General features: G+C 40.4%; 3 protein-coding genes across 5 annotated transcripts; 2 read left to right on the top strand and 1 right to left on the bottom strand.

Moving 5' to 3' along the window:
* Positions 1-10,387: 10,387 nt before the first annotated feature.
* On the top strand, positions 10,388-14,866 carry LOC104603303 (myosin-binding protein 3). 2 transcript variants are annotated; one of them, XM_010267335.3, is made up of 4 exons: positions 10,388-11,999; positions 12,121-12,336; positions 12,452-13,900; positions 14,237-14,866. In XM_010267335.3, the coding sequence occupies exons 1-3, from the start codon at positions 10,619-10,621 to the stop codon at positions 13,873-13,875; spliced, it is 3,021 nt and encodes a 1,006-aa protein (XP_010265637.1). In that variant the 5' UTR covers positions 10,388-10,618; the 3' UTR covers positions 13,876-13,900; positions 14,237-14,866. The 2 variants fall into 2 exon arrangements, with proteins under 2 accessions (XP_010265637.1, XP_010265710.1); XM_010267408.3 differs by having other exon boundaries at positions 10,395-11,999; positions 12,452-13,911.
* Positions 14,867-19,234: 4,368 nt separating this feature from the next.
* LOC104603444 (uncharacterized) lies at positions 19,235-23,826 on the bottom strand. Its single transcript, XM_010267509.3, has 5 exons — positions 23,515-23,826; positions 23,361-23,410; positions 22,966-23,092; positions 20,227-20,331; positions 19,235-20,155 (listed from the first exon to the last, which is right to left on the bottom strand). Exons 1-5 carry the CDS (start codon positions 23,624-23,626, stop codon positions 19,530-19,532), a joined length of 1,020 nt encoding a protein of 339 aa, XP_010265811.1. The 5' UTR covers positions 23,627-23,826; the 3' UTR covers positions 19,235-19,529.
* Positions 23,827-51,203: 27,377 nt separating this feature from the next.
* LOC104603522 (cysteine-rich receptor-like protein kinase 43) lies at positions 51,204-58,556 on the top strand. Of its 2 annotated transcripts, none has more exons than XM_010267614.3 (6): positions 51,204-51,795; positions 51,878-52,023; positions 52,143-52,353; positions 56,139-56,373; positions 56,478-56,628; positions 57,697-58,556. In XM_010267614.3, the coding sequence occupies exons 1-6, from the start codon at positions 51,723-51,725 to the stop codon at positions 58,108-58,110; spliced, it is 1,230 nt and encodes a 409-aa protein (XP_010265916.1). In that variant the 5' UTR covers positions 51,204-51,722; the 3' UTR covers positions 58,111-58,556. The 2 variants fall into 2 exon arrangements, with proteins under 2 accessions (XP_010265916.1, XP_010265965.1); XM_010267663.3 differs by having other exon boundaries at positions 51,205-51,789.
* The last annotated feature ends 12,009 nt before the right edge of the window (positions 58,557-70,565 follow it).

The raw sequence follows: 70,565 nt of genomic DNA on the forward strand, positions 1-70,565 counted from the left end.
TTTCCCCAGCTCGACCTCAATGTCATAACCACTTCGAGGATCACAGAGGAGATGGCCATCAAAGCTGCCCAAGATCTGGACTCCGAAGCAGAAAGTGACGGCGACCTGCTCAATGAAGATGAGGAGACAGGTGCTGGCGAGAGCCGCAAGGAGACAGATCCTCCTGTCGAAGCCTCCAGCAAGGATGAGGAGCACCAAAGTGACTAGATGCCTCTTTTCTTGGACCCCCTTCTCTAATACACCGAGCACAGTCTATTGTAAAATTTTTTTCTTTTTTTTTTGTATTCGAAACTCCATATCAATGAAATACAAATGTTTTTTTGCAATCTTTGTGCAAGAATTTCTTTTTTTTTAAGTGTATATAACTTTCGAACTTCTGAACTAAACCAAATAGGAGTAGATTTTTTCTAAGTGTAGGTTATCCCGAATTGTCGAGCTAACGAGCTGGACTCCAAGTAGGGATAACTTCGTATCATTGTACGCCGAGGTGGGTGGACATTATAGGGTATATACCCGACCTGTCTACACACGAGCTACTCGTTTAGGTGTTGGTTATCCCTTAGTGCCGAGCCATCGGGCCTGACTTCAAATGGGATTAACTTGTTGTTATACGCCAAGGTGGGCTAGACGTTGTAGGATTTGTACCTAAACTATCTATGCCTCAGGCGTGAAAACTGGTCTGCCTATGCCGGAGAGGCGAGTAGGACTTGTCTGCCTATGCCGAAGAGGCGACTATGACTTGTCCGCCTATGCCGAAGAGGCGACTAGGACTTGTCTGCCTATGCCGAAGAGGCGACTAGGACTTATCCGCCTATGCCGAGGAGGCGACTAGGACTTATCTGCTTATGCCAAAGAGGCAACTAGGACTTATTGTAGTGCCGAGGTCTTATGCCAGCTCGACACTATGGCTCTTAGGCTTTTGGGAGGGACTCGCAGTCCTCTCTCTAGTTCGATGATCCTTTTTGACCAGTTCGTTGGTCACAAGTAGTACCTTCTTAGGTTGTCGATATTCAACGCTCGAGGTACCTGCTTCCCTTCCGAAGTCTTGAGCTCGTGCGTGCCTTCCCCGAACACCCGTCTTACTCGGTACGGACCTTCCCAATTCGGTCTAAGCTTACCAACGTCGGGCTTGGGTACCATAACCTTTCGAAGAACTAGGTCGCCGACGCGGAAGTGTCATTTTTTGACCCGGGCGTTATAGTACCGAGCTACTCTCTGTTGGTAAGCTGCAGTCTGGATGTAAGCAAGGTCTCGTACCTCTTCTATCAGGTCTAGGTTGGTATAGAGCTCGTCATCATTCATCACCTTGTCATAAGCCTCTAAGCGTAGTGTGGGCACCTCGATTTTTGCTGGGATCACTGCTTCTGTACCATAAGTGAGGTTGAAAGGGGTTTCACCAGTGGTGGTCTTAATGGTAGTTTGATAGACCCAGAGGACACTAGGCAGTTCATCTACCCACAACCCCTTGGCTCGAGCTAAGCGAGCTTTTAGTCCGCGAAGTATTTCTCTGGTAGTAACTTCTACTTGTCCGTTCGCTTGGGGGTGTGCCACCGAGGTGAAATTTTGTTGAATTCTCATTTCGGCACACCAGTTTTGAAACTTGATATCCTCGAACCGCTTCCCATTGTCGGAGATAAGTACCCGAGGTAGCCTGAAGCGACATACTATGTTTTTCCAAAAGAAATTCTGTATGTTGTGGGCTGTGATTGTTACCAAAGGTTCGGCTTCCACCCACTTCGTAAAGTACTCTATTGCTACGACCAGAAACCTTCTCTGTCCTGTCGCTGGCGGGAATGGGCCAAGGATGTCGATTCCCCACTACGCGAAGGGCCATGGGCTAGTGAGGTATTTCAGATCAGCAGCAGGTCGATGGTGGATGTTGGCGTGCCTCTGACACCTGTCGCACTTCTTGACGAGCTCAAGTGCATCTGCCTTTATCGTGTGCCAATAATAGCCTTGCCGCAACGCTTTCTGTGCGAGAGCTCTGCCCCCCAAGTGTTCGCCGCACAAGCCTTCATGGGTGTCACGAAGTACATGCTCGACTTCTGAGGGTCGCAAGTAGCGCAGGTAGGGGAGCGTAAAGGACCTTCTGTACAACTGTCCGTCTATAAGGACGTACTTAGCTGACTGGCGTTCTACCCTTCGAGCCCTATTGCGTTCTGTAGGTAGGGTCCCGTGAAGCAGGTAACTTACGAGTGGGTCGATCTAGCTCGGTTCCGCTTGTGCTACGGGAGTGACCTCTTCTGCCCCCTCCCCCCAAGAATGCTAAGCCGAGGTAAGTCCTCTATGTACACAGTCCACATGGTGTTACTACTTGTGTTAGCTAATCGAGACAAGGCATCGGCCTCAGCGTTCTCGGACCTCAGAATCTGTCTAATGAAGTAGGAAACGAAGTTGCGTAGGATCTCTCTTACTTTGGCCAAGTAAGCAGCCATAGTGGAGTTACGGGCTTCATACTCACCGATGACTTGGTTGACCATGAGCTGTGAGTCGCTGCATATGACGAGGTGCTTTGCCTTCATTTCCCTTGCTAGGGTTAACCCGACGACCAATGCTTCGTATTCTGCTTCATTGTTTGATGCCGCAAATCCGAACCAGAGTGCGTATTCCAGTTTCACCTTGCTTGGACCATATAGAATCAGTGCTGCACCGCTTCCCTACTGGTTGGACGAGCCATCAACGTGGAGAATCCAGGGCTCCTCATCCCAGGTCGGTCCTGCTTTGACCGGGTCCGGTGCCGCACTGGTTAAAGCTTCCGTCGTGTGTTCGAGCTCGGCCAGCTCGGGAGTCGCGGTACTAAACGTGCATACCGCTACAAAATCGACCAAGGCTTGGGCTTTGATTTCCATCCGAGGTTCATACCGGATATCATACTCGCTTAGTTCGATAAACCACTTCGTCAATCTTCCAGACACCTCGGGTTTGAGCAGAATCTGCATCAGAGGTTTGTTGGTGAGGACGACGATAGTGTGGGCCTGAAAGTACGGGCGAAGCTTGCGAGCTGCTATGATTAGCGCGGACGCTAATTTCTCGATCTCTGGGTACCTGGTTTCTACGTCCTACAAAACTTTACTAACATAGTAGATGGGTCGTTGGACCCGATCTACTTCTTTGATTAGTACCGAGCTGACCACCTCGTCACTCGCGAAGAGGTACAACTTTAATACACCCCCTTCCTTTGGTCGAGTTAAAACTGGGGCGGTACCTAGGTGTCTTTTCAGCTCGTCGAAGGCAAGCTGACATTCTGTAGTCCATTCGAAGTCCTTACTCTTTTTTATGGCTTTAAAAAGGGTATGCAGCGATTTGCCGACTTGGACATAAAGCAGCTCAGGGCGGCTATCCGGCCAGTCAACCTCTGAACCTCTTTTCTTTTGTGGGGTGGTCTCATATATAGGATGACTTTTATTTTATCCGGGTTGGCTTTGATGCCACACCGGTTGGCTATATAGCCTAGGAATTTACCTGAGGTGACTCTGAAGACACACTTGTTTGGATTTAATTTCATATTGTATTTTCGCAAAATTTGAAAAGCACTTTGTAAATCATTCAACAAGAAATTTGAAAACTGAGTCTTCTCGACCATGTCATCAATGTAACACTCTATTTTATTGCCGATCAACGGCTCAAAAATTTTATTTACAAGGCGTTGAAAGGTTGCCCCAGCATTTTTTAATCCGAATGGCATGACCTTATAACAATACAACCCGAGCTCAATTGTAAAAGCAATTTTCTCTTCGTCGGCAGGGTCCATCAAAATCTGGTTGTAATCGGAATAGGCGTCCAGGAAGCTCAGCAACTCATGCCCTGAGGCCGCGTCCACTAGGCGAGGCGGTCGATCTTGGGCAACAGGAAGCAATCTTTTGGGCAGACTCTATTCAAGTCGGTGTAATTGATGCACATGCGTCACTTGCCATTGGCCTTTTTTACTAGAACTGGGTTAGCCACCTAGCTCAGGTAATGGACTTCCCTGATGAAGTCTGTCTCTAGGAGATTCCCGACCTTTTCATCGACTATCCTCCAACGTTTCCGAGGCGAGGTTGTGCTTCTTCAGTCTTATTGGCCTGACTAAGGGGTCGGTATTCAATTTGAGTTAGAATTTTAGAGTCTATTCCAGTCATTTCTGCTACGGACCAAGCAAAAATATCCAAGTTTTTAAGTAAGAAACTTACTAGTTGGGAGTGGAGTGGTTCGTTGATCGAGGCACCGATCTAGAAAGTCTTGGCCGGGTCATCAGCTGAGATCTGGATGTGGACTGTCTCCTCTGTCGGGGCAGCTCGCTCGTCGGCATATTCTGCTGGGTGTTCGAGCTCAACATCATCTGCTAGTTTCACTTTCCCTTTGAGAGCAGCTACGTAGCATTTGCGAGATTCGAGCTGGTCACCTCGCACAACTCCTACTCCATAGTCAGTTGGAAATTTCATCGCTAGATAGTAGGTGGATACTATTGCACGTAGGACGTGTGTAATGGGTTGACCTACTATGGCGTTGTAGGGAGAGGTCGTGACCACCAGGAATGTGTGCTCAAACCTCGCGATATTTGGCCACGTGCCGGCCTCTACGAGTATTGTGACTCATCTGAGAGGTTTGACCTCCTCGCCGCTGAAGCCTACCAGAAGAGTGTCTGCCGGTTTTAGATCGCTCTACTATAGTTGTAGCTTGTCGAAAGTTTCCTTGAATAATATATCGGCCGAGCTACCTGAGTCCACCAGGATAAGCTTCACTTCGAAGTCGTTGATCCTCATTTTTACCACTAGGACGTCGTCATGAGGGTACTAGATCCCACGTGCATCGTCCTTTGTGAAGTATATTGGTTCTTCAAGCCGAGGTCGCTTTGGGGGGTTTTCCTCTTTTTTTCTAGCTCGCGGGCTGAGGTCCAACCAGCTGCTGATGTACACCCCGCGATGATGGACCTGCTAGTAATCATGTTAATTACCCCGCGGATCAGTCTTTCCTTGGGCAACTATCTCGGTGATTGCTCGTTCTGCCTGATGGTCTTGGGGCCATTCCTTCTCTGGTCCCCCTGTCGATCTGCTTGGCCTCTCTCTTCTCGCTGTATGAAATTTTTTAAGTATCCACGGCAGATGAGCTCCTTGATCTCGTCGTGGAGGTTCCTACAATTCTCTGTGTTGTGTCTGTGGTCTCTATGGAAATGACAGTAGACGTTTTGGTTCCTTATTGCGGGATCTCCCCTTAACCTTGGAGGCCATTTGACGAAGGAGGAGTCCTTAATGGCCATTAGGATTTCTCCTCGCTTAGCGTTCAATGGCATGTAGTTCGTTCTTTCAATAGGTGGGGTCCTAGAGCGCCGACCTGATTTGCGAGTTCGCGAAGGAGACCGACTTTTGGATTTGTTTCTTCCCCTGCTCGGGGACTTACTCTTCCTTCTTTTTTGTTCGCCACCTGTTTCTTAATTGTCCCTTTTCCTCTTTTCTGTTGGTGGATTGTCGGCCTTCTGATTGATTTCCTTTTCGGTACCGATGAACTGATCGACTAGCTTAAGGAATTCGGTGATATCCTTTGATTTGTTGGCCACCACATGCCATTTAAACTCCCTGTGGGTTATCCCTTTCTTTGCTGTAGTGTGTCTTACCGTCGGGTCGAGGTCTGGTATCTGTAGGCAGGTGTCGTTGAAGCACTTAATGTAGCTTTTGATCGATTCTCCTTCCCTCTGAACTACGTTGAGAAGGCTTTCTTGTGACTTCGGGCAATTCTTGCTAGTGATGAAGTGCGAGGTAAATAAGTCTGCGAACTGCGATCAACTTTTGATTGATCCGGTGTGAGCTTCCGATACCAGGTTCGAACTACACCTTTAAAGGTAGTGGAGAAGGCTACACACATGCAAGATTAATCAGCCCCACTAGGTGCATCTGGAACTGGAAAGAGTCCACATGGTCATTAGGATCGAAGGACCCGTCGTACTTGTCTAAGGGAGGCATCTTGAAGTCTTTAGGCATTGGAGCCGCCAAGAGCTCGGGAGACAGGGGAGACAACCTGCAAAGTAGTAGAGGAGCGGCCTTTGTAGCCACCGAGCTTGCTTCTTCCTTACCTTTATTTTGCCCTTCTCGCTGGGTTGGCTTTGCTGGTAGGCTGTTTTGAGCCGAGGTATGGTGTGCCTTGCGACATCTCCGCTGTTGTTTCTTCACTGGCTCGGTGTTGGTGCTGCTGACTTTGGTATGCTCCGGTACTGCTCTGTCATGAGGTAGCTCCTCGTTCCTTGTGGGATTCTGGGGCTGGCTATCATGAGGGACGGAGAGGCCCTATCTCGAGTTCGCACCTCGAACCCCGACCTGGTTACCTGCTAGAAAATCGTCATTTTCTGGCTATGAATGCCAAGGAGGATTGGTCCTATTAGGTTGAGTACCCCCGGACCTGTTTTCGAGGTTCCCTTGCGAGGCCAGTGGAGTAAGCTGACCGTCTCTTCTCCCACGGGGTGAGACCTGACTCCTGGGAGGAATCGATACTTGTGAGGTCTCTTTGCCCCGGTGGGGAGATCGACTGATGTTCTGGTTAGTCCTAGGCCGGTTCTGATTCTGATGGGCCCCTGGGTGCCGAGGTGAAACTGATTGCTGATTTTGTGGCAGTGGAGGGAACTGATGCTGGTACTACTGGTAGAAATAATGCTGCTGGTACTGTTGAAATTGCTGGACCTGCTGCATCTGGATCTGGATAGCCTAGACGCCCTGAACCAGGTCGTTGAATTGGGACTGCTCGACTCTGGGGGGAACCACAAAAGGCTCAAAAAAAGTTGCACCTACCACTAGGGGAAGTGGGGCGCTCACCTGTGTGGTGTTTGGTGGTGCGGTCAGCGTTGGAACTCCAGACGCAATAGCGGGATGGTGAACTGGCCGATACACACCGTAGGGGGTTGGGGTTGCCCCCCGGAGACGTTCATCTTGCTGCTTTTCCCGGTATGATTGGAAGATGCCATTGACGTAGAAATCAAGGTTGGTAACTATGAAGAATGGGTATGACCTTTCAATCGTTGCCCACAGACGGTGCCAATTGTTGTTGCGCGATCTGACTACTCCCTACTGGAGGGCGATCTGGCTTCCAATCGAGCAGCGAGTTGGATCTATCTGCAAGACAGCGGATCAAAGAACCCAGGGTGGCTAACCTAGCGAGGTCGCTTCGATGCTTAAGTTAGTATACTGCAATGCGAGCTGAATGCTTGAGAGTTTGAGAGCTTGAAAGCTAGAGAGTAGAGTAATCATGTGTACCTTTGTCTTGAGGTTCCCGTCTTTATATACTGGAGTAATCGTGGGTCTCACGAAAGAGCTCCGGGATCCCCGGGGTGTGGAGATAGGGTTCGTTCTGCTTCCGAAGGAGCTATCTGTAGATAAGGCTTATCGTTTCACTTCCGACTCTGGCGGAGCTTGGATGAGTCCTCATCGTGATCTCGAAAAAGTCGGGATCTGTTATCTCATCGTGATTTCGAGAGATTTCGGATCTGTTAGAGAAACCTCTAGAGTTGGTTACATGGCGATTCGGGTTGTTAGCACCAAGGTGATACTTCGATTCTTTAGTTCCGAACTAAATTGGATGCTCTTCGATTCTTTAGTTCCGAACTAAATTGGATGCTCTTCGATTCTTTAGTTCCGAATTGGATTGGATGACGAGGTGAGTTTTGGGCCGAGGTGGCTGAATACCCAAGCTCAAACGCCGTGAACTAGGCTCGCAAGGTTGAGCTGTCATCCCTTGGTCAGGTCGTGTCCCCGTGTCCCCTTCTCGCTAAGTAAGGCCAAATCACCCTTCATCAGATACCACCTCCGACCCCTTTATCTCTCTCTCCTCGCCCCCCCGGGCCCACTGTGAAGGACAATTACGATGCTCTCCAATGAGGTAAATCAGCGGACTACTGTTTATACGTAGTAATAGGCTTGTCCTAACACAATTTGTCGAATTTCACTTGAATAACAGATTGTTTTGTTGCTAGTTTTGTTGGGTGTATATAACAGTTAGGAGAACTCAAATCGAAGTTTGGAGAAGAAACAGAGGGCAGCGTCTCAGTTAAAGAAGAGTTTATGATATCGGAATCCGATATAATAGCTAGGATACGGAGTAAGATCCCTGCCATTGCTGTAGTCAGAGGTTCTAAGGCAACCGAACCAAACCAAGAAAGTTATAACACCAGCAACACCAACAGTGCAAACAATGAAGTGGGAGCTTTAATTTTTCCGGATTTTCAAAGATGGATCATCCGATAGAAACTCCAATGTGATCTTAGAAGACAACGGCCCGAATGCAGCAATTTTTTCCCTAAGATTCAACTATTCCACATCTTCCCTAAGATTTCACCGGCTTCTTATCTTTTCTAAGGTTATGTTTGGTTTGAAGGAAAAGGTAGAAAAATGTAAGAAAATTTATACAAGATTTATAAAATTTCCTTATATTTACCTTTCTTTCCCTACCTTTTCTTCAAACCAAACACAGCTTAGATTCAACTATTCCACATCATAATCGCTTCTTCGATCAATTGTTTTCAGTTCTCGGATTTGATGACTAATCTAACGTGTCCCCAGAAAGCGTATCAGCACCCGTTAATGAAGATGGAAGAGCATTAACTACTTTGGTGCTGACGAGCCTTGCAATTTCTTCTCCGAAGATCAAGCTCCGACCCTTCAATGGTATTGTCCTGTAGAATTAAGTTAAATGTAGCTCTGGAAGAAGACGGTGTTTGTGTCGATAACAGTGGCGGAAGAGCCGGTAGGGTTCAGAGAAGGGGACGGACAAGAATCGATAACCGTCGGGCACATGGGGATGGCTCCAGCCTCCAGACAAATCAGCAACAGTGGCTCAGGGCTCCAAAAGTTGGGTGCGCGGAGTATATTTACGGAGAAGTATGGACAGGTTCAACGCAGATTTCTGATTTCTATTGCAGAATTATAAACATTCAAAATGTCAAAATTTTATATTTTATACACGTCAATAAAGTAGCATTAATTCCGAATTGACATCTATTCAAGAACTGAAGATGTTCCCAATATACGATTAGTAAATGCTATAAAATCGGTGTGAGGCGCGCAGTGTAGGAGCCGGACTCGTTAGATTGCCCCTTTTTGCCATGGTGTTAAATTGCCCCTTTTTCACCTACTAGTAAATTGTCTTTTAACGTTAGTTAATTTCCTAAACCTGGGGATAGTTTAAAAAATTTGTCTTTTTTTACTATCTATTGGATTGTGACAAGTGTTCATTTAATACCCCAAAAAAATCAGTGTCCCGCAAAATTATTCCAATCTGACAGATGTTAATGTTGCTGTATCCCATAATGTAAGTAGACACATATGATGGAATTGAGAGAGGTATGGATTTATATCTCCGCCCCACAACGTCCCACAGTATATCTGGAAACATCTCTCGATGATATCATCGGTCTAGTTTTCACAACGTCTCACAGTATATTTCCATGTATATTAGAAGCATCTCGGATGATAATATCATCTGTTCGATCATCATAATTTATCATCAGAAGATGTTCTTAATACATGGCGGGATTCTAATACATCCGCGGAAATGTGCTGTAGGACGTTATGGGGCGGAGATGTAAACTTAAGAGGCGTAGCATCAAATGTGGATCCCACACATCACTTCATACCTGGCCCACTTATGCAGATGAGTGGGCCCATCCTTAACGCGGTTATCCCAACTCCCAAATACTAGACCTTGTGGAAGAAGATTCGTAGAAGGGTCGTCTTTGGTAGCCATGATAAAAATCCTTCACCCTTGTTCTCAGTCTTGCTTTTATGAGTGTGTAGGTCCGGCCCTAGAATTCCTTGATGGATTTATAAAACTCCATTTTTGTGTGGTGGGGCCACCTTCTTTTCTTGCCACGTGTAAAAACTGATTAATTTAAACTTCTTTTCTGGACGATCCGACCAGAAAAGAGATCGAACTTGGCAAAATTGAATAAAAGCCCCAACTTTGTAGAAGCGGAGTGTATTTATCTCTGCAGCCAAACATTCCCATTAGAAGTAAGACTCCAAAAGTTGGTAAAGGCCCCACAGCGAGGGTGGCCCTGGGCCGTCTGCGGTTTGGCACCGACTCGATCAAGTGAGTGGGGCTAATCTAAAGCTGATCTTATCGTATTGTGGGTCCCACTACTGAGTTAGAGAGAACAAATCGAAATATCGTCTATATGACATACATCATGCTCCATAAATGTTCTCCACCAGCCAAACAATACCCTTCTGACACAAACACAAGCTCTGCCCTGATAATCTGATTCTGACCATCCACTTGGATGACTTTTGGTCTAAGAAAAGTCTACTCCATGGGCCCTAAATCGAGACACGTGTACGGTAGAGATGTCTTCACTGTACAGATATATATGGTATGAAGAGTATCCAATGCTTTCTTCTTAAAACCTTCTCCTGTAGATAACCTCGTCAATAAGTCCAGTGATTCCAATTTCCAATCTGGCATTCTGCTTCTCTCCCCCGCAAAAGCTTCGAAAACATTCTCTCTCTCTCTCTCTGACTTCAGCTCAAATTTTCTTTTCTTTTCTTTTCCACATTCATTCAAACCGACTTTCTTCAGACCATTAAAAGCAGTCTCTCACCTACATTTTTCTTGTTCAATCTCTCTCTCAACTGTAAATAGTTAGGAACAGAACAGAGCATCCATGGCTGCCAACAAGTTCGCAACCATGTTGAGTAGAAACACACACAAGATCACTGTAATTCTCGTCTATGCAGTTCTTGAATGGATTCTGATATTCCTCCTCCTCGCAAACTCTTTGTTTTCTTATTTGATTGCCAAATTCGCCAACTACTTTGGCCTTAAACCTCCCTGTCTATGGTGTTCCAGAGTTGATCATGTCTTCGAGCCTGGAAAAAGATGTAGCTTTTATAGAGATCTTGTTTGTGAGAGCCACGCCTCTGAGATTTCCAAACTGGGTTACTGTTCCAATCATCGGAAGTTGGCTGAAGCGCAGCAAATGTGCGAGGAATGCTCGTCTTCTCGGCCGAATTGTCATGGGAAGTCGATCGATATCGGGCGACGGATCGCTTTCTTTTCTTGGTTGAAGGATATGGATGTGATCTCGAGTGATGGTGAGAAGAAGGTTGAGAATGGTGAGAAGATTTCGAGGTGTTCGTGCTGTGATGTGAGCATGAGCGGCAAACTTTACTCCCCCTATTTGCTGTTTCAGCCTTCATGGGGTGTTTTGGATTATGCCCAGAAAGGAAATTTGATTACTGCTGCCAACGGTGAGGATCACGATGGAGGTGAGTACTCGGATCCATGTAAATCTGATTGCCAGACTGATCGCTGCTGCGACGATGAACATGACAGGGGAGAAAGAGAAGATGATGGTAGATTGGATGATGAACATCGTCTGCTTTCTGATTTAGATGAAGTTGTTGAAAGAAGAGAAAAGGAGCTAGAAGAAGACTGCTTGAGGTCTCCATCAAGCATAAGAATCGAAGAAATAGTAGGATATGAAGACGAGAAAGTGGGCGCTGTTAGAATAAAAGAGCAAGAGCCACCGGAGGATGAGAATTCAAGTATGTGTGTAGAAGGTATAAATGCTGTTCTTCAATCTTCTGATGACATTATTTTTGAAGCTCGTCATAGAGAAGATGCATCTATTGAAATCATCTCTCTACGTTTGGAGAATATCAATGATATCGATGACCACCGCCTGGTTCCAATCGAATTGATCGATTCTATGACTGATGATAACCAAACCTTATATGGATATAAAGAGGAAGATCAGAACAAGCATGATCATCCAGAAGGACTGTTGGATACTGAATTGCCTATTGAGACGCAAACGGAATCAGTTGTTGACAAGGAAGACATTATAGCAGAGGAATCAGCTGTGCTTTTGGCCGAGGGGAGCGAGGAGAAAACAAGTCCTATGGAGCTTCAATCCATGAAACTGGCGGAAATTGAGAACTGTTCCGCTTTAAACATTGATGAATGCCAAGGAGATTTAGTCGGTGAGGTATGTGAGCAGGTTACCATTGCTCGAGAAGTAAAGGAACCAATCGATATTCCAGGTAAAAGGAATTAATTACTTTAAATGGATAAGTTGCTTATTTATTAGTTCTTTCTACATTCATGTTCAAGAAATCTCAAAATGAAGCATCTCTAAAATCTACAATTTCTTGATATATGCAGCATCTGAAGAAACTAGTTCTAAATTGTTGGATAATGGGACTATATCAGAGATCCCAATAGAGACAGATATGCCTGATCAGCAACCTAATGATCTGCCTCAAGTTCATGAACCTGTTACTATAATCCCATGCCTGCCAGAAGAGCACTTCTCCAATAATTACAGCAATGCTGGAAATTCTGCAATCTCTGATACGTTGATGGCAGATGATGGCCAAGGTAAGACTTAGAAAACTCTGTTTGTCATCTCGTAATCAAATTCCTTTTTCTTTTAAGTTTCAATACATTTCTTCAATAGGAGTTCAGTTTGTAATGTGAATCTTACCATATTTAGATTCCAAGCAAGCTGAGGAAGCCACCATAGAAAGCAAAACCATATCTGTTGACAGAACTGAACAAGGAATAAACCATCATTTGTCCTTATCCTTAGAGCTTAATGAGGTTGAGGAAGAGAAAGCACCTGAAACACCCGGTTATGTTGAAGGCATCCACCAGATACATAAAAAATTGCTACTGTTAGAGAAAAAGGAATCTGGGACAGAGGATTCTCTGGATGGAAGTGTCAATAGTGATTTTGAAATTGGTGAGGGGGTTCTGACTGTTGAACGCCTGAAAACAGCACTCAAAGCAGAGCGCAGGGTTCTGAAGACTTTATATGCAGAGCTAGAAGAAGAGAGGAGTGCTTCTGCAATAGCTGCTAATCAGACAATGGCAATGATAACTAGGCTTCAGGAGGAGAAAGCTGCAATGCAGATGGAAGCATTGCAGTACCAGAGAATGATGGAAGAACAATCCGAGTATGACCAAGAGGCTTTACAACTTTTAAACGAGCTTATGGTCAAGAGGGAAAAGGAAAAACAAGACCTGGAAAAAGAGTTGGAAGTTTATCGCAAGAAGGTCCTTGATTATGAGGCAAAAGAGAAAAGAAGGCTGAGAAGGAAGGACAGTAGTGGAAGGAGCAGAGCCTCATCCTTTTCTTCCAGCAATGCTGAGGACAGTGATGATCTCTCTATTGATCACCACGGAATTAGGGATGAATATAGCTGCTTATATGGTCATCAGGAAAGCAGCAATAATTGTACTCCTGTTGATGCAGTTCTAGATTTGGAGGATGTGGGTATAGAATGTGCCAAGCATTTGAGTACTCTTGATGAATCACTAGCTGAATTTGAGGAAGAGAGGCTCTTAATTCTAGAGCAGCTCAAGGTACTTGAAGAGAAACTATTTGCATTAGCAGATGAAGAGGAAGAGTTCTTTGAAGATGTGAAACTAATTGATCATTTTCCAAAAGAGAACGGCAAAGAGTTGAATGTGAATTCTGATGTTAGCAATGAGGAAGTAAATAGACTTGAAAATGGTTTCTTCGAGGAATTTGACACAAAATATTATCAAGAGAGAAGAGACATTGGCAGTAAAGCAAAGACGCTCCTTCCTCTTTTTGATGCTATTTCTATAGAAAATGAAGATGGGATAATGGATGAAGAACAAGGAGGATCTGATTCCATTGTCTTGCAAACTTCATCATCTGCCAAGCTCGCATTGGAGAACAAGAAGCATGCCATTGAAGAGGAGGTGGAAAATGTATATGAAAGGCTACAAGCTCTTGAGGCAGATAGAGAATTTTTGAAACATTGTATTAGCTCCTTGAAGAAAGGAGACAAGGGGATGCATCTTCTCCAGGAGATTCTGCAACACCTTCGTGATCTGAGGACTGTGGAGCTCCGTGTAAGGAATATGGGTGATAGTGCTGTAGCATGAGTTTCTGATCAACCATTTTGAACAGGTATATAATAGGTAAAATGACATTCTTTTCTTTTATGGGCCAGATAAGTACCATTATTTCAAATTATTTATATGTAACTCAATTGTAACTCTTTGTGAATTTAGTTGGCACAATTTAAGTGAATTGATATGCCATTGTTCCTGTAACATTGAATACATGTATGCATGCTGATTTCTATGTGACTGTGATCATACATGTATGGTTTTGCAGAGTGCAGATTGATACACACCAGTAGGCATTTCAAGTTTTGATTTACATCTCAATTTACCTAGAATTTCTATTTATCCATTTATGTGTGGAATGCTCATAAATATGTTTCCCCCTTGATGAATGCAGATCAATTTCCCAAGGTATAGTGCATAGTGGGATGAGCACTTCTGTGATGATGATGATATGGAGAAAGATGCTTACAAATTTCGCGCCTTTTATGGCTAGCATGGGAAGTCCCCTTGAAGGAGAGGGAGGCTTCTGTTATGGTTTGCTGATATTGATCCATGAGCAGCAGGCAAGAAAAATGAAGCCTGCCTACTTTTTCTTCTCTTTTTGGTGTCCATCCAAGTCAACCCAAGTTTTTGCGGGTTGTGCTCATCACCACCTTTTGCAGGGAAGGGTGCAGCATGAGGAGGCAGGGAGGTAATCATGCATCTGTGTGAGTGTAGGTTAGTCAGGTCAGGCCACCCTGTCATCGAACGTGTGAGAAATCCTGGCTCTAAAAGCCAATAGACATAATAGAAACTCTGATGCCAGGTAGACAGCTTTAGTTTTTACAAAGTTAGGGACTAGCACATTTCCTTTTTCTTTTTCTTTTCACTTTTTATTTTTTAGGGAAAGGGTAAGGGGAGCCATCCTTCTTTCTCATCTTTGCATCATTTCATCATTTGTGTCTTGACTAGTTGGAGGTCTAGTCGGATTTATCTGTACAAACATGTACCCTTTTGTATCTATATAAGTGAGTATTTGTTGTTACTGGTTTTGTAGTTGTTGATATTTCTTCTTCTGGTGGGAGAATTCATAGCATGGGTGGACTAGCAAGTAGCAACCTAATATAAAAAGGTTGCTTTGAAATGCATTTTGCTTTAAGCAACAATAATTAAAGGTAGGTATGGACACAAAGTGGTTACCAAGTTATTCCTTTCTCTGTGGATATTAGACATTCATATTAAAATGCACCAAGGATTACATGGTTGATGGGACAAAACTGGGTCAATAGCATTGGAAATGGATTTCAAGTTCTGCAATCTGAGTGGTGTGAGGTCTAATTGCAAAATGAAAATTGAAATCATATAGAAGATGATATGGAGAGCACCAACCATACAACCTGATGTAGAGAAGCAAATATACAACAATTGACAGAGGCAGTTGTTCATTTCGATTATCTATTTAGGCATTTTGAGGTCTTATGTTCTTTGAGATGTAAGATTTCAAACTAAATCACAGCTTACAGAATGTATTTTTTTAGTAGTGTGGTTGGCTCTAGACGACTCATGAACTACTCACTAATAAATTGCAGCCTTGGAATTTGTTTAGCTCACTTGCATATCCAATTTTAAATCGGGAATGCTTTCATGGGTAAGTTCAAGTCAGGGTTGTGCTTGTCTGCATTTGATGACAAAAAGGATACTGAACAATTCAAGGTCAACTAACGCCATCTAGAGATCGGTCTCCCTTGGATAGTGACGTGATTTTGTGAGAGGCAGCCACCAGTTTCAGAAAGGTTAGCATCTAATATTCAGAAAAGGAAAGATCCCTGGAAGAACTATTAGACCTAATACTTTTAAGGGCTGCCCACTGGCTAAAAACTATGGAACTGTTCTCAGACTTTTCTATTGCTGACCTGTTAAGAAACTGGAAAGATATAGCAACCTCTACTCTATGTAAGAGGATTCTTAGTCCCTTGCGGTCCCCTCCTCCCTCCAGATTTATAAAAGTGAATTTTGATGGCAGTAGCATAAGGAATCCAGGGCCCTCTGGGATTGGGGGAGTTTTCAGGAATGAAGAAGGGATTGTTATTGCTCTGTTCTCTGTCCCTATTGGAGAAGAAGACTCTATTAAGGCTAAGATCCTTGCAGCTTTGGAAGGGGTTCAAAGAGCAAGGGAACTAAATATCAATCGGCTGACTTTGGAAGGTAATTCAAAGGTGGTGATTAGCTGGTTGAAGAAAGAAGACAGTGGCTTGTGGAGTTACAATAATGAAAAGAAAAAATTCTTATAGCTATGTAGAGGCATTGAGATACAATACAGCTGGGTGAACCAAGCAAGAGGTGGATAGGGAGGCTATTTTTTGGGCTAATTTTTAATCTTCTTTCATTGTAATTTTCTGATGGGGAGATAAGACTCTTTATCTCCCCCTTTCTTGTACCTAAAGCTTCATAATTCTTAATAAAGTTTCTGTTTTTGATAAAAAAAAAAAAGGTTAGCATCTAATAAATTCATTTGGTTCATAAGAATAGGGCTCTGGAATCAGATTCCAACTGTTTGGTTGGGCGGAATTAGAATCCCATTCTTATTCCTGGTGGAATAACATCCCTCCATTTAAGGGAATGGTCATTCCTTCCCCTCGGGAATTAGAATCCATTCTAGCTGATTCTGATTCCGATTCTAGTTCCTGTATGAACCAAACAGGCAGAGGAATAGATCATTCTGATTCTGACTGTAATCTAAATGGACCCTCAGACAGGGGAGAATAGATCATTCCGATTCCGACTATAAACCAAATAGACCCTTAGAATTTTTTTCTTTCTTATGAGCCAACACAATAGGGTATAGCCCTCCGCCCCTCCCCCAAACCCCTAGACTCCCCTACCCAGGTGAAGGTGGAAGTGGAACTGGATCCCAAGTCTCCCCTACAACCAACTAGAGACTTTACCGCAGGCAAGACTGACACTTTCAGTAATGGAGAATTGATGTGTATTAACTATAGGAATTAGTAATCGCTGAGATGCTCATATTACTGTAATCGAAAAAGAAGTGCCCAATGGGCCTCTAAAAATGTCAAGTGATTGGAGCTGTAATGTTGCGTATATGTAGAGAAACTCAAACAGTTGTCAATGATGACATTGCAGCAGTTGTAAATGAAATCCAAGAAAGTGATTGTGGGGGAGGGGGTTCAATCTCCTTGGAGGAAGGACTGTTTCCCTTACAAGGTCTTATTTTTTATGAGTATCCTTGGAGAGCTGTAACCAATAAATTGCTAAACCTTACTGACCTTAGGGCACTGGTCCACCCCTTTCGAGATGTTGTAAAATCGGTTTACATGTGATGTCAGTTGGGCTTGTTGGTTTCTTGGATTTATGAACAGTTCATCTAGACTTGTTAAAATAAAACTCTTTTCTTTTTTCTTTTTGATAATTAATTGGGTTGAAAATCTAAAATCAACCTAGCTAGACCTCATCTCTGTGAACATCTATATGATTTGAACAGAACTCGTGAATGTTGAAACTAAGAAGATCAAATCTCAAGCTGAAGCACATCGAATCAACTTGAATGGATGAATAGAATTTTCTTGCATTTTTTAAACAAAAAAAGAATATAATATTACACAGTTAATATTAAAACTCAAATGTTCATGGTGAATATTGATATTGAGGGACCGTTCGCTTTTTGAAAAATTACTTATCCAGGTTAGTGCATTTACCCATGTTTTTTTTTATTTTCCAGGTAAATAAAACACTGACCGTTTTAACCATAAAAAATCCATTATTATAAGGGGCATTTTTGTCCCATCAAAGTATTGGCAATTTCCCCCATGTGAGAAGATATTTACCCAAGTGAGAGATTACCTAGGTAAATGATACTCAGAAAAATAAACTTTCCCTAATCCCCACATAAATATAAAAAAATGAACATGAGTTTTTTGATGGACCAACTTTTCCCCTCTCAAAATCTAAAATACAAATGCCCCCTGAAATTAAACTATCCTTGGAGTGGCACTACATCATTCTGTTCCTTTACTTTTTTATTTGAAAGAAATCACATTGTTCTCCCACTGCTGAATGGTCATATTGGAACTCTAGCCATTTTTGTTGTTTTTGTCTCCATAAAAATAAGCCATAAGAGACACAGGCAGAGTTCGGGTACTTGTTTGAAAACACAAGTGCTCATAAGCTTTGGTGAAAAAGCGCTTATTTCAAATAGAGACGGTATAGATATTTTTAAAATGGCATGGCCGGCTAAGGAAATAAGCATTTATTAAATAAGCACTTAAAAATAATAAATCCATAACTTGAGCTTCTCAAATAAGTGCTTATTCCTCAGGCTTATTTATCAAATGTAAATAAATATTTATTTATCAAATGTAAATAAATACTTATTGATATGGTCCCAGGTCCCCACCCCAATAAGCACTTATTTTTAAGCATTCCCAAACTTTGGCCTCAAAGTCGTTTATAGGTTTGTTAAGAGACTCGTGGGGTGTTTGGGTGCCAACAGAAATGGAATCATTTCATTTCATTATCTCATTCATGTTTTCTATAACTAAAATGGCTCCACATAAAATGATTAACTATTGCTCAAAAATGCAAGGAACCACAATGAAATCATTTCACTCCAAGTGGTTCCCAAATTCACTAAAATTGGTGAGACTGAATCACGCAACCACTCTGTTGTCTGGCCAACTGTAAGCTGATTTTCAGATTTTTGTTAATTGCAACCACTCAAAAAGTTTGTAAACAACCAACTGACCAATAGCTACAAGGATTTTATTAACTACCGCCAAAATCTCCTACGTATCTATACATCTACATCTATATCGATTGTTTTTGAGAGGCCTTAAAAGTTGGTAAACAGTCATCATGGTTTCACCTTCAAGTGAAAAGTTTATCATCTGTTAGAGAGTTAGGGCGCTCGTTTTTGGGATTTTGAGAGGAAAAAAGTTGGTCAATGGGATTGTGACTAAGAAACCTATTCTCTTTCTTCAGATTTATGTGGAGATCAGGGGAAATTTATTTTATTGGATATCATTTACCCGGGTAATTCACAATACCATTGACCAAGAAACCTATATACTTTTTTCAGATTTATGTGAGGATCAAGGAAAGTTTATTTTTCTGGGTATCACTTACCTGAGTAAGTAATACCCATCTCCTAAGTTGATAAATTAACTTTCCCATCAAGGGAAAAGTTGCCAACACTTGGACGGGACAAAAATGCCCTTTTTGATAATGAAATTTTTATGGTTAAAATGGTCATTATTTTATTTACCTGGGAAATAAAAAACATGGGTAAATGCACTTTCCTAGGAAACACTTGCCCGGGCAAGTAACTCACCAAAAAGTGAACGGGGCCTTAGAGTGCAAAGTTGAGTAAATTGAAACACTGAACAACTTCTGCAAATTCTTTTGTCAAGGGATGAAAATGAAGAATGTGTATCAAGTGTCATTCCAAAGTCACTACTTGCAGGAAAAGAACGATATGTTCTACCAAAGAAAAAAGTACATAAGAGTATTGATTGCAAGGAAGGACTCTTACATGTTTCCAGGAAGCAAAATTGATAGAAGTGCAGCATTAATTTACTTCACTCATATATATAATTACTTGAATTTTTATCCCATCATTCAGTTCAGATGTAACCATAGACTCCAAAAGGAAAACACCAGCCTCTCACCTGATTGCTCTTTCCAAGACCTCTATTTTACTCCACTGAGAATTCAAACAACATAGTGTGTTTATACTTCTCACCTGGTTGAACAACAACAGAAGGGAAGCTTGGCTGGTTAATAGCATTTGGGAATCCTTGTGTCTCCAAACAAAGCGCTGAATGCTTTCCATAAACAGCCCCGCCTTTACCAACAACACCATTCACATAGTTTGCAGTGTAAAACTGCATGCCAGGGGCATTGGTCCATAGGTTCAAGACTCTTGAGCTCGAGGGATCTTTGACTTTAGCAGCATGTTTCAAGCCTGATTTCTCTTCTCCAAAGTCAAGCACATAGTTGTGGTCATATCCTAGGCCGGAAACTTCATTGATTGAGGCACCAATCTTCTTCTCTGCTGTGAAATCAAAGGGGGTTCCTTTAACCGGCATAATTTCACCAGTTGGAATGCTATTCTGATCCACCGGAGTGATGTGAGATCCCCATATCTGAATCAAATGCTCAAGTACATCCCCAGAACTGTGGCCTGCTAAATTCCAGTAGGTGTGTTGAGCTAAATTAATTGGAGTAGGCTTATTTTCAGGCACAGCTTCCATGTCAAGCTTCATTGTTGCACTTGAAGTAAGCGTATAAGTCGCAGTTATAATAACATTTCCTGGGTATCCTGGTTTGTATACAGCCAATGAATTAGAAAATTTTGAAGCATTACCAAAAGAAACAAACCAAGAGGTATACCTTCTTCACCATCATGACTGTGATATCTGAAAGTAATTGATGGGTTTTCTCCATCTTTACGTTCAATAACTTCCCATACCACTTTATCAAAACCCTTGTTACCACCTAGAAAGGAGGAAGGGAATTAGAAAAAAAAAACATACTTAGGCGTGCAACTTGATGATTCTGTACTTCTTTAAGACAATTTGTTCAAAAGATCTGTAAGGCAAAAATTCAACTCCATATGAAGCACGTGTCCACTAATAAAGGGACCAACTTTTCTCTTGGTTCAGAATCAATAGAAAAAGAAATAAATTTTCAGCCATAGATGGTCATAGCAGTACTTGAATAATGAAATTACTTGTAACTTCTTTACTAGAGAAACACCAAAATTTCTTCCAGAGCCAAATACATACATTCAAAACCAAAAGATAACTTCTTTATTAGATGAATAGAAAATTTTCAGTCAATAAATGCAATGGAATTGCTGGGAAATTAAGGGAGTATTTGGTACCATGGTTGTTTAAAGTAGAATTGGTGTCAATGCTAGCACCATATAGGCTTTTAGAGTTCAATGGTCAATTTTCTGTTTGGTTGGAAACTGTTCTGAGTCAAAACAGTAGATGCAATGGAACTACTGGCAAATTAAGGTTGTCTTTGGTATCATTGCCATTTCAGGCTGAAACGTTTTGAGTAGTGTGGGTGGTGCAAGTTTCAACAGTTAGAGGAGAAGCCTGTTTGGTTAACACTTAATGTTTATAGTCTCAACAGCAATGCTGATTAGGCGTTTATAGTAGATGCGTGTTTGGTATGTCCTATTTCACGTTGAAGTGTTTAAAGTAAACATTTTGATTCTATGTAACACCAATCACACTTCCAATTACTGTTATGCCAATCTAATGGACAAGAATTTTCCAAATCCAAGATTTCATCAGATTTTATTTTTCTCCAGTGTACAGGGGTGTTATGTCTGTAAATGTGTTATAAGGAGCTTCAGGCTTCTTGAGAAGAAGAAGACGATGGAGCTTATACAGTAAAGAAGACTGAGTTTATATTAGCTTTGCTCAAAGTGTTGTATGATACGTGATGTCTATATTAATTCATCACCATGCTACATCAGATGACAGGTAAGTGCCATATCAGCTAAAACATTGTGAGATGCAATGACTGTTGGGGGAAACCTCAATTTGATGTTTCCTCTAATGGCCCCCTGTTGCTATTTTCAGACCAAACGTTTTTTGACTGTTTTGAGTTAAAACAGTCACAACCAAATAAAAAATTTCCATTGCAATTCAAAATGCCTACATGGCACTGATGTGGCAGGGTTTCAGCTACCAAACATACCCTAAGAGAGTATTTGGTACCGTGGTTGTTTAAAGTAGAAATGGTGTCATGCCAGCACCATATAGGCTTTTAGGGTTCAATGGTCAATTTTCTGTTTGGTTGGAAACTGTTCTGAGTCAAAACAGTTACAAAACACTGCATTAGAAATCCATGCCAAGGGGTGTTTGAAGAAACATCAAATTGACCGTTCCTGCTCCCGGAGGCAAAGTCTCAATGCCCCAACTGATGTAGCATTGACATGGATGAAAAAACACGCATTTCTCACCAGTCACCAAACAGGATTCAAGCATAAATGGCGGTGCTTGTGTTTCAAGTATAAATAGTGCTTCAACCCAAAACACTTCAAGTTGTGACACCAACAGTACCAAAAACCAATCGAAGATGTTTCTGTAACTGGAATAAATATTGCTGCACTTAAACTGCTTTAACATCATCCTAAAGAGAATGCTCTCCTGATCCATGCAGTCTGTTCTTTCTGCATAATTTCTTTTTTTTTTTTTGAGAAAAGGTGAAGTATGATTATATTAATAATAGGCCCTGTGTACATTGAGAAGCTGTACAAAAGAAGGACCTCAAAAAAAGGCCATCCTCAAAAAAGTATAATCAGAAAACTATCTTTAAAAACCGTAGACATCCAACTTTTCAAAACTTCTATAGACCAGTTAATGACCTCCGCTTCTGTAGAAGGTTGTTTTTCAAAAATCCTCTTGTTCCTTTCTGACCACACAGCCCACAGCACTGCCAAAGGGATAGAGTTCTAGCATAATTTTCCTTTTTTAGACATCCCCTGAATCTACCATTCCTCAAACAGAGCTCTAACTGAGGCTGGCATGCACCAACTTAGAAACAAATTCAACTAATAATTTTCCTTTCTGCATAATTTCATCTTCACAAATAAATTTTACTTATTTGTTTTTAAAATGAAGAAACAAATTCAACTAATAACCAAAAGAACAGTAAGATAATGGAAAGACTCCTTTACATGCAATGTTCAAGAAACTGATTTCTCACACTTGTATGGGCAGGGTAGCCGAGTGCACCAAGGCTCCCACCAATGCGGGGTCTGGGGAGTGACAGATGTACGCAGCCTTACCCAGGTTGTTTCCAATTTCACACTTGTAAGGGGATTATACAAATTTTCTTTATCTAATTTATATATTGAACATGTTCTATTGATTTCTGACAATCAAACACAATGCAGATTAACCATTCGCAAGTGGGTAATCCATGCATGCAACCAAGAAAACAAGATTCAGGTTTCCCATCTTTATGGCACAAAGAAAAACACAAATTTACCATGCAACAAGGGGTTTAGCTCTTAACCATCAAGACTGTTCACTTTTGCAGTATTCCACATATATGAATTCACTCAAAAAACAGAAAGTTCATACAATTCTTCAGATCTCGAAAATGTACCGTGGAGACTGTTGGGTGGATTGTTGATCGGCAAAGAGTACTCCACTCCATTGAGCATAAACTTCCCATCTTTGATTCTGTTTGCAACCCGACCGACAATGCAGCCAAAATACGGCGCAGCACCTTTCTGAACAAACAGATATTAACACAGACACCATGGATGAGAAAAACAGAAAACACACAGAGCGAGATAGATAGATAGAGAGAGAGAGAGAGAGAGAGGTCATGGTTTGTCGTACCTCCAAAGCGAATTTCTAAAAAAAATATATGAAATGGGTTCCCTTATTTCTCTAGATCAATTCACAAAACTACAATATCCACGATCGATGTCTTCATCAAGAACTAAGAATTAAAGAAAACCGAACTGTTTGATGAAAAGGGTAGACGAAACTCACAAGATATGGCTCGAGGGAGTCGAATCCCAGAACGACATCGGTGAGGTTTCCTTGAAATTCAATAGATTCAAGCATCAATAACATTCCCAACTTTGAATTCGAAAAGGAGGAAAGATGAAGAGTGGAACACCGGAACAGGGGAAAAGGAAAGTACCTTGTTTGTCAGGGACGAGCAGAGAAGTGATCGTGGCACCATAGTTACTGATCTTCACTCGCACGGTTCCATTGTCGAGTTCGAACAGCTCTGCTTTCTGAGTATCGGCCATGGACTCTCCCCTTCCCTCTTATGAGAATTACTGAAAATGGAAGTGTCCTAGAAATCAAAATTTATACAGAGATAGTTTGTAACTTATGAGAGTGGTTTCGTAGGATCGGATGAGTCGAGTCGGGACTCGGGACTCGGGAGAGCAGGGGAGAGAGTCAGAGATCTCTTTATCAGATAAGACTAAGACTTAAGAAGGGACCCACTCTTGACTGTGTATGAATCATGGAACAAATATTAGGGAAAATTCCATTTTAGTATCCTGACCTTTCGGTAGTGTCAAGTTAGTATCGGAATTTTTAAATGTGTCATTGCAGTATTTAAATTTTCAAAAAATGTTAAGTTAGTCCCTACAGTTAATCGATGTCAGTTATTTATTGAAAATGTCAAAATTATCCTTCTATACTATTCATTGTCTTCTACCTTGAGATTGAACCGGTTGAGGTGTTTGAGATTCTACATTAATAAAGTTATTGTCTTCTACCTTTAGATCTAAATCACATTCTTGTCTAGCTATTTCTTTGCTTTCAATTATTGTTTCCTTCTATCATATTTCATGTTTTTTCTCTCTTTTTTGTTGAAAATAATCGATTAAGTCTCAAGGTAGAAAACAATGAACAATGCCTGGGTGGTTTTGACATTTTCAACAGATAACTAATGGTCCATTAATGGCAGGGACCAACTTGACACTTTTTGAAATTTTAGGTACTACAGTAACACATTTGAAAGTTTGGGTACTAACTTAACACTACCCCCAAGATTCAGGATACTAAAGTGGAATTTTCCTAAAATAAAAATTCAAGAAATAATTACTTAAAAGAAAAAATATTTTCAGATTGCCTTTTAAAGCTATTTTCTATTAAAATAATAAATGTTATAACTAATAACATCTATTAAATCTTCACCCTGGCTTCCACTTCAGGCAAGTGGTTGTATATTTTGGCTTAAAAAAAGTGGGTACATATGTTTCAAGAAAGAATATGAGAAAGCATTTCACATGCAACTTATAAAAAAAAACTACTTCAAATGATGTGGAACCCATACTAATTCAAATAAGGGAAAATTCAAAATTTATGATGCCAAAAAGACATCATAAATTGATTGGTTGATTGGTTGCAAAATTTTCTGTTGGTTCTTATTTTATGATGCCAATTGATTGGTTGCAAAATTTTCTGATATCATGTCTTTCGAACATCATATTCGAGCCCTTTTATTAAAATGCATCTTTAGACCAACGTTTTAAAAAACATCCCAATTCCATAGAACATTAAAAAAACTTACCAGAAGGTGGAATCATTTTTGCCTCTAGGTCATAGGTCATTGGTTTGATTGTCTAAGTCGATATATATTATTTCATATTTAATTTATATATTTTAATTCAGTTTTAATTTTTTATTTGTAAAAAATACTAAAAATTAGAATTTGAAGTAAAAAAGGATTTTTTTTAGGAAAATAGCAAGGTATGGTGCCTTGAGATTCATAGATCTCAAAAAGTTATCCAAAATCAAGAAAGAAATGCTCACTCCAATCAGACATTCAAGCACAAAGTTATGGCCTTCATAAGTTTGCATACACTTGTGCAACCTGTTACCTGATTACTAGGTCAAATGATTTTTTACTAGGCTAATGGTTTTTGACTAATTGTCAGATTTTAAGAGAATTAGACCTGGAATTATGACTAATTAATGGTTTGAATGGTTTAACCGATCAGGCCAACGATGGGTTGAAAACATTGTTACAAAGTACAAAGTAAGGATTGTATTAAAATATAAATGTTTACAAATAAAACCTGATTTAACCTCTTAAATCAAATAAAAAATTAACTTAAATTTACCAATATAGATAATAAGTGCCAAACAAAATATTTCAAAATAGTTTCCTCATATTAAATAAACTAGCGGAGCCCCGTGGAGCCCCGTGCAATGCATAGGATGGGGCACTCCTCCCTGTCCCTTGCCCCCGTAGTCAAGACACTCCGCCCCATCCCCGGTGGTGGGGTAGGTTCGAGGCGAGGCACCCATTCCCTGTTGGGGATGGGGAATCGCAAATTTTCCCCACCCCGAGGCAACCATCTAAAAATAATCTAATTTGTGGATATTTTACAAATAAGGTTATGAGAATTTGGGGGTATTTTAGGAATTTGATTATGAAAATTTGGGGGTATTTTATAAATGGAATTATGAGATCCTAGGAATATAAAAATATGAGGAAAACTTAGAGATATTTTAAAAATCACTATTAAATCTATGATATTTTACTAATTTGCAATCGGGTTTGGGGAATTATATGCAAACTCAATCCCTTACTCGTCCCTAATTTGGAGCAAAAATATTTTCCTTGTCCCCACCCTATCTCTTCTCCATCCCTATTTAAAATTCGTGAAAACTTGTTCCTTTCAAGGTAGGGTAGGGTAGGGCCCTAATTTTACAGGGAAAATTGCCATCCCTACAATTCTAATAATTTTCTATAACTAATTAACTAACAGTAAATTAAATAACAATAAATTACAATATTTTATAATAATTTCCAAAAATTATTGAAATTATTGTTGATTAGCAAAAATGTATACTAAATTCATTATTTACAATAACAATAAATTAATGTAAATTATTTACCTTTCAATCCTAAATTATTTACTATTAATCAATGTGATGTAATTATAGTAAACTAATGAAATTATGGTAAATTACATTAATTTTAATTAAAAGTAAATCATTTGTTTTTAATTAATGTAAAACCAAGTGTGGTTGAGGTCAACCAAGTGTGGTTGAAGTCAACCAAGTGGTCTAGACCGGTGTGAATAGATTTAATAATTTTCCCAAACTATTTCATAATTATTTATTAAAATAATAATGGATTGTTATTTAAATAAATATGAAACAATTTATGATAGATTAATTTCCTAATTTAGTTTTCCTAAAATTTCTAATAATTATTTAGTTGAATAATAATAATGGACTATTATTTAAATAGTTTTGGATGATTTTTTGTAGATTAATTTTATGGAATATTAGTTAAACAATTTCCCTAAATTATTTGATAATTGTTAACTATAATTATTGATTTTATAGAAATTAGTAAATTGCACCATTTAGTAATATCATTTTATGAATAAATAATTACTGTAAAAATTTAATGAAAATTTATTACATTACAATGATTAATGTAAATTATGTTAACATTAAAAATTTGAACATTTATTAATTAACCAATTTTTAGTTTTCACTAGTGGTTGGTCATTTCGAATGACCAACTCCTAACCCAACCATATCAATTTGGCTAGCCAAACAATCCCCAACCAAACTGAATTGCCTAGTAAAACTCTTAATTTCTGCTAAATTAATAGTATAATCTCTAACAAATAACAATAGTTTAATTTCTAATAATTATAAAAAATTTATAGCAAAAATACACAATTGCTGAAAAATATATTGATGAGGGCAGATTTGGCCCTCCAGTGAAATTGCGACACGTGGCACCTCGTGACAACTAGGCAAGCACCCAGGCGACAACTTACCAAGTTGGTCTCCCCCCCGGGCACCGGTCTGGCTGGCCTGGCGCGACCTGCACGCGGCCTGTGCGACCTGGCCGGATCAGCTTGCCACAGGCGCCGACCTGGCAATCTGGCCCGGACACAGGCGCCGACCTGACAATCTGGCCCGGACACAGGCGCCGACTTGACAACCTGACCCGGACACAGGCGCCGGCCTAGCAACCTGGCCCGAACACCAACCCGCCGACTGACACAGGCGCCGACTTGGCAACCTGGCCCGGACACCGACCCGCCGACAGACAGGCGCCGGCCTGGCAACCTGGCCCGGACACCGACCCGCCGACTGACAGGCGCCGACCTGACAACTTGGCCCAGGCGCCGACTTGGCCGCCTGGCACAAGCGCCAGCCTGACAACCTCGAGGAGTTCATCGCCGTACCCCGGTTCTGACGAGATATGACGTCTTACCATTTGAAGGCATTTCACCCACCTAACCCGCGAGGGCACCACTATATAAGGACTCCGACCCCCAAAGCCAGAGGGGAAAAAAGAAAAGTATGGTAACCCTCGCTCTCTAGCTCTCTCATTTCTCTCCAAACCCTCTGTAATCAGAATGCTAACTTAGGCATCGGAGAGTCCCCGCCGGGAAAATACTCCCGGGTCCTCTGATTCAGTTCCCGCAGGTCCCTCAGCTCCCGCTGTCTACAAAGGAGAGAGAATCACCTCACGCGGAGGGTAGTCGGGTTGCGCTGCACCAGGGAGCTCCACCATCCTCTGAGTTGCAGACCGCCTAGGAGCAAGTCAAGTGACGAGTTCGCCACCAGGGAGCACTACCGGGCAGTTCGCCACCAGGCAGTTCGCCATCAGGCAGTTCGTCACCAGGCAGTTCGCCACCAGGCAGTTCGCCACCAGGGAGCACTGCCAGGCAGTTCGCCACCAGGCAGTTCGCCCCAAGGCAGTTCGCCACCAGGTAGCTCGCCACCTGGCAGTTCGCCACCAGGGAGCACTACCAGGCAGTTCGCCATCAGGCAGTTCGCCGTCAGACAGTTTGCCACCAGGCAGGTCGCCATCTGGCAGTTCGCCACCAGGCAGTTCACCGTCAGGCAATTCGCCACCAGGGAGCACTACCAGGCAATTCGCCACCGGGCAGTTCGCCCCTATGTCACGGGGCTAATCAATGGGGCCCCGTGCGGCACTCGATTGGGGTCGAGAAAGCCTAGAAATGCAAGCAACAACACACAAAAGGAAACAAGAGTGCACACAAATTAGACAAAAGGCAACTTGTATTGCATTAATCAGTGGTAAGCACAAGCACACAGTACAGTGTCGAGGGGATCTCGTGCTTAACCTTTACACGCTTATGAGCTCACTCGACTACCTACCTCCCCTCAAAGAGTACGTTAAGCTTTTGGGGGAGTGACAAAAGGATACATCAAAATACTGTACATTCATACTATTATTTACATAATTGCCATTGGCATACCCCCCTTACAAAAAGAGTACAAGGACCCAACCCAAGACACTTAGATGGCGTGCTGATGGCGTGTTGATGGTGGCTGAACCGTCACACCTAGGCAGTTCACCACCAGGGAGCATCACCAGGCAGTTCGTCACCAAGTAGTTCTCCCCCAGGGAGTTCGCCACCAAGTAGCTCATCACCAAGGCACGTCACCACCAGGTCAAACACCAAGTAGTTCATCACCAAGGTACGTGACCAAAAACGGTTACATCAATTGGCGCCGTCTGTGGGAAACGCTACGAAAAGCTAAGTTCTCATCTTACCAAAGCTAAGTCCTCACTTTTTTTTAAGCTATCACTTTACATTTTTTATTAACTCAAAAACTATGCAGGGGGCTAACAGACTAAGTAGCTCTACCAACCTTACTTTCGATTCAGATAATGCCTCATCAGTCCTCTCCGCAAGGTCCCCCTACAAAGATGAGCTCTTCGTGGCTTCCGCGGGAGTTGGCGGCCAACAGACTACATAGGCGCCCTTACCGGTCGAGCCTTCCAAGGCTCCCGTGTGAGCTGGCAACCTAAAGTTAGTAGTGCTGCCCCCGAAGGTCGAGCTCCTAGTAGCTTCTTGTAGGAGTGGGTGACCGGCATTATGAAGCTGATGCAGCACAATCATAGCTCGACACCTCACAGGCAAAGCCTACGGGCCACATTACTACTTAAGACCCGGTCGCCTCTCCGGCACGGGCAAAGTGAAAAAAGAGTAGACTACGAGTCACTCCCAAAAGCCTACGGGCCACAGTACTGCTTAAGACCCGGTCGCCTCTCCGGCACGGGCAAAAATCAAAAAAGAGTAGACTACGAGTCACTCCCAAAAGCCTACGGGCCACATTACTGCTTAAGGCCCGGTCGCCTCTCCGGCACGGGCAAAAATCAAAAAAGAGTAGACTACGAGTCACTCCCAAAGCCTACAGGCCACATTACTGCTTAAGGCCCGGTCGCCTCTCCAGCACGGGCAAAAATAAAAAAAGAGTAGACTACGAGTCACTCTCAAAAGCCTACGGGCCACATTACTGCTTAAGACCCGGTCGCCTCTCCGGCACGAGCAAAAGTCAAAAAAGAGTAGACTATGAGTCACTCTCAAAGCCTGCGGGCCACACTACTGCTAAATATCCAATCGCTTTCTCAGTAGGAACAAAATCAGCAAAAGTGAACTATAAGTTGCCCTAGAGCCTAAGGGCTACACTACTGAACCGGCGGAGACCCCCTCGTCTTAGTGGCAGCTCGCCACGTACAGGCAGCTCCCAAAGCCTAAGGAATTGGATCAAAACTTACTAGCTCGTCGACTTACGGGCCAAAAGAAATCTACTCCCATCCCTGAGTTACTCTCAGCTCGGGAGTGGGGGGCAATTGATGAGGGCAGATTTGGCCCTCCAATGAAATTGCGACACGTGGCACCTCGTGACAACTAGGCAAGCACCCAGGCGACAACTTACCAAGTTGGTCTCCCCCCCGGGCACCGGTCTGGCTGGCCTGGCACGACCTGGTGCGACCTGGCGCGGCCTGTGCGCGACCTGTGCACGACCTGGCCGGATCAGCCTGTCACAGGCGCCGACCTGGCAATCTGGCCCGAACACAGGCGCCGACCTGACAATCTGGCCCGGACACAGGCGCCGACCTGACAACCTGACCCGGACACAGGCGCCGGCCTAGCAACCTGGCCCGAACACCAACCCGCCGACTGACACAGGCGCCGACCTGGCAACCTGGCCTAGACACCGACCAGCCGACTGACAGGCACCGGCCTGGCAACCTGGCCCGGACACCGACCCGCTGACTGACAGGCGCCGACCTGACAACTTGGCCCAGGCGCCGACCTGGCCGCCTGGCACAAGCGCTAGCCTGATAACCTCGAGGAGTTCATCGCCGTACCCCAGTTCTGACGGGATATGACGTCTTACCATTTGAAGGCTTTTCACCCACCTAACCCGCGAGGGCACCACTATATAAGGACTCTGATCCCCAAAGCCAGAGGGGAAAAAAGAAAAGTATGGTAACCCTCGCTCTCTAGCTCTCTCATTTCTCTCCAAACCCTCTGTAATCAGAATGCTAACTTAGGCATCGGAGAGTCCCCGCTGGGAAAATACCCCCGGGTCCTCTGATTCAGTTCCCGCAGGTCCCTCAGCTCCCGCCGTCTACAAAGGAGAGAGAATCACCTCACGCGGAGGGTAGTCGGGTTGCGCTGCACCAGGGAGCTCCACCATCCTCTGAGTTGCAGACCGCCTAGGAGCAAGTCAAGTGACGAGTTCGCCACCAGGGAGCACTGCCGGGCAGTTCGCCACCAGGCAGTTCGCCATCAGGCAGTTCGTCACCAGGCAGTTCGCCACCAGGCAGTTTGCCCCCAGACAGTTCGCCACCAGGTAGCTCGCCACCTGGCAGTTCGCCACCAGGTAGCTCGCCACCTGGCAGTTCGCCACCAGGGAGCACTACCAGGCAGTTCGCCATCAGGCAGTTCGCCACCAGGGAGCACTGCCGGGCAGTTCGCCACCAGGCAGTTCGCCATCAGGCAGTTCGCCACCAGGGAGCACTGCCGGGCAGTTCACCGTCAGGCAATTCGCCACCAGGGAGCACTACCAGGCAGTTCGCCACCAGGCAGTTCGCCCCTAGGTAGTTCGCCACCAGGGAGCATCACCAGGCAGTTCGTCACCAAGTAGTTCTCCCCCAGGGAGTTCGCCACCAAGTAGCTCATCACCAAGGCACGTCACCACCAGGTCAAACACGAGGTACTTAGCCAAAAAAATTTATACATCACAAAAAATGGTACGTGACCAAAAACGGTTACATCATATATTTATAACAAAAATACAATAAAAACTAATAAAAAACTTCTAAGTTAACTAATCTACTTCCACTGTTCCAATAATATTTATTTTTTCATTTATTTATAATTTATATTCTTAATATAGATTTAGTCTTGTTAAATATTTTTTATTTAAATATTTAAATAATATGTAAAATATTTAAAATTTTCATTGTTTGAATTTTATTTATTTTAATGTTATTACGTAATATTAAATATTTTTTATATAATTATTTAGATATTTTAATATTTCGTTATTTAAGATATTTAGTTATTGAAATTATTTTTTATGTTAAATTATAATTTATACTGTTACTACATAATTTCATGATGAATTTTGTAAAAATATAATAATACGAATATTATTAAATCTGTTATAATTAATTTTTGTGTTTTGAATAAAAATTGTAAGTTTGTATTTAATTTCATTATAATATTTAAATAATTCTAAAAATCTTTAATTGAAACTTTCGTTAAATAGATGTAGATAAAAAGTGGGGGAGATGATAAATAGGAATTAGAGATAGTTTAGGAGAGATTCTCTCTACTAAATTAGAGATAATTTAAGAGATAAATAAGAATTAGAGATAGTTTAGGAGATAAATAGGAATTAGAGACAATTTATGAGAAATTAGGGGAAGTGGTGCTACTTGGCTAAACATTAGAAAAGCAAGTCCCTCTTTCTTCATGGTTGTTAGAAATAGTTAAGTCTTTGTTATTTCCTTGTTTGTTTAATGTATAATTATGTAAAATTAAAATAAATAAAAAAATATAGAAAAACAGGAACTTAGGAAGGGGTTTGTAGAAAGAAGAGGAATGTAGAATGTATTGTTATATCTATACTACTTTAAAAAGCACGAATGACCTCAAAAATATTTTTGGAATTTTTTGAGGACAAAATGTACCCCCACTATATTTAAATTTATTGATAAAAATGAGGGTAGATGGTGTAATTGGTTATTGATATTAAATGAGTTGAAAAGAGGTGATTTTAAGATATTCAATGCATTTAATTTCATCTCATTTAATCCAACATTTAAGTTATTAACTTGCATTCATGTTCATTGAATCATATATTTATGTCGTTTTTGTTTCTTCTCATCATTAAGTTCTATTAATTAAAGGGTTCGACTATGATATGGAAAAGATTTGATATCCGAAAAACAACTGACCAATAAACTAGAATCATAAACATGGTAGCGAATCAGGTGTTATTTATCAAAATTCATGGGTGGGTTTTGATTGGTCAAAACTCTTTCCATATCATATATTTTCCATATCATAGATTTTCCCTTAATTAAATCCATACTTAATAAATTAATAATTCCAATAAAATAAAAGCTTATACTTTTAAAATCTACTTAGGAAAAATAGTGTTTTCATCTAGGTGGTGGTAAGAAATTAAACCATTTTGGGTCAAACGGGGCAATCAATGTTTCCACGACTAAATAATAAAATGAAAAAATTAAAAATAAAAAAAAATTGAGAATATTATTAATATACATATTAAACAATAATAAGTATGATAAATAAGAAATGTTTTTATTAATGGTGGAAATGGAATGTAAAATTTAAAACCAAGTAGAAATAAAAATATTTTCTTATTCTCTTTCATTAAAACCTATATTTAAAATATATTTTTCTCATCATTAAGTTCTTGTAATTAAATCCACCTATTAATTTTAATAGTATAAAAATAATTGTTTTGAAAAGTAATATGAAAACAAAACCATTTTCCTCCCTCCTGTGGTAAGCAATCATTTCAACCATTTGGGATCAAATAGATTAATAAATAATGCCATAATTAAATAATAAAAATAAAATAAATAAGTATGAAATGTAAGAAGTATTTTTATTAATGATGAAAATCGAATGCAAAATTTAAAATCTACCTAGAAATGAAATGGTGCCATAGTCAAATAATAAAATTTTTAAAAATAGAAAATACAAAAAATCACAAAAAAAAGATAGAGAAAGATTTGGGCATATATCTAATGTTATATATTTATAAAAAATAAAATATTGGGTACATCTCTAATATTATGCATTCATTATATTGAACAAAAATAAGTATTATACATAAGAAATAATTTTATCAATGATGGAAATGTAATACAAAATTCAATGTCAACCTAGAAATCAAATTGTTTTTCTTTTTGGGTGGTGAGTTAGTGGTTTTGGTCAAATGATATCATAGACAAACAAAAATTAAATGTGATAAGTAAAAATTATTATATAATGTAAATGAAACATATAATTTAAAAGAAAAATTATAGTTAAAGCCGGTTGTACATTTAAAATTAGGTTGCAAGTTGGTCCAAAAACCAACAAAACTTAGATAACTCTACATTTCAAATTATAAAAACCCCCGCAATGTCATCGAAGGCTTATGTGGCTATTGCCAACGTGGCACTCTTAATCCATATTGGACACAACAAAAAGCCTATACTCAAAATAGGTTTTCAATTTCACTCCCACTCCCCTTTGTCTCTTGATCTCCCTCACTTCTCTCTCACTCTCATAGTCATCTCTCGATCTCTTCCTCCCTCTATCTCTCCCACTCTCTCAGCTTTGGTTTGTAGCCAAATCAAAACCTCTCTCTCTCTCTCTCTCTATCTATCTATCTATTGTTCACCCTTTGTCTTTCTCCTCCCTCTTTCATTTTTTTTTTCTTACAAACTTATACAATATTAATCAGATTGTATAAAATAACTAAAGGGACCAACCTCTTATACGATTAAATTATAAATTTCTATCAAATTGGTGTGAATTTCATAGTCAAGATTTTCTTATGAATTTTTATCAAATTAGTGTAATGATTTTTGAACCATACCAAAATGGTCTCATGTTCTTTAAAGAGCAAGAGAGAAAGAGAATGTGAGAGATTAAGGGAGAACGATAGGTAGAGAGAGAATAAGAGAAATTGGTAGAAAAAATGTAAATACAGAAACCAAAAACCATTTTTATTTATTTTTAAATCACACAGTCGTTGAGCAAAGAGAGACGACTGTAAGAATGTGTGTGTGTGTGTGTGTGTGTGTGTGTGAGAGAGAGAGAGAGAGAGAGAGAGGAGGGTGAGATAAACTAAAAACCTTTTTTTTTATTTTTCAATCACCCAACATTAAAGGGAAATTTTGGTATAAGATTTTTGTTGTGTCCAACATGGATTAAGTCCCATGTTGGCAACAACCACATAAGCCTTTCAATGATATATCAGGGGTTTTTATAATTTGAAATTTAGAGCTAGTTGTTAGAGTTTTGTTAGTTTTTGGACCAACCTATAGCCAAATTTTAAATGTATAACCAACTCTAACTATAATTTTCTCTAATTTAAAATGAATCCGGAAGCAAGGCTAATTTCTTATCTAGATGGTAGGTCAATGATCCAACTTTTCAAAGAAACCCATGATGTCATAATTGAATATTAAATATTTAAAAAAAAGATAGAACACCAAAAATGAAAATATATAGAATTTTGTCAAAAACATTTGAGAACATTTCTAATGTTATATATTCATCATATTAAATAACAATAATTGTTAAAATAAAAAGTATCTTTATTTATGATGGAAATGGAATATAAAATTTAATAATAATAATAATAATAATGATAATAATAATAATAATAATAATAATAATAATAATAATAATAATTGTTATTTGCTACAAGTATTTAAGTTTATTTTTAATCATATTGTTACTTTTGTTAATTTTCAATTTCTATCTTAACTATACTATATCTAAAATTCAAGTAATTAATATGAAGAAAAATTTCTCACGTGCAATGCATGTGCTTAATTACTAGTATATATAAAAATATAGATAGATAGGGGGTCTAGTTTCTAAAAGTAGGGTAACCCACAAACTGTTTTGGCTGCATTACTTTACATACCTAACTTTGGGTATTGAATATCTTGTGCAAGCTGGCCAACTTATGTGTTATCAATTTATCATCCTTCTCTGCTCAAGATTTAACTATGGGTTCGTAGGGTTTTCCTTGTAAGGAAGCTTGGGCAGGCTCTCTACAATGGTGTCAAGACTCAGGTCATACTGAACAGTTGAACTAGTGAGCCAGAGACCTGACAACCTTTTTGACGGAATTGAATCTGCTATCCACAAGATGTTCCCACATCCTTACCCTAGAACACTCCAACAATGCATTGCAATGTTTTTGAACTGTCGTTGAACTAGATGGTCGGACCATTCAGCCCGAAAACCGTCCAAGCAACCGGTTCCGTTTCACCCCTAACCCGTTCTTGGGTAAAAAACCGTTGACTTTGTCAGAAAATCGCTGGCCTGGGCAGTCAAACCATTGACTCATTTGACCCAGACAACGGTTCACAGTTTAAAAAAGTTGCAAGAGGAGAGAAACACAAAACGTCAGATTTGAGATCTAGGACAGAGAGAAGAAGAAGAAGAAGAAGAAGAAGAAGAAGAAGAAGAAGAAAACTACAGTACAGATGTTGCAGAGTGAGAAATCGATCTCAGATCTAAGATTTGAGATCTGTGTCTATTGCTGTCGCCTCACCATCGCCATTATTGTTGCCGGTGAGCGTCGAATCATCATCCTCCTCTTCCTTCTTCTTTCCTCCTTCCCTCCTTCCTTTCCTTTCTCTTCTTTTCTTTTTTTCCTTTCTTTCATTCTTTCTTTTCTTCTTTCTTTTTTCTTTCTCATCCAACAAGTCTCTTCTCCGTTTTCCTTTCTCATATAAGCATATAAATATTTGCCCTAATTTAAAGTTGCAAACCATCCAAACCGTTCGACCCAGATGGTCGAACCACTGACCTGGAAACTGGTAGCTAGAACAGTTCCGTTTCTGGGTCGGTTTTTAAAACCTTGGTGCATTGGAAATGTAGTCATATTGCCAATACATGGCAGTGGTGTTATGTGGTTAGAGATGTTAGAACAGTTTGTGGGTAGCATATCCCAATTGCTTTTTGAGTCCCGATTAAATGAGATAAAATCCAACTATCCAAACCATGGTTTTGAAAATTGGATTAGACCAGATGGTTCGACTGGTTGACTCAGGAAATGGTCATAGATCCATCTTCGATTTTGGACCCAAAACTATCCAACCCAGATTTAAATTTGATGATCGGACCATTTAACCTAAGAGCCAGTGGCCAAAACGATTCCATTTTCCACTTCCAGTCTGATTTTCAAAACCATGACCCAAACAGTCTTCGATGTATTGCTAGGAGACCACTTTAATGTCAACAATCCAGTTCAAGATGCAAGGGGTGTCATGAATACATTAAGGGCCGTCTGGTTCTTGGTTTTAGCCCATACTAGGACTGTGATTTGAGAGTTCAGATATCCACATACAATACAATTTGTGCAATCGTCCTTTGGCATGAGCAGGAACCACACACGTGTGAAGCCTCTCCTCAATCCTCATATGAATCGTCTTTCTCGGCAAGAAACCTTACAACACATTTACGTCACTATCTCACTAGCATTCGTGCCAATCCAGATCAAATAGGCACAATGTTGTAAGCACGTTCAATGAACACTCGAAAAATTTGTTGACATCTATCCCTTAAAATACCCACATCCTACCCTTTAAAAAAGATTAAAAACCACTCTTTATAGTTGTCAGAATATCATGCTTACTGTATTGTGGCTACCATATTGCATGCATCTCTTCAAAAACCATTTTTGTGAAACCCAGCCTCCAACCGACTCCAACATTAACCATTATCCCCACCTTCTTCACTGAGGAGTCTTAGCACAACGTACAATCAAAGATTTTCCATCTTTTTTTTTTTTATCGACTGAGGAACTATTTGAAAGGCAGCCGCCATACAAGGACTGCACCCCAAAAGCTCGTGAATGTCCAGAGCGATTGAAAATCAAGTTCAAAATGAAATTTGCAGTCTTTCCACGTTTTAAATAATCTTTTTGTTTAATTGTCCAGTTAATCAATACTTGTCAAATGGTCTAACTTTTAAACACAAGACTTCAAAAGTTGAATATATTTTTTTGGTCATCTAATTTATCGGAAGATTTTAAAAAATTTGCCAAATGGCGCTTGCAATTATATCCGATATCTCCAAACAAAAGTATGCTATGCTCCATTCATCTACGAATAGGGGTATTTCCTACGGCAATTCCTTCTCTATTCAACAGCTCCTCTTTACCCGAATAGGGTTATGCTATGCTCCATTCATTCCGCATCTATCATACCCATCGTTCTTGCTTGCCGCACTTTGTTGCAAAACTGGATCATAGATTCCAGACTTGAAGCCTAAAATCGTTAATAATTTTTTTTGTTTCTTAATCAAATCCTACCTATAACATACATATAATCAAAAGTGGGAGACTGATGTGAGAAATCAGCAAAGAAATTAACAAACCGGGTATTAGTACCTAAATTAGATTTTCCGCCCAAATCATGAATCAAATCTCTTTTTGTGTTTAAAATAATTTTTACTGCATTTATTATTATTATTATTATTATTATTATTATTATTGGTGGTGCTCAATCTGAGGTGGTGCACGAATTGAGAAGAACAATCAGATAGTCCTTGCCAACAGGGTGGTGCCGAGTTACAAGGACGAGGCCGCGCTACAAGACCTGTGATCAAGAAAGGAAAACTCAGAGGCCCGAGGAGTTATCCCCGGGTTGGTACTCCGACACTCAAGTCAATAGGAGGTGATAGATGGTTGGGCTGAACTATAGGGGTGTTGGTCTGAGTTAAGTAACAGTACGGGTGTCAGAAGTTGGAATCCCTTACCTTGAGCATGAAATACCTTTTATAGTCAAAGATCCGTCTCCTAGTCGGACTGGGCTTCCGGGGTTGTCGGAATGAGGTTACCCGCTGAGGTATTTCGGGCAAAGTCCTAATCCCTGGTGGAGTTGTCTTCCCCACTCCTCTTTATTCGTAATTACGCTTATCCGCGCCACAAGTGGTTGACGTGGCTGGAGGCCACAGTAAAAGGATAGCCTAGCCCAGGCCATGGAATGAGCGCACTGCAGAGCTGGCCGAGCTATGCCAACGTGGCTGGGCTGACCGGGCAATGACTGGGCGGCCACGTGTCTCTTTGGACCAGCTCAACCGTGACCCGAACACCACTCCCCCAGTTCTGAAGTCGAGGCATGAGGTGTTCGACCGAGGTGTAGCACGGTAGGACCCCTTGTTCCTCGGCTAAGGAACTCCAAGTCGAAGTCTAGTTGAAGTCTGGTTGAGCGTCTGGTCCACTTGATGTTCCTCAATGCTTGTCAGAATGTGAGATCCGCGCAATGTAGGTTGTGGCTGAGGAGTCCTTTAATCGTCGGTTGCAGAACTCCAAGAATTCTATCTTCGGAATTCAAACACCACTCCCTCAATTCTAGAGCCGAGGAGGGGGAGTGCTCGACCAAAGTGTTGCGCAGTCATGTAGCTCAGCAGGGTGCCGAGGTGTCGAGCTGAGCTTTGAGTTATGTCTTCCTGGTGGAGCCGAGGAAGGGCTTTTCGTCCCTCGGCTGAAATGCTATGTGGTTGCTTAGCTCGGTCGTGTGTCAAGGGAGGTCCTTCTGATTTCTGGTGGAGACCGAGCTTCGGTGTTGAGGTCACTATGACGCTTGGCCATGGTGTGCCGAGCTCCGAAATCAGGGACTTAGCTCGACCGGGTGCCGAGGAAGGGCTCCGCTGCATCGAGAAAAGTACTGATTCTCTGATACTTGGCAACGTTGCACCAAGGAAGATTTCTGAGCTCCCTAATGCTTGTCAACACCATGCCAAGGAAGGTGTCGAGGCATTGAGTTGTGTTTCAAAGTTTGGGCCTCTCTAATGCTTGGAAACATTGTGCCGAGCTCTCTGATGCTCGGCAACGCTATGTCAAGCTTCCTGTTCTTCGGCTGCGGAACTTGCTCTTGATATTTTAGAATCCAAACACCACTCCCCCAGTTCTGAAGTCGAAGAGTGGAGTGCTCGGCCTCCCTTGGTCTGTGTCCTAAGGAGACCGAGGCGGTTAACTGGACCGGTGGTTCTGGGTGAACCCTGGGCATCCGCGGTGTTGGTTGGACCGGTGCTAAAGGGTGAACCAGGGCAATTAATGCTCTAAATGTTGCTTGTCAAGGTCGTCGCTTCGGTTCCCGAGGCCTTGCACATGCAGTAATAGTTGCGTCGATTGGTCTTCTCGAGCTTTGATAGGGCGGCGCTTGATCCATGCCATTGATCTAGCGTTGATTCGCGTTCTTGGGGGTTATAAGAAGGGGTGGATGGGCCTTCCCCCTTTGTCATTTGCGGGGAGCTGCTCTGATTTCTCAGTGAGGTGTTGCTCGGCTTCTGCTTTTGTTCCTCGGCTTTAGATTCGGTAAGATGTCTTCCTCATCCTCTCGTTCTTCTTTTGTTTTTGATTCCTCTTCGGGTTCTAGCGACTCTGACTATGAGTCAGGGGCTGGGGAGTTTGAGGCTGCTGGGGTCGAGGAGTCTGCGTCTACTGAGGTGGAGGAGGTCAAGGTTGGTCCTTCGAGGGTAGAGGTAGAGCTTCCCCTGTAGGCTGGTCGTCGGTTTGGGACCACACCCTGCGTATTAACCCTTGAGGATATGGCTTGAATCCGAGCTATGTACGATATCCCCGAGGAATTCTGGATGAGGTGCCCGCAGCCCGGCAAGATGGCAACAAATGCTCGGCCTGGCGAGATGTGTGTGTATGAGCACAATTTGGAAGCCGAGTTGAGGTTTCCTCTAAATGAAGGGATTATGCGGGGTGCTTGGGTGGTACCGGGAATTGCCAGTGCAGCTAATGTTGAACTCCTTTAGGTTTTTGTTCGGCCTCATGTCTTACTGCGCCATTCGTGACATTGAGCTGACCCTGGGCAAGGTGAGCTTTCTTCTTTAGCTAAAGCATCACCAGTAGGGGTATTATTACTTTTCAACTAGGAAGAATGCCAAGGTGTTGGTCGGAGCCCCCAGTTCTGTGAAGAATTGGAAGGAGAGTTTCTTCTTCGTGCATTATCCTAGGGAGTTCTCCCTTTTTGCTGCGCTACAGGTGCCAAGGATGAAAGTACCCTAGCCTTTGTGGTCGGCACTCACTTGTGAGGAGATGTCGGCTCTGAGCATGATTCATGAGATAGACATGGTAGCTTACACATGCTCGGAGATGTTGATGCTCGCCGGGTTGATGCATGGGGTGGCTGGTCTGTTCTTTTTGTTGCTTTGTCATACTTATTGACTTATACTTATTTCCTTACTTGCATGACCTTGTACTTGTTGCTCTGATTCCGTGCTGTAGGTGTTGAGATGGCAACCGAGAAAGAGATTATCCGTCGCATGAGGGAGCACTGATAAAAGGTAGAGCCGAGCTAGTGCGTCGCTGCAGGTTCCCCCCAAGACGGTTCCTTCACCGAGGCCTTCTAAGAGGGCATCTCGTCGCCAAAAGAGAGTTCGACAATGAGGAAATGATGATGAGGACGTAGTTTTCGTAGATCCCACGGAGGTCCGTCGGGCTGCCGCTCTTTCGCAGACCGAGGTTGGGGGCAGAAGCTCGGATATCCACATTCTGCGTTGGTCGGTCCATACCAGGGATGGGCTGGAAACCCCAAGGGTTCCCGAGCAACTGCTCCGAGGTATTATGACAGTTTACATATCTAAGGAGGCCGCAACCATTGGGAGTAGCGCCCTAGAGTGTTCGCTTATTCGAGCTGTGGCTCAAGTGAGTTAATGACTGCTTTTGTTGCTTTGAGTAGGTTTCTTTATGCTAACATTGTCTCTTCTGTCCACAGAATGCGTGCTTGGCTATTGCTCTGGTCGACCACCTCCGGCATCTGTGGGCAATGTACGAGACGAAGCATTCTGAGTTCCTGCGATAGAAGGCTCAATTGATCGAGCTTCAGGCGGCAAGAGAACAGTTGGCCACGCTAGAGAAGGAGGTAGTTGGGTCGAAGGCCCAGCTGGCTAAGCAGGCGAACACGGTTCGTAGCCAGAAGCCGGAGATCATTGAGTTGAAGGCAGAGAGGGAGCGAGTGAAGCAAGAGGCTGACGAGGCAACGGTGGTGCAATACAAGGCCTCGAAGAAGCTCAATCGGGAGATGGATCAATACGCCACAACTTCCTACGAGACTAGGTTCAACGTATTCCGCAGGAAGGCACTGCGTCACTATCCGGAGCTGGCCGAGATTGCGCGGTCTTGGGAGGTGTATGACTTGGAGACTCCCCCTGCTTCAGAAAATCTTAAAGAGGAGGGTGATGAGGATGAGAATGGAGAGGATGGCAAAGATGGCAAGGAAGACGAGGCCGTTAATCCCCCCGTCGAGGATTGAATAGTTGCAGGGTTCTTTGTTTTCCCTACTTTTGTAATGGCTCGGTATGCCGAGCTTGAACTGTTGTACTAGTTATTTTAACTTAATGAAAACTTCTTGTTCTGAACTTGTGGGTGTAAATATTTTCTCCTCTTTACCTTCTCTTTCGTTGGATTCCTCAGCCTTATCTTGGCCAAAGTCTAGAGTTGACCGAGATCTTCAGTCTTCGACCAGTGGAGCTGGACTATGTTCCGAGCTCTCATATTTGGGATGCTCAATTTCTGGTCTCAGGAGCTTTTGGGACTCTTCTAGGGCTGGCCATTCCTCGGCTATCTCTGACCGATGGTCGGTGATTGAGTGGAGTTCAATGACCACCCTCGGGCCTTGATGGGCGAGGGCGTTCTTCTCCACCTTAGGCTCAGCCATCGACAGTCGAGTCGAATTGCTTGGTCGGCGATGCACTACTGAGATACACATCATGGGCCCAGGCCGTTCAAAGATCAGTTGGGTCGGTGAGGTGTGCCGAGCTACCGGTGTGTTGCGTAGCATGTGTAGCGAGGTATGTATGCAATCTAGTGCGATGCGTGTGTGTGCGACGTGTCGGACAATCAGACATGTGGCTCAAATAAAACATTTTGTATTAATAATCAAATTATTGGTAAGACATCCGTAGATTCCCTGTGTTCCAACTCCTCAATATTGGTCAGTTGTGGAGGTCTTCAAGTCTATAGGTGCCTAGCCCAAGCACCCTGGTGACTTTGTATGGCCCTTCCCAATTTGGCTCGAGCTTGCCTACCCTGGGTGCGAGTACGATGACTTTGCGAAGGACGAGGTCGTCTGTCTTGAACTCGCGTCTTCTGACTTTGTAATCGTAGTACTTCGCCATCCTCTATTTTTTTGCCACCATCTGACATGTGCTCAGTCCCAGGCTTCTTCCACTAAATCCAACTCCGCACGAAGGTCCTTGTCGTTCTGTTCTTCATCAAAAAGCTCGGTTTAGAGACTCGGAGAGCCTATTTCCACGGGCACCATGACCACGGCCCCATAGGTCAGGCTAAAGGGTGTCTCTCCGGCAACCGTCCACGGAGTAGTCCTGTTTGCCCAGATAGTATGCTCGGCAGTTCCTCGACCCACCTTCCCTTGGCCTGATCCAGCCGAGTTTTTAGGCCGTGTAACAAGGTTTGGTTGGTTACCTCGGTCTGCCCATTGCTTTGGGGTCGATGTATGGCTGTGGTTCGATGATCAATCCTTAAGTCGGCGCAGAGAGCTTTGAACTTTCAGCTGGTGAATTTCGTCCTGTTGTCTATAATGAGGATACGCGGAATACCAAATCGGCAAACAATACCTTGCTAGAAAAAGTTATGGGCATTTTGTGCGGTAATGCGTGCCAGAGCTTCGGCTTTCACCCATTTGGTGAAGTAATCCACTACTACCAGGAGGAACTTCTTCTATGCAACCATGGTGGGGAAAGGCCGAGGATGTCCATACCCCACTGTGCGAATGGCCATGGACTTGTGATCGGCTTAAAGGGGATTGCAGGTTGATGATGGAGATTGGAATGTCGCTGGCAACTGTCGCATTTCCGAACTAGTTGGGTTGCGTCTTGCTTCATCGTCAACCAGAAATAACCTTGTCGGAGTGCCTTGTGTGATAGGGTGCGCACGTCAGGGTGGTCTCCGCAGATACCTTCGTGGATCTCCCTGAGGACGTAATCTGCTTCGGATGGGGAAAGGCACTTCAGGTATGGGAGAGTATGCGAGCGGCGATAGAGTTGTCCTTGCATAAGGCAGTATCGGGCTGCTCTATGCTATAACCTCTTTGCTTCTGTTCGATCTTCTGGAAGTGTGCCCTCCCGAAGGTACTACGTAATGGGGTCCATCTAGGACGGACCGTGTTGCACCGGAAGGATGAGGAGGGTCGTCAGTGCGATGCTTGACTGGGTCAGTGTGTATAACCGTACTATCGTGTCGAGGTCGGTTTTTGGAGAGATAGCTAGTTTGGACAATGCGTCGGCTTGTAGGTTTTCTGCTTGAGGGATTTGCTGGATGTTGTGCTCAAGCTGGTGGACGAGCTCTTGCACCTTCTGTAGATAGCTTGCCATGGTGGGCTTTCACGTCTCGAATTGGCTGTGGATTTGGTTGACTACTAGCTGAGAATCATTGAATGCTTCTATTCTCTGAGCTCCCAAGTCCAGGGCAAGGCGAAGTCCGATGATCAAGGCTTCATACTCAGCACCGTTGTTAGATGCTTTAAACTCTAATCTAAGAGCGTGCTCTAGCATAGTGTCGTCTGGGCCGAAGAGGATGAGGCCGGTCCCGCTGCCTTGCTGATTCGATGAACCATCTATGTATAGAGTCCATACTTATGGCAGCGGGGCTGTGTCTTCGGAAGTAAAGGTACACTCGACAATGAAATCTGCCAGAGACTAGGCCTTGATTGCGAGATGGAGTTCATACTCGATGTCGAACTTACTGAGCTCTACACTCCACTTGATTAGGCGGCCAGATGCTTCCGGCCTTTAAAGGATCTGCTTGAGGGGCTGGTCAATAAGCACTTTGATGTTGTGGGCTTGGAAATATGGCCTGAGCTTTCTGGCCGAGGTGACCAATGCTAGTGCCATTTTCTCCAAGTTGGAGTATCGGGTTTCCGGGCCACTGAGGACTTTGCTGGTGTAGTAGATCGGCCTCTGTACCCGGTCTTCCTCCTTAACCAGCGCCGAGCTGATGACCTCATCCTCGGCTAAGAGGTAGAGCAATAGCTCATCCCCTGGGCTCGGTTTGGTGAGGAGAGGTAGCGAGCTCAGGTACTACCTCAGCTCTTGAAAGGATTGTTCGCATTCCTCAGTCCACTAGAAGTCCTTCGGTCGCTTAAGGGCTTTGAAGAAGGGCAGACACATGTTCACGGATTTGGACTTGAATTTGCTGAGGGCGGCTACTTTACTAGTGAGTCATTGCACTTCCTTGTGAGTCCAGGGCAATTGTATGTCGAGGATGGCTTGTATTTTTTCTAGATTTGCCTCAATCCCCCTTTATGTCACCATGAACCCCATGAATTTACTCGACCTGACTCGAAGGCGCATTTGGTTGGGTTCAGCTTCATCTTATACTTCCTAAGGGTACCGAAGACTTCTTTTAGGTCGGCCAAGTGGTGCTTGGCCTTTTTGCTCTTCACAAGCATGTCGTCGACGTACGCTTCCACATTTCGGCCGAGCTGATCCTTGAACACCTCATTCACTAGCCGTTGGTAAGTGGCGTCGGCGTTTTTGAGGCCGAAGGGCATCACTTTGTAGCAATTAAGCCATGGTTAGTGATGAAAGTTGTTTTCTCTTGGTCATCGGGGTGCCTATCATTGCGTCAATGAGTTGGTCGATCATCGGTAGAGGAAAGCTGTCTTTGGGGTAGGCTTTGTTTAGGTCGGTGAAGTTGATGCATATCCTCCACTTCCCATTGGCTTTCTTCACCATTACCACATTAGCCAACTAGTCGGGGTATTTGACTTCCTGAATGAAGTCGACGTCGAGCAACTTTTGCACTTTATTTGTGACCACTTGCCATCATTTTGTTGCAAAGCTCCTCTTCTTCTACTAAGTCAGTTGCAAGGGTTGGCATTCAGGTGGTGTGTGATGACTTTGGGGTCGATCCCTAGCATATCAGCTGTTGACCAGGTGAACACGTCGGCGTAGTCCCTCAATAACTGTTCAAGCTCTTCCCGGAGGCAGTCATCTAGGAGAGAGTCAATCTGGACCATCCTCTCGGGGTATTCTTCATTGAGCGGCACCTGGACGAGGTCTTGAACAAGTTGGCTGTGTTGTGCTCTTACCTCATTCCTTAGATCATAGGCTTCGACCATTAATGTTTTCGTGGCTGGGCGCAGTCCTCGACAGGAGAGCAAGTAACATTGTCATGCAGATCTCTGGTGTCCACGAGTCACGCCCACTCCATACATGGTGGGGAACTTCATGGTGAGGTGGAATGTGGAGACTGTGGCCTGTAGAGCATTAAGGGTCAGCCTGCCGAGGATGGCGTTGTAGGACGAGGGGCAACGAACCACAGTGAAGTCTACCATGGTCATTGCGGTAATGTCGCCATCTCCAATCGAGAGGAAAAGGATTATCGTTCCAGTGGGCAAGAGGGACTCCTTTGAGAAGCCCATTAGAGGAGCGTTAATGGGGGTAAGGTGCTCTTTGTCTATGCCAAGCTTCTCAAATGCGTCCTCGAAGAGTACATCGGCGAAACTACCCATATCAACCATGACCCGCCACATCTCAAAGTTGGCAACCTCGGCTATGATGACCAAGGAGTCGTCATGTGGGGTTTGGACTCCCAAAGATCATCGTCGATGAAGGTGATAGATAGGTCGTGCTTCTTTTTGTGCCTGCGATTGTCAATTTCGCATAGTTGTGCATACTTCTTGCGGCCCGATATGACGTGGATCACACCAGTAGGAGGGGCTCGGGGTGGTGGTTGAGCATTCTCTGCACGTTGTTCCTCCTACGCTGACTTCTCGTTTTTGTCGACGAACCCACCGAGGTACCCGCGCCTGATCAGGTCCTCGATGTGGTTGCGTAGGTCGAAGCAGATTTCCATGTCATGGTCGTGATCCTTATGGAATTCGCAGTACTTGTCGCGATTCCTCTTGTTGGCTTATGTCTTCATCTTCTCGGGCCATCGGACGTAGCTGTTGTGATGGATTTGCATCATAACCTCAGACCGTGGTGTGTTCAGGGGCGTGAAGTTTCGATTGGTCGGCAGAGGTGTCCTTGGTCTATGATCGGGTCGGCGGTTCTACCTCTTATGGTCTCGGTTTGATCTTTCTGACTTCCGCTCCTCAGTATCTCTCCTCTTCTTGTCGGGCCTCTCTTCCTCGCCCCGCAGTTGTGTTTGCGCTTCTTTTGTATTGATGTATTTCTGCACATGGCCAGGGTTTGCGGAGGGTTCTTGGAGATGGAGAAGTTGAATGGCGATGGGCGAAGGCCGTGTTGAATAGCAGTAACAATCACGAACTGGTTCAGGTTTCTGACTTGTAGTGCCTCTTTGTTGAATCTCGCCAAGTAGTCCCTAAGAATCTCGCTAGGTAGTCCTTGAGAGATTCAACTTTCCTCTGGTGTACCTGCATAAGGCGGGCCAAGGTCTTCCAGTGCTTTTGACTCATTGTGAACTATGCATGGAATTGAGTTTCCAACTGTTCCCATGACGCTATGGAACAGAGAGGCAGAGAGGAATACCAGGTCAGGGTTGGACCCGTGAGGATGGCCACTAGGGCTTTGCACATTAGGCCCTCGGAAGATCCGTGCAACATTAGCTGAGCCTTCAGTGCCTCGATGTGATCGGTGGGATCAGAATTCCCGTCGTACTTGCCATGCTGAGGTGCCCGCCATCCTGTGCGAGGCACCTCATCCACAATCTCTTGAGTGAAAGGTGGTTCCTTGGCGGTTGGTGCAACTGTTTGTGTGAGCTGATCTACAACTGGCACAATGCTTCTCTAGCATTGGCTGCGCTCCAGCTCTTCCAAGCGCTGTCGGAGTTCCCGAATCACGTTATCCCTATGGTTCGGGGCCACAATGTGCGTTGCTCTTTCCTTCTTAGGGCACGCAGTGTGGTCTTTCATGGAGCTAGACTCGGCGACGAAGACCACGCAGGGCGGCATTCTTCTACCGAGCCTTTCTTTGGCGGGGATCCATGTGGTTTGGTGCATCTTGCTGTGAGAGCGGACAGAGGGAGCCGACCTTCTTGCTCTATCTTGCTTTTCTTGGTTGGACCGCGCTACACCCTTGTCTGCCCGGCGTGCTTTGTGGTCCTCGAGGCGAGGATCATCCTTCGTACGCGTCAGTGCAAGACGGGGGACGGCCTTGTTAGGTGGTGGCGCAGATCCTAGTGTCTGCATCATCTCAAAGACCTTATCGACCTTCTCTTGCATTGCTCGGAACTGTACAGGATCAACCGTGGCTGGAGGCTGTGGAATTTCTTGATGCAGAGGGCTATGATGCCGAGATTCCCAAGATGGGGATTGGCCTGTCGATCGTTCAGATTGGTTCTTGGGCATCTTGATCGCTTTCTTGATTGAGCAGTGAGGAAGGAAAGATTTTCAGGAAATGCTTTTTGTGTGTTTCCCACTGACGATGCCAATTTGATGCTGCTCAATCCGAGGTGGTGCACGAACTGAGGAGAGCAACTAGATAGTCCTTGCCAACAGAGCGGTGCCGAGCTACAAGGACGAGGTCGCGCTGTAAGACCTGTGATCAAGAAAGGAGAAGTTAGAGGTCTGAGGAGTTATCCTCGGGTCGACACTCCGACGCTCAAGTCAATAGGAGGTGGTAGATGGTCAGGCCGAGCTTAGGGGTGCTGGTCCAAGCTAAGTAACAGTATGGGTGTTAGAAGTTGGAATCCCTTACCTTGAGCATGGAATACCTTTTTATAGCCGAAGATCCATCTCTAGGTCAGACTGGGCTTCCAAGGTTGTCGAGATGAGGGTACCTACCGAGGCGTTTGGGGCAAACTCCTAATCCTCGGCGGAGATGTCTTCTCCACTCTTCTTTATTCATAGTTATGCTTATCTGCACCCCGAGTGGCTGACGTAGCTGGGGGGCCACAGTAATAGCATAGCCTGGCCGATGCTACAGAATGAGAGTGTTGTAGAGCTGGTCGAGCTATGCCGACGTGGCTAGGCTGACCGGGTGATGATAGGATGGCCACGTGTCTATCTGGACCAGCTCAGCCATGACTCGAACAATTATTATTATTATTATTATTATTATACATGAATTTGCTTGATCAAGTGCTTTTCGAGTAAAACTCGTTCAAATAAGTTCAATTCTAGCACATTATTGTGCAATTCAGGTTGCTTGGGTAAAGGGAGAGACAAGAGGAAGGGAGCGCTATTTTAGCACAGATAAATTGGTTACTCACCCACGAGCCCAGATTTCCTACTCACTTTTCCTACTCATTCTCTATCCGCCGTGAATTGCAGTCACACATCTCTTAATTCATAATAGAGATGTGTGACTCTAATTCATGGTGGGTAAAAAATGGGTAGAAAAAATGAGTAGGAAATCCTAAATGCCCACTTAGAGGGTATCAAGTACCCAGGTCATATACATACATGGGAATTTCACCAACTTACCCCTAATTAAATACTGGCTAACAAACGGGGTCTAAAGGACATATATGATTCCTGATCTTCAAATTCACACGTGTGTGTTCCTGATTGTGTTAAAGGACAAGTGGCACAATTATGTTCTGGTGGGACAGTTGGGACCTGATTTGGACTCATGATTTGAAAGTCTAACCTCCCAGATAACCAGTTACCGGTAAAATTTTGACTCAATGAACATTCCAATTTTTATAAGCAGTCTAAGGGGCTGAGGGGCCCTTTGATATAACAGCTGAAATTGTTTGTCTAAATGAATTATTGCTTTGTTTTTCAATGGACAAAATAACTAAATAATAAAATACTCTAGGTCTTGGTTATGGTAAGCTACCATTAAGCTGATGTGGCAGTTGCTATTTTTGTTTTCAAAAACAAAACAAACCAACCATATTGTTGAAGTGACGGGATCTGTTCCTCACAAATGGGCGCCTCACATGCATATCCACTGTGCATTGAAAACATCTCTCGTGAATATTCATTAATATGTATGGGAGATGTTTTCAATGCATAGTAGGATGTGGGGGTGAGGAGCAGAACACCCCCTAAGAAATGTAATTTGAATTTGGTCATTCCCTAATTGTAAGGATATAAATATAATTCAAATAACCATTTTTCTTTTCATTTAAATCAGTCTCATTTAATCTTATATTTAAATTATTAACTCATTAGCACTTATTGAAATTATGAGGGCACAAAATATAATTTGAATTATACATTTATTCTCATTCAATTCACTCTCATTAAGTTGTATATTTATGGTATTAACTCTCATTCTTTCATTAATCATACACTAATTAACTATGTTAAAGAAAAATAAGTATGGCAAAGAATAATTCATTTTTATTGATGATAAAATAAGGGTCATTTACTAAAACCTACCTTTTATTTTGTGTTTTACTAAGACAACACCTATAGTTTGCATATGTTTTACTTAGGGTTCGTTCGGTTCACAATCAGAATCAAAATTGAAATCCATTGGAATTTGAATCAAAATAGATTATTCCCATGGTCTGTTTGGTTCATACAAGAATCGGAATGAAAAATTGGAATCATTTGGAATGGGATTTCATTCCCAAGAGAAGGAGAGGGAATAGACATTCCCTCAAATTTGAGAATGTTATTCCACCAAGAATAGAAATGGGATTCTGGTTCCGCCCATCCAAACAATTGGAATTAGAATGGTCCATTATATTTCCGATTCTAGACCCCTACTCCTATTGACCAAAGGGCCCTTAATTGACCCTCCATCAAGAACTATTAGTATGCTTGCAATGGTTTTACATGACCCCTTAAGGCGTGCTAAAAATATGAAGAGGCATGGGTGTAAGGTTTTTATTCCGAAAATAATTCTCATAATTCTCTTATCAACCTTTTAGGATAAAAAACGCCTCCCCACATTATAACTTTGTTTGGAAAAGGGGTGGAGTACATGTGACCTAAAAACTTTTAGGGGTACTTTTGGAATAAAAATTCTTGGGCCCATGTCCTTTAACATTTTCCACTCGCTTTAAGAAGTCAAGCGATCGTTCCCAAATAGAAATACAAAAAGTAGGATGGGGATTGATAGTGGGACCCAATCGGAGATGGGGACGGGGATGAGTGTGAATTCCCCTCCTCAATCCAGGTTATATATATATATATATATATATATATATATATATATATTATTTATATCAAAATATACTTAAAAGTTTTTTATATTTAAAAATTTATTTATTTGAAGTAAATCTATTTTCTAGAAATAATTTTAATTTAAAATTTTGGGGATGTAGGCCCCCAATGGGGAACCTGCCTCCATCAAGGACTGGGGATAGATGGTCATTTTTATCTCGAGCAAGGATTAGGGTCAAGGCCAAGGAGTATGACCCCGGCCCGAATCCACTCAATTGCCATTCCTAACTATAAGGGATGTTTTAGTAAAACACAAACTAGAGGTTAAGTTTTAGTAAAAGCATCAAAACTATAAGGAATATTTAAGTAAATGACCCTAAAAAGAAATTTTAACTATAGAAGATGGCCAATCAATAATTCAACCTTTTTGGGTCAAAATGTGTCCCTAATATTATATACATAGTAAAATAAAAATTAAAAAATATGAAAATGACCAAAAGTATACAAATACAAAAAAAAAATATAGAAAATATTTGAATAATCCCTAATATTATATATTCATTATATTAAGGCTCAGTTTAGAAAGAATACAAATGTAAATATGTAGAGTGCAAAACCTTATATTTTATATTATTTTATATGTATTTATACAGTACATATTTGCATTTGTACTCTTTTCAAACTGAACCTAAATAAAAATAACTTTTATAAACAAAAATATATAAATTTTATAAAAACATATTATTTATTATTATCATCATCATCAAAAATTACCACTGATTAAAGACATTGCAATCAAACGACCCCTCTTAGCTCTTACAATAATATCGCTCTCTACATTGCGCAAGTGAACCCCTGTGTACGCTGTCACCATCCTTAGTGACCACCAACTATGTTCAGCTGGATTTGTTACCCACAAAGGCACAAAAGTATTCTAAGGAGTAAGGATACTACGGTCGCCCATTGGTAGTGTATTGTGGGTAATTAGGATGTGAAAAAAATAATAATAAAAGTCAATACCAAACATGACATTAATCGCTCATTTGTGATTGTAAATTGTGATAAAGAAAGGAGGAATCAAAACTCGAGTTCGGACTTTGGAACGAATTGAAGCAATAACCAATTTCCAACGTTTTCTACTGGGCATTTATTGGTAGGCACAGGCTATGGTTGTTTCTGGGAAACACCCACACCCCTCTCTTGACTCTTGCCATCCAAATCCAATGAACCAACCCAGCATCGTCGTCATTTCTTTGATTCATTGATGGTGTTCCTCTGCCAACTCGATCGCTTACAGAAAACCCCTGAACATGAAGGTCATCCTGAAATCCAAATGCATAGAGAATCTAATGAAAACCTTCAAATTATTCCACTCAGGTAGAGGTAACTCAAAATTCAGAAACCCCCCAAAACAAAATACTACTTAATTAGAGCAAAATTCATATCTGTTTGTTTGATGGTTCAGGTTCAGATGGTCAGAAGGAAGAGAACTTGGAGCAAATCGTAGTGCAGGAGCAAAAGCTCTTCTCTTTCGAGACCCTTGTCGCTGCAACCAGAGACTTTCACGTTGATAACAAGCTCGGCGAAGGCGGATTCGGTCCCGTCTACAAGGTAATTAAATTAATGAAAGCAGAAACTGTTGACGAAAGCGAAACTGTGAGTTTGTTAAGTGGTGGTTTTGATTTGTTTACAATTGAAGGATTAAAAGGAGGAAATCAATTAATTAATAGGGGAAGTTGGGGGATGGGAGGGAGATCGCAGTGAAGAAGCTGTCGCAGAGCTCCAGGCAAGGGACGAGGGAATTCATGAACGAGGCGAAGCTTCTGGCCCGAGTGCAGCACAGGAACGTTGTGAACCTCCTGGGATACTGCACCCACGGCGCAGAGAATATCCTCGTCTACGAGTACCTTCCCCGTGAGAGCCTCGACAAATTCATTTTCGGTAAGCAACCAAACACTCCCTTCACCCCCTGAAAATTAAAATGACCAAAATGCCATCCAATTCCAATCTACCGCATAATTTACTTGGTAGAAGGATGGTACACGTAACACTTATTTGGGCGGTACGGATCTCCTGCTACCCACATCCTTCTGCCCTTCCTATTAAATCGATGACATAGTGACAGATGCCCCAATTTCGTTATGTACAGCAATTTCTATTTGAAAGTTGAAACATCTCCTCCCATCTATTCTATCCTTGCCATGGTTCATACTAGAAATCCCTATCTTATTTCAACCATTCGTCTCTCTCTCTCTCTCTCTCTTATCCTTTCAAACATAAAGTTTCAACGATACTTTCAGTATTTTTTTTTCCTTTAAAAATTAATAATACTTGATTAATTGAACAGATTACAAATACAAAGTTCCAGGCTTCCAGCCATGTTGGTGGGGCATACCAGCTTTCAATTAATAAATCATATAATTCATTGCTCTACCAGACAGATTTAATTCTTTTAAATTCTAGATTTGCTCGCAAATGAAGGGAAACTCTAATATAGAAGATTCATTAAATATGGAGGAGTTGATTTGCTAAATGGGATATAAAAATCTGATTTAGGAGCTTCTGTTAATAAAACTATTTTTTTTTTTTTGTTTCATTATTCAATCATAAATGTGAAAGATTAATAGTTTTGATATTCAATTAGTGGCCAAAATAAATATAGAACTTTAAGAGTCCAGATACAAAAGAGACTCATTAGTGTAATGGTTAAAGCATGTTGGGGACGGAAGTATAAGTCAATTGTAGATTACTCAATGCGATTTCACAATGAATTCAGACTGAGCCCCTAATAAGTGTTTCGGGATTTAATTCTCATTCATTTGGAAGCATTGCCTCTCCTATTTTTGCTTTGTAATGAATGCAAATAGAGCCCCTACCTCATCAAGACAACAAGAACTGGTTCTTATTGAAACCCAGACCGATTGTATAAGAGAAAAATATAAAGGTCTTCTTGTTTTGTTATAACTTTTGTAATATTTTTATGTTTTAAAAAATAAATTTTATAGATTGAACATAACATAATTTTGGTTAAAAACTATTGTTCTATCAACGTATAAAAACAGTTTAGTATTTTTATTATTTTTTGTTAAGGTTATATATTATTAAAAATGAAGTTCTGTTATTATCATAGGCAATTTTAGGATATGTTTTTTTTTTTCAGTTTTTACTTTTTAGTGTTAGTGTAGACACTCATCATGACTGTTGATGGGGCATTTCATCTCAACAGTGTCTTGAAATTTACGGTCAAACCGGATGGTCGGATCGGTTAATTTTTCACTCAGACAAAATTGTGGGTCCCTTGTACGGTCAAATTCTTTACGTACAAAGAATAGTAGACTTGGTCAACAGCCTGATAAGCTGACTACTTAAATTGTTATATTATTTGTTGATAGGTTAAATACTTAAATATGAATTTTTGTATTTTTAGTTATTTCTAATATCAACAAAAATAATTCATATTTATCATGCTTATTTTATTTAATATGATATATATTGTATGAAAGATATATCCATTGTTATACAATTTTTTTTGCATTTTTTTAATTTTCTTATAAAACATTATAAATTGATCCGTCTGACTTAGACAATTAAACAATTATCCTATCACTTATATAAAAAACGGTTTCTTTTTTTAGTTGGTTTTAAAATAAACCACGCGTGATACTAACTCACAAATAAATTATCGCATAGTGGTCCTTGGTGAAATAAAATATAAATTTTATTTAGGGTAAATTACAAAGACCCCTCCGTGCTATTGGGGCTGTGACAAAAAACCCCCTATACTTTATTTTGCAACAAATACCTTTCTTGTAGTATGATCGTGAGACAAAAACCCCTTTCATTAGCCTTCCATCCAAAAAGACAGTTACAATATTTTTTAATCACTATATTACCACTATTCATCTTCTCCCACCTTATACACAAACAGTAGTGGCACTAATCTCATCTACCTCGGATTTTTTCAAATTTCTCTCTCCCAGATTTTATCAAATCCAAAGTGCACTATTCATGATACACTAACAGATCTGGAGGATAAAAATCCGGTACAAATTAGCGGCCTTGGCGTGGGACAACACCATATTGTGAAGTACAGTCACAAGTAAATCTCGAACAATGGCCTGGTGGATACACTCCCCTGAGATACGCATAAACAGCATACGCGTTGGGCTCATTCAAGCTACTCCACAACTTCACCCGACCCCCGAAACTTCTAAAACAGATTTCCGCAAAATACATAAAATCTTCCCTGCAACAATAAGCACCAACAAAATCAAAATCCCATTTTTTTATTTCCAGTCAAGCTCTCTTCACGATTTCATCACAAGATTTTTGACAGTGAGACACAAACACAGATTTCCCCAGAATTTTGTGTTTTATAATTCATAAAATCTAAACGAGATTCAGATAATTAGAGAAACAAATGTTCATGGGCTTACTGTATTAGAGGGTTCAGCCATCCCCCATATCTGTCCTCCAGTTCTTGTGGCCGGTTGTGATGATACAAGGTCACAAACGGTTCGATCCCTGCCGATACAAGCCTAAATTTGTTAAAGACGATAAGAGGAACACAGGAGTCTAGGAGATTGTCTATCATACTGTTAGAATTCTAGTCTTGAGGTCTATCGGAGCAGATTTGGTTAGAATTAAATTCTAAGCCTCTGACTCATCTCTCAGTGGGAGATTGTCTATGATACTGTTATAGAACGCGATCCCTGTAGGATTAACGTCTCCACACCTCCCTCCTACAGCATACTAGCAGCTTAGTTGAATGGGATTTATCATTTATGAAGAAGGTGCAGCTTGTCTATGATACTGTTATAGAACACGGATCCCCGTAGGATTCACGCTAGTGCACTCTGGATTTTTATCCTCCAGATCTGTTAGTATATCATGAACATAGCACTCTGGATTTGAAAAAATCTGGGAGAGAGAGAGGGAGAGAGAAATTTGAAAAAATCTGAGGTAGATGAGATTAGAGCTACTACCGTTAGTGTATGAGGTCGGGGAAGACGATCAGTGTTTTTTCATCCGAGGGTAATATGGGAATTAAAAATATTGTAACGGGTTTTTTGAACAAAAGACTTACAGAATACAGAAGGGGGTCTTTGTCTCTCGGTCATAGTATAAATAAGAGGGAATTTATTGCAAAACAAAGTACAGGGGGTCTTTGTCACAGACCCTATAGTACAGGGGTCTTTATCATTTACCCTTTTATTTAATAGAAAAAGGTTAAAAAACTTAACAGAAATGGGACCCAAATATATATAAATTCCGCTATGTTAAACGGCATTGACCGGTGTTTCTATTTTGATTTTTAGTTTCAATTCTAGTATCATATGTTTTTCCGACATCATAGTCAATCCCCTTGAACAAATATTGAAATATAGATCTTTTGTTTTTTTTTCCTTCTGGATTGGGCCTATGGCCATCCCGACGGGGACCCAATTTCCCCAACCCAATGGTGTTATATTGGAATGGGATTGTTTTGATCGTGTGAAACCAAAACAGGGATTAATAATAGGAAGGGAAAATCTATGGTACGAAAAAGATATGGTATGAAAGAGTTTTGACCAATCAAAACTTACTCATGAATTTTGATCAATCAAAGGGTACGTAGTTGGAGTGTTGTGCATCGCACGCTAAAATTAAAAGATATTAATTGATGAACGGATGGATGTGACTGATAAACGGTGATATTTGACGAATGGGTGGTAATGGTATTGCAGATTCAGAGAGGAAAAAGGTGCTGGATTGGGAGAGGAGGTTCCGTATAATCTCGGGGGTGGCCCGCGGCCTGCTTTACCTACACGAAGACTCCCATAGTCCCGTCATCCACCGTGACATCAAGGCCAGCAATATCCTACTGGATCTGAAGTGGGCCCCCAAGATCGCTGACTTCGGGATGGCCCGTCTTTTTCCTGAAGATCAGACGCACGTAAACACGCGCGTCGCGGGCACCAAGTACGTAAAGTTAGCTCAGCATCAGCTGCCTTTGTTTTGACTGGTTTTGTGTTGGTCATCAAGTTGGACGGTGTGGATGATGATTTGGATAAATTTGAATGCAGTGGATACATGGCTCCTGAGTATGTGATACATGGAAGGCTATCGGTGAAGGCGGACGTATTCAGCTTCGGAGTTTTGGTGCTTGAATTGATCAGCGGTCAAAGGAACTACACCTTCTCCCTCGATCTCGATTCGCAGAATCTACTGGATTGGGTGAGTCTTCATTTCTTATTGAAGTAGTTGTTTCTGTTTTCGGTATTATAGTTGAACCCTTTCCATGGGGCCAAGGATATCAGTGGATCGGGTTAGATGGTAAATCCACATTACCAGACCCAATCACTTAGGGTCGGGTTAGCCTTAACGGTTTTATGTTGAGGTGAAGTTGCACTGAACCTTCCGTCCCCCTCCTGTTTTTAGGAAAAACTTGCCCCTTTCGCATTGCTGCATTGCATTGATCCCTTTCTTGGTTGGGTCAGGGTCGGGTTACGAGTCGGGGATTTGGGGAGCCCATCCCCGACTCGTAACCCCTAAAGTGCAGCCTCTTTGAAAAATGGGTTTTGGATTCAGGATTCTGAATAAGTTGCCTCCAAAAATTTTTAGATAGGGCGAAAAACGGGTCCTACTAGTCAACTTCCTTGAATGTGAACAATACTACAGACTTGAATATTGCTTTCTTTTTCTTATTCGTTGAAATTAACCTTCACTTGCTCAAACAAACTAGTGATGGTAAAAAACATTAGACCATCATCAAAGTTTCAAAGTATGATACTTGATGTAAGATCCAATTTGATTGTTTCATGGTCTGAAAGATGGATCACATTCAATAGTAGGGGGTGCAAGTTGGGTTTCAAGCCCAAATCTGATTGTCCAACTTGAACCTAATTTATACTAAAATTTAATACATTTGGGTTGGGTTTGGACCCAGACCAGGTTCAAGTTGCCCAAAGGTTAGGTTTAGGCCTGACCCAAAAATTACGAGAGTTCAAATTTTTGGGCTTATTAGTCCCAACTCGAGACTGAAAATTAAAGCCCAGCATAGAATTGCAGGCTGGGTCGGTTCAAGCTGCAACCCATTCAATAGCGAAGGGGAAACCTGTTTTGCCTCTGTTCTGAGTCATATTCATTGTTAAATTGTGGACATCTAATTTATTTTTTATTACTTCTAGGTTCTACCTAAATTATTGTCTATCCCCGGCTCTTCTGAACCCTTCAATTTATAAAAAAAATCGTATTCAACAGTGAATAATGAAAGTGTTTTTTCTTTTCTTTTTATTGTTATAGGCATACAAGCTTTACAAGAAAAAAAGGAGGTTGGAGATGATGGATTCGGCATTAGCATCCTCATCATCATCATCATCCATAGAACAAATTTGCATGTGCATACAAATAGGGTTATTGTGCACTCAAGCCGATCCAGCCAAACGGCCTACCATGCGTCGTGTGGTGGTGATGCTGTCGAAGAATCCCGGTACCACCCTAGAAGAGCCTACCAAACCGGGTTGCCCCGGTTCTATATATAGAAGAACTCTAAAGCCCGATGGGTCTTCTACTTTTACCGTCGCTTCTGGTTCTGGTTTCACCACCGAATCATCCTTTCCCTCCACCTTAAATTATTCTAATAGTGCTTCCACATCTACTCTTAGCACCTCTATTTCACATTCTCATGGCAAAGGCAAACGTCCCATTCAAGGTTAACTAGGCTGCCTTTTCGCACTTTCGCTTGTGGATATATTGTTTTGCTTTTTTCTTCCTTTTTCAAGTTTTGCTTAGAGGGCATTTTATAACAGCTGAAGGGGTTATACTGAATGATTTATTGCTCTTTCATTTGGGCTGCATTTGGCATTCCTTATTTTAAGGAACTGTTAAAATGTCTCTATGGACACTGAGTCTTCAACACCAAAAATGATACAAGTCCTTAAAGTTAGATTGATATTTTTGAATTTTTTATTGTTTGACTATTTTGTTAGGATCAGGACAAAGTAATTATTCATTCAGTCCAGCCACTTCAATTGTCATCAAACAGCCCCCTCATTCTTTCTGTAAAATATATAGACGAGGATGTATTTGAATTTTCTTCTTTGTTTGTCATGTAAATTTAATTCAACACCTAATTAAATCAAAGTTGATATGTGGTTTTTTCTTTATTTTTGTTGAAGGGCTACACTCAGGTGCAGGCGGGATTTGATCCCAAGTCTTTGCTACGGCCGTAAGGCTTAGTTTGGAAGGAGTACCAATGCAAATATGCTGAGTGCAAGACTTTATATTTTATATGTATTTGCACTATACATATTTGCATTTGTACTATTTCCAAACTGAGCCTAAGGAGACCTTAGCAACCCGCTGGTTGGAACCTTGCAAGTTGATAGGAGTTAGGGCAGAATAGAACTTATTGGTGAACGCTTTCCAAACCAAATTTGGCTGTGTTGCAAAACTATGAATACGAGATTGAGACTTGCAAAGGAAGGGATTGTTGAATCGTGCCACTTGGTCACTCTCCTTAAAACCTCATTCACCCCTTATGATGCAACCGGGTGATTGCAAATTGGTTACCAAGATAAAAATAGCTCATAGGTCACTAGTAGACATGAATTCGCTTACCAGACCTCCGCGAACCACAAAGAGAATGCACAAGAAAGAAGATAGGTAGAGAACTACGAATTTGTTGGTATGACACTGCGTCAACCACCACTCTATTTATAGAGTATTCTCAGTCAATTGAAAGGACACAAATGTGTCATTTGAGAAAGTGTCTCTCCATAATAGTGCAACAAGGCACTTGTTCAAAGAGACACATAGCCAAAACAAACAAGCAGAAGAAGTTTGAAATTCAAAAGTCGAAACAGTTTAAATCGGTTAAAGATAAAAAACGTTTTTGTGTAGCACGTGCATACCCTTACCCTCACCCATGCCCCATCCCGACTCGGCCCAACTCGGCTTGGCATACGTCTGTGAAAAGCACCCCCTAACCCCCCTCATATAGAGATATATATTGTTATCCTCCTATAGGTACCTACCCATAGGGAGAGCAATCCTAGTAATATACTCCAAGCCAACTCTTTTCCCAAGCAATGTGGGACAAGAATCTCCTACATGCAAGAGGAGGGAAAGAGAGAAAAGACAAAACTAAAACAAAAGGAGGGAGAGAGAGAGAGAGAGAAAGATGATTCTTGAAATTTTGAATCTCCCTCCAATAATCCCCCACAAATTCAAAATTATAAGAAGATCGGACACCTAAGCATCGTGGTGAGAGAAGTATTCATGGTGATGTCTTTTGGACTTCAATCAACACTTGAGTATGATAAATTATGTTATACAGTACGGGTAGAGTCAAACTCTTTCAACATTTCCCCTTTGTTGTAACTAGCTAATCTTCCAACCAACTCAAGTCACATTTCCTTAGTGGTTCTATTGTTTTAGAACATTTGAGCCTTGTTCCCCTTTTGGAATTATGAGTGTTTTAAAGAGTTAGCCCTTAGAGTTATAATAGAAGTAGCCACATTTCACACTCACTTAAGTCGATTATTTAGTATGCACTACAGACACTCTTCTTAACCGATTAAGAGTCTTACACTCACCCTCCTCATTTTGTAGTGTGCACAATCTTACTTTGGCATCTATAATGGGGCACAAATTGATAGTGCTTTCTTAAGTCATCTAGCGATTCATTTTTACCCATTCAACCTAATTCCAAGGATCTCCTTTCACATACGTTGGGTTTCATCACTAACGACTTATGTAACGAGCCTTAACCATGTTCCTACCGATGACTCATAAATCACTTTAGAAGTCTGTGGTTTGGTTAACGAATCTGTAAAGTTCTTTTAAGACCTTACAAAATCTAACACAACTATACCTTCGTTGAGGTATTATTTTACCAAGTTGTGCCTTAGGCTGATGTGCCTTTTTTTACCGTTATACGCTTTATTCTTGGCTCTATCTATTACTGCTAGACTATCACAATGTAGAGATATAGATGGAACCAGTGGTGGCCAAAGTGGTATATTTGCCAGTAAGTTTCTTAGCCATTTTGTCTTATACTTTATCAATTATAATGCAATGAATTCGACCTTCATTGTTGAACTTGTATTATAGGACAGCTTTATTGATTTCCAAGAAACTGCACCACCTCCTAGGATAAAGACATACCTACTAGTGGAAGTATTGTCCTTTGAATATGAAATCTAATTTGCATCAGTAAAGCCTTCTAAAATAGGAGGAAAACCTAAATAATGCAAACCAAAGTTTATAGTTCCCTTTATATATTTTAATAATCTTATTACAGCTTCTCAATGTTTATTCTTAGGATTATGAATATGTTGACTTAGTTTTCCAACTGCTATTGTTATATCTAATCTTGTGCAATTCATTATGGCATAGATCCAATTATACTTGCATATTCCTTTTGTGAAACATGTTTTCCTACATGTTTTTTTAAGTAGATACTACAGTCAAGTGGTGTCTTAACTAGTTTACAATCATAGTGTCCAAACTTCTTAAGTATAGTTTCCACATAGTGTGATTAAGAGAGAATAAAGTTTCCTTGTTGTTTATGAACTTTAATCCCTAGCATTACATCTGCCTCACCCATGTCTTTAATGTCGAATTTGGACATTAAAAATTGTTTTATTTCTTTTACTATTTCTACACTTGTACCCATTATTAGCATATCATCAACATATAAGTAGATCATGACTTCTTTATCATTTACAAATTTGTTATAAATGCATTTGTCATAATCATTTTTATTATATTCATTCATCATTAACGCATTGTCAAACTTTTTGTGCCATTGTTTGGGAGCTTATTTTAAGCCATACAAAGACTAAATCAACTTACATACTTTGTTCTTTTGTCTTGCTAATATGAAGCCTTTAGATTGCTTAATATATATTTTTTCATCTAATTCCTCATTTAAGAAAGTTATTTTTACATTCATTTGATACACTACCAATTTGTAAATTGATGCTATGACAAACAAGACTCTAATGGTAGTTAACTTTGCAACAAGGGAATATGTGTCAAAGAAATCTACATCTTTCTTTTGTCTGAAGCCTTTAGCAACTAGTTTGACTTTGCATTTATCTATGGTACCATCTGATTTTAGTTTCTCAAATATCATCTTATAATCTGGTGCCTTAGTTCCATGTGGGAGATCTAAAAGTTCCCATGTGTGATTAATGACTAAAGAGTCTATTTCACTTTTTATGTCTTTTTTCTAGAATAATGTATGAAGGGAAGTTATGTCGTCCTGATAAGTTACTAGGTCTTTGTCTATCAGAAATGTGAACACTCCATCACCCAAGTTTGTATCTTTTTTTTTTGTCTTTTTCCTCTCCTTAAATCTTATTCTTGATTCGTAAAATCGATGTTTCCTTGACTAAGTAAAATACTGACTCCTTGAGCATTTAACTCTTGTTCTTGGTTTCTGTTATAAATGTGGGGAGGTTCCCTATTTATTGTTTCTTTTCTCCATGGAAAGATATGCTTAAAGAATTCTGCATCTCAGGATTCAATTATTGTATTGTATTATACAACATTATCAATAGTTTTAAGTGCAAGGAATTGATAAGCTACATCGTTTTGTGCATATCTAATGAATACACAATCATAGGTTTTTGGTCCCAATTTTTTTCTTTCAGGTTCATGTATTCTAGTCTTTGCTAAGCCACCCCAAACTTTTAAATTGTTTAAACTAGGTTTCTTGTTATGCCAAAGTTCAAATGGTATTTGTCCTTTCTTTTTTGGAGGTATTCTATTATATAGGTCACAAGCCGTTAGGATTGCTTTCCCCCACAAGTTCGGAGGTGCACCTAAACTAATTAACATAGCATTCATTTTTTTTTTAATGTTCTATTGAGTCTTTCTGCAAATCAATTAGATTCATGTTGGTAAGGGTTGTGGTTTCATTTATAATTTCATTTTCTTCAAAGAATTTCTTGATGATTTCTTTATCATACTTAGTCCCTCTATTTGTTTCAAGTCTTTTTTATTTTATTTTCCAACTAAATTTTTACTCCAGTCTTGTTTGTTATAAAAGCTTGTTCAATCTCATCTTTTGATCTAAATAAAACAACATTTGCATATCTAGAGAAGTCATCTATGAAGGTTATATAATATCATTTTCCTCTTCTAGCTTCATGAAACTTAAGATCCCCTAAATTACTGTGTACAAATTGTAGTAATTCGGATTCTCTTTCTACACTTTTATGAGGTTTTTTAGTAATTTTTGCTTCTACACATACTTGGCATTTTTTACTTATAAAATTTATAGGAACATTCAACACTCTTAATTTGCATAATCATTTTAAATAAGAAGCACTACGATACCCTAATCTAACATGCTAAATATCAAATGATTTAACAATACAAGTAGAAGAAGAAGCATTCTTATTCATAATAATATTAGAAATATTCAACACAAATAATCCACCAACATTATATCATTTTCCAATAAATAAATTATTTGTAGTTAACATGGATTTGTTTGCTTCAAATGTGAGCTTCAGTCCTACTTTGTTGATGAGTGCATCTGATACCAAATTTTTCCTGATTTTTGGCACATGCAACACATCATTTAGCATCAGGATCTTTCCCGAAGTCAGTTTTAGGAGTACTTTTCCTTTGCTAATGACCTTTAAAATTTGTAAGTTTCCCATGAAGACTTGCTCTCCTTCGGTTTAAGTTGTGTACTCATAGACGGAAGCACGAGTTCTACATATGTGCTTGGTAGCACCCGTATTCAATACCCACTCATTCGATTTATCAACCAAGATTTCTTCGGTAACCATTGTTGCAATGACATATTTAGTTAAGTTGACCTTTGGTTTCCCAAAGTCTTTCTTGTTTTGGTAATGGCAATCCTTCTTGTAGTGGCTAGGTTTGCCACACACAACATTTTCCTTTGTTTTGATGCTTTTTGAATTCTTGGTAATTTTTCACATTCAAATTCTTTCTGAAATTTGTAGTCATTTCCTCTACTAGATTGGTTTTAGAAATCTATTTTTTTTCTCACCTTCATCTTTCTTTTTATTATGTTATTCTATTTTGATTTTGACCACTATTTGGTCCAAAGTAGTGTCATTTCTCTTGTGCTTCATACTTGTTTTGAAATCATTCCATGTATGTGGCAATTTCTCTATGAGAGAATTGACAATAAATTCATCTAACAGTATCATGCATTCATTTACTAGTTCCCCCACAAGCACTTGAAACTCATTTATTTGGAAAGACACAACCATGTCTTCTTTCATGGTAAAATGCAGGAAATTGACAATCACATATTTTTTATTTTCAACATTTTCCATAGCATATTTGTTGTCCAAAGCATTCCAAATTTCATAGGTAAAGTTGTAGGATGAGTAAACATTGTAGAATTCATTGGATAGGCAATTCAGGATATGGTTCTTGTAGGAGTGGTCAGTCGTGATCTAGTGTTCTGCAACAACAGAATGTGTTGGTTCCTCCATGTTCAATGGCTTTGGTTCAGTCAAAGTGAAGACTACCCTTAACTATTCTAAGGCAAACAAAAGGTGTTGTCTCTAACGCTTGTACTTGCTTCCATTGAAAAGTTCAATCCTTGAGAAATTGGGAACTATTGATAGTATCTGATATCTCATGATGGGGTTAGCAGAGATTGGTTCCATAAATGCAATTTTAAAATTGTTGGAAAATAATAATAAATAAGGCAAAATAGAATATATCGGTGAACGCTTTCCAAACCAAATTCAACGGTGTTGCAGAACTATGAACGAAATTGAGAATTACGGAGAAAGGGAGGGCTAAGTCGTGCCACTTGGTCCCACTCCTTAAAAACACATTTGTCCACTCGCTTACCCGAATGGACACAAATGTATCCTTTCAAAGAGAAGTGCCTCTCTAGAACAGTGCAACAAGACACTTGCTTGAAGAGACACAAAAATACAAAATGAACAGGTAGAAGAAGACATAAACGTTTTACACAGAACTTTGAAATTCAAAAATCAAAATAGTTTAAACTAGTCAAAGGAAAAAAAAAAAACGTTTCAGTGTAGCGTGCATTTACCCGCGTCTCAACCTAGCTTGGCGCATGAATGTGTGAGAAGCACCCCCAAACCTCCTCACATGCATGTAGAGATATATATTGTTATTCTCCTATGGGCCCTTACCCATAGGGAGAGAAATCCTAGTAATATACTCCAAGCCAATTCTTTTTCCAAGCAATGTGGGACAAGAGTCTCTTACATGCAAGAGGAGGGAAAGAGAGAAAAGACAAAACTAAAACAAAAGGAGGGAGAGAGGAGATTCTTGAAAATTTGAATCTCTCAATCAATCAATCAGTCTATCAACAAATAGGTTTTCAGTTGTTAGCTAAAAGTTAGCTTAATTGGTACTAGGGGTGTCAATCGACCAGTTTTGGTTTGGATCCAATCCGATCCAAACCTTATCAAATTAGATTAAGCCAATCCAAAATAAATTGGTCCATATTCTTATTGGTTTGAATTAGACATAAACCAAATTTTCAATAATCCGATCATGAGGCCAAACCCTTGTCCAATTTGAAATCAATCAAAACTAAAACCAACATAAAATCACTTTTATGAAAGTACTTTTATGAAAAGTATTTTTATGGAAGCCCTTTTATAAAAATACTTTTACAGAAGCATTTTTACAAAAGTACTTTTATGAAAGCACTTTTTACAAAAGTAGTTTTATAAAAGCACATATACAAAATCACTTTAATAAAAGTACTTTTATGAAAGCACTTTTACGAAATCACTTACAAAAAAACTTTTACGAAAGTACTTTTATGAAAGAACTTTTATAGAAGTACTTTTATAAAAGCACTTTTACAAAAGCACTTTTACAAAAACACTTTTAGAAAATCACTTTTATGAAAGAACTTTTGCGAAAGCACTTTTAAAAAAAGTATTTTTATGAAGGTACTTTTATAAAAACACTTACGAAAGTACTTTTAGGAAAACAGTTTTATGAAAGTACTTTTATAAAAGTCTATGGAAGTACTTTTCGAAAAGTGATTTTACAAAAGTACTTTTCCGAAGTTATTTTCAAAAGTACTTTTATAAAACACTTATGCGGAAGTACTTTTATAAAAACACTTCTACGAAATTGCTTTTTATAAAAGTACTTTTACAAAAGCACTTTTATAAAAGTCTAAGCAAGTACGTTTTGAAAAGTGCTTTTGTAAAAGTACTTTTACAAAAGTACTTTTATAAAACCATTTTTTTGATGTACTTTCAATAAAGTACTTTTGTAAAAGCACTTTTATGAAAATATTTTTATCAAAGTACTTTTACAAAAGTGCTTTTTCAATGCTAAAAGTGCTTTTATATAATTTTTGATATTTCATTCGGTTTGGATTGGATCCAATCCAATCCATTTACATTTTAATGGATTGGATTGGGTCCAGTCCATTTACAAGTGGACTCACATTGGATTGGATAAGGCTGGACCAAATCCGTCCAATTGACACCTCTAGTTGGTACTTTAGCTGGTTTATGTGGGTTCACATTGACGCCCCACATGCACATCTCAACGTGCATTGGGAATCTCCCTAAAGTTGTCATTGGAAGATGTTACCAATACACGATTGGGATGTGTTGTGGGGTGCAGATGTGAATTCCGCAACCACCAGGTTTGGGGAGGGGGGTTACTAGTGTGGTGTTGAACTATTCAAATGGCCCCACATGGAGTATTCCAGCAATATCGCCAAAATTCAAAAAAAAAAAAAAAGACTTTCAGTCAAATAGTCTAGGATTCTCTTTGCTCATGCAAAATGAAAGCCTAGATCTCCTGTAATCCAAGACTTTATGCATAAAACTTCCTATCGTAGCTGGAATTCCTATTTCTAGCAATTTTTAGGCCCCGTTCGCTTTTTGGTAAGTTACTTACCTGGGTAAATGCAATTACCTGGGTAAGTTTTTCCTAGGAAACACTTACCCGAGTAAGTGCATTTACCCATGTTCTTTTATTTTTCATGTAAATAAGATAATGACCATTTTAGCCATAAAAATTCATTATTAAAAATGACATTTTTGTCTCATTCAAGTGTTGGCAACTTTTCCCCTAGGTGGGAAAGTGATACACAGGAAAATAAACTTGTATTGGTCCCCACATAAATATGAAAAAAGAATATGGGATTCTTGGTCAATGGAAACCAAAATCCCATTGATCAACTTTCCCCCCTCTTAGAATCCGAAAAAAGAACACCCCCTTTTGTACATATATATTAAATTCATGGAGTGGTATTTCCAATATATGACTGGATTTCTATGTTAGAGTGAGTGTGTAGACAGGATTTCTATTGCCACCAAAAAGGTGTATTAACATGCAGAAAGCACAGAAATCTAGATTTTGTTAATGTGTTAGCATGCTTTTATTTTTATTGGGCACTTAAATAATTTTTATTAAAATTATTAATGAATTTATAATTTATTAAATAATAATATAAAAATATATTAATTAAATGTGTAATACATATAAATTACTAAATGTGTAAATAATATTACTAAAAAGTAATACATATAAAATAATTATAATATAATAAAAAAGACATTTAAAAATTATTAATTTTTGAAACAATAAAATGGTAAATTATTAATGAATAATACTTACGACATATAATTAACTAATTAATGCTAAGTAATTGAGAATATTCAGAATGCATTACTAAAAGATGTAACATGTATTACAATTGCTTATTATAATAAATTTAGAATAACTCAACCTAAGCCCAATCCTAATCATTGAACCCAAACCTTAAGTCTGACGTCAAGTCCAAACCATCCAGTCAGCGTCTATATATATAGTAATTCTTAAAAAATGAAGGCAACGAAGCCCAAATATATATCAAGCTGAAATAGATAAGCCGCCTTGTTGTGATGAACGCCCCTTTTTACTGCTACTTGACCTGCAAACAAAGGAACTGATCCGAGACGCAAGCCCTTGGAGCAGCTAAAATACAGCAAGGGATACGCTAATTAATCCGAATTGAGATCGACTCTCTGAGGCGTTTTAGACAGAGCAGTTCTTCATATACTGAATACAAGCTGTGTGCCCCTTATAACAGGTTCAGCCTCTAACATTCTTTTACGCATTCAATGCTGGGAACATTTCAGAAGAAGACAAGTGTCATCATTTAATCTATACTAGGCTAAATGGTCTACTATTGACCCAGTAAGAACTGGAGTGGATCTGGTCAATAGCATAGAAATCATTTGTTCTCCATCAACATGTGACTTATCTCATAGCCATTGGATTTTCTAAATATGTTGAAAATTAGTAAGGGCCTATGGCCACTCTTCCAACATTTTGAGCGACAAACACATGACCAACTGAGCATAGGGTGAGCATCTTACCAACTAAAATCCTGCAATCGGTTATGATTTGTTTTATACGCCATGGCCGAAGGGGAGTATAAAACTCTCCTCAAACAGGGTCTTCACAACATTAAGATCATCTCTCTCTCTCTATGATAATTCAACATAAACCCAACTCCAGGATTTCCAACAAACCATTGCTTCAGGTTTCCTCCACTGAACTCTTGGCCTCCTGTGTCTCATTAAAGCTCGATCCACTATACAAAATTTCCAAATTTCGATGAGAGTCAAATTACAATCCTCAACCCAGAAGCTGTGCCGAGTTGGTGCCTGGCTCTCCATCAAATGAATGGTTTCAACCACACCTATCCATCATCCAAACCACACCTTGGTGATCCACTGGAAATCTCTTGCAATTGCATCAATTTCATTGCAAACTTGTTTAGAAAATTGGGTTCCAGCGCCATGTACGTAGTAGGTAGGAATAAAGAAAAGTGTAGTGTTAATTAGAGTCATTCAGCCAGCATGAGAAAAACAGATCGCTTTCCAGCCGTGTACAAGTTGCACTCTTCCCAAAATAAGAAACAATGTTATTTTGAATTCTTTTATGAGTGGTGTGGCTTAATACAATAAATGACTTATCAAAATTAACTTCTTGTCCCAACCAAAAAAGAGGTGATTTAGCCTGTCTATTCCCACACCAAAAATATAGTGATAATCTTAATTGTTGCATAAACATACCAGATACCAGTGTTTTCAAAACTGCACCGGACCGGAAAAAGTCAGGAATCAATCATCTGACAAGTTCCGTTTTTACTTTAAAATCGCTTTTTAATTAAAAACTGTTGATTTAGTCAGCAGAATTCAGACAATAGTTTTTGCTCTTTTTTTTTTTGTTTTTAATTCTTTTGTCAGAATGGTTTATCCGTTCAGACCGTTTGACCTAGGAACCGATCCCTATAATGGTTCTCTATCCTGTCCGGTTTCAAAAACCTTACGAGATACAATATCAATATTCATTATAATTAAAGGGATATGGTGAAAGCACACAACCATGACTAAGACCCTGCTGTGGTTTAAAAGTATAGAAGCAACGTTTTCGAACCACCGTTGACCCGGATAGTCAGACCATTCAGCCTGGGAACCGTTTAGGCAACCGGTTCCATTTTACGACAAAACCTAGAATCTGGTAAAAAATCGTTGAAAAAGTCAATAAATCATTGACTCAGACAGTCAAACCATTGACCCATCAACCCGTTCAACGGTTTTTAACTATTTTTTTTATTTTTTAATTATTTTTAATTTTGCTGTCAGAATGGGCCGTCCATTTGAACCGGACAGTTGGACCGTTAACCCAAAAACCGGTGGTCAGAACGATTCCATTTCCAAATCATTTTTTAAAACGTCGCATAGAAGGCTTGTTGTTAACCAATAATTAAAGGAAAGAAGTGGTAGACACCAAACTTGGCTTTCTACCAAATCCAATTTGAGTAGAAAGCCGCCGAACTTGACTTGCTTTTTCCCCGGGAAATGAACCACTTCTTCTGCAATCACACGGTTCAGATTTGTCTTCCTAGTGTGAAGGCATTTTGCATGGGTGATATGAGTCGAGGAAGAAGACTGAAGAATCCTCTACAAACTTCATCTTCTATGTATATGTAAGGGCTGTTTTTGTTACTTTAAATAACTAGTAATTAAGCATGCAATGTGAGAATTTTTTTCTTCATATTAATTATTTGAATTTTAGATACATCATAGTGAAGATAGAAATTGAAAAATAACAAAAGTAACAATATGATTAAAACTAAAATTAAATGCTTGTTGTAAATGAGCACAACATTATATGTGGAAATTTTAGGGGAAGTTTTTATATTTTATGTACCTTTATTTTTATGTCAGCCAAAAAATTAAAAAAAGCAAAGACATGTTCTTGAACTATATTTGGTTATGAGAAGAAGAACAAGTTGGTTTTATTTAAAAAAAAAAACATATTTTTAAGACAAAATTTGGAGTACAGATATTGTTTGATTTATGAAAGAGGTTGATTTTTGCAGATGTATCATCCATGGTCCTTGATCTCATCTTTCAATAGGCATACCAATTTATTTCTCCGTATAGTCCACTGCTTAGTTAAACACGGATAGGCTAAGACTGAAAAGTTCAAGATTGACTGATTGAATCACTTTATTGGATTAGTAGTGTGACCAAGGGCATAGATTATTTCCAAATGTTTTCGACAAAATTCTGCACTTTTTTATTTTTTGTGTTTTATCTTTTTTTTTAAATATTTATATTTCAATTATGACGTTATGAGTTTCTTTGAAAAGTTGGATCATTGACCCACCATTTAAATAAGAAAATAGCTTTGCTTTCAGATTAGTTTTAAGTTGTTATATATTTCATCTACATTATATAAACAATTTCTACTTATCATACTTAATTTTTGTTTGACATAATTAATATATAATTTTTTATATATTCTTTTTATTACTTATAATTATTTTTTATTTTTTAAAGATTTACTATTAGCTATCATATCATCGATTAATCCTTTTGACCCAAACCACTTACCCACCACCCAAAAAGAAAAATAGTTTGATTTCTATATTAACATTAAATTTTGTATTACATTTCCATCATTGATAAAATTATTTCTTATGTATAATACTTATTTTTGTTCAATATAATGAATGTATAATATTAGATATGTAGCCAATATTTTATTTTTATAAATATATAACATTAGATATGTGCCCAAATGTTTCTTTATTTTTTTTTAATTTTGTGATTCTTTGTATTTTTTATTTTTAAAAAATTTATTATTTGACTATGGCA

Source organism: Nelumbo nucifera, chromosome 3 (genome assembly GCF_055504915.1).
Source record: "Nelumbo nucifera cultivar China Antique chromosome 3, China Antique-T2T, whole genome shotgun sequence".
Taxonomy (NCBI): Eukaryota; Viridiplantae; Streptophyta; class Magnoliopsida; order Proteales; family Nelumbonaceae; genus Nelumbo; species Nelumbo nucifera.

What these genes read in the sequence shown, in the direction of transcription:
- LOC104603303 (XM_010267335.3), top strand. Translation starts at nt 10,619, where the DNA reads ATGGCTGCCAACAAGTTCGCAACCATGTTGAGTAGAAACACACACAAG. An exon ending in GGAACCAATCGATATTCCAG is followed by an intron (nt 12,000 to 12,120) that starts GTAAAAGGAATT and finishes TGATATATGCAG; the next exon opens with CATCTGAAGAAACTAGTTCT. An exon ending in GATGGCAGATGATGGCCAAG is followed by an intron (nt 12,337 to 12,451) that starts GTAAGACTTAGA and finishes TACCATATTTAG; the next exon opens with ATTCCAAGCAAGCTGAGGAA.
- LOC104603444 (XM_010267509.3), bottom strand. Translation starts at nt 23,626, where the DNA reads ATGGCCGATACTCAGAAAGCAGAGCTGTTCGAACTCGACAATGGAACC. An exon ending in GCTCGTCCCTGACAAACAAG is followed by an intron (nt 23,411 to 23,514) that starts GTACTTTCCTTT and finishes TTGAATTTCAAG; the next exon opens with GAAACCTCACCGATGTCGTT. An exon ending in CAGTCATGATGGTGAAGAAG is followed by an intron (nt 20,156 to 20,226) that starts GTATACCTCTTG and finishes TATACAAACCAG; the next exon opens with GATACCCAGGAAATGTTATT.
- LOC104603522 (XM_010267614.3), top strand. Translation starts at nt 51,723, where the DNA reads ATGAAGGTCATCCTGAAATCCAAATGCATAGAGAATCTAATGAAAACC. An exon ending in ACGCGCGTCGCGGGCACCAA is followed by an intron (nt 56,374 to 56,477) that starts GTACGTAAAGTT and finishes ATTTGAATGCAG; the next exon opens with TGGATACATGGCTCCTGAGT. An exon ending in CGCAGAATCTACTGGATTGG is followed by an intron (nt 56,629 to 57,696) that starts GTGAGTCTTCAT and finishes TTATTGTTATAG; the next exon opens with GCATACAAGCTTTACAAGAA.